This window comes from Silurus meridionalis, chromosome 5 (assembly GCF_014805685.1).
Source record: "Silurus meridionalis isolate SWU-2019-XX chromosome 5, ASM1480568v1, whole genome shotgun sequence".
In the NCBI taxonomy this organism is placed as follows: Eukaryota; Metazoa; Chordata; class Actinopteri; order Siluriformes; family Siluridae; genus Silurus; species Silurus meridionalis.
Window position 1 is genome coordinate 17,494,841 of NC_060888.1, and position 67,801 is coordinate 17,562,641.

Consider the following 67,801-nt stretch of genomic DNA (forward strand, 5'->3'; position numbering starts at 1 on the left):
ATGATGAGGTTTTGTGTGAGCAGTACACTCCTGGGCAAAAGCAAAATGGCCCAAGTTAAAAATTTTAATATTATGTGTTTAAAATAGATCTGAATGGTCTTACCAACAATTCATTGTTCAGTAGAAAAGAAAGAATTTAGAAAGAATGAAATAAATGCGCTGCTGAGAGCTCCTGTGCCACCATTTGCTGTGTTTTTGGGAGAAAATCTAGAAACAGCTAAATGTATTCATATATTATTTTTGTATACACAGGAAAAAATCATTAAAATGTTTGATGTCAATTTCAAGACAAGGACCAGTGTAAAAATGTTCTTTAAGGCTATTTTTTTTTTTGAAAGATTAGTCATTATTTGGTCACACATGATGCAGCCCATCAAGGGTCTAATAGCAAGCTCATAAATGGAAGCAGGACTGATAGAGCAGGGAGAGATCCACGGTATATGTATAATTCTTGCATTAATTTTTTTGACCAAAAAAAAAACAAGCTTTGCCATATTTAGCTCAGCCCCCTTTTTTAACCAAGAATGTACACTTTGGGAGATTGAAATCAATTTAGAAAGAATTTGTATTATAATGTTAGAGAAGACACAGTTTATGTAGTGATGAACTTAAATCACTTTTCGTTCCTCACTTCCTAGTAGTTACGACAGCTCATCTACCATAATCAATGAGAGCTGCCATTTAGAGTGTCAGAGTGAGCTGTCATTGTTACTGATGAATTTGTAATTATTAGCAATATTCCCTACTGCGATTTGAATAAATGAATCATTCATAAATCAAAACCTAGATATTAAGGCTTTTTTCCAGAATTTCCAGTTTGTTTTTCCAGTTTGTTTGTACTGCGCTCCAGCTCTTTGTGTATTGATGCGTCTTTGTGCTGTGCATCTTAGTCACAGGCATGAACTTGCAACAAATTCGCTCTTGAAATTTAGTTAAATGAGAAATAGTTGTAGGGAAAAGAACTCGAACAAATCAATAAACGTTCTTTTTTTAATTCAGCAAGAAGCCGTTGAAAGAGTAACAAGAATTAAAGAGCAAATATCACTATTTATAACTCGAAAAAGGATTTGGTTGTCTGTCATTTTTCCAAATTCATTGAGTATGACTGAAAAAATAAAACAAGAACAACCTGTGCTGGATCTGACACATCAGCAATTCAAAAGGACATTCAATTCACTGGTCAAAATAAAATGAAAATCATAGTAGCACATTACAGAATTTCTTTGTCAACACAGAAAATTCAGCAAACCCCTCTTCCACTGTGTCTTGTCTCCCAAAGGACATCAGTTAAATAGCCAGTAAATAAATATGCACCTTCCATATCCGAACGTATATTACAATAATATCTACAAGTTAATAAAACACTCATAGGCCTTTTACAAAGCATTATTACATTCCATATATATGCAACTGCAACCAGCATTGCACTGTTTGTTTGTTTTTTATTGCTCCAACAACTTTCTGCATAACCACAATGCACAATCTGTTTACACAAAGCTACAAGCTACTTAAAAAAAAACTTGATATGAATTTTAATTGTAATCGAAATTTCAGAAAAAATAAATAAAAATAGATAGATTGATAGACAAACAAAAATACAAACAAACAGGTAAATAAAAAACTTTCACATACTGTAAGAGTAAAAAAAAATATAATCAATGATTACATGCAAAATGTACCATGTACCATTTCAGCCATTTTGTCTTACAGCCAAGACAATACTGCAGCATGCTTTGTATATGAAATTATTTCCTTTCCTATAAACATGACAGTAATGGCAGAAATAAAATCACACGCAATGCTATAAATCAAATCCTGCACAGGGGAACAACCTCGTAGTCCAGCGGATTTCAGACACAAATAAAGATATATAAAAATATTTAGATTGATAATAGCGGGTAACCATGCATTACTTGAAGCACTTGTAGGTGTTTGGTCCACATTTTGCCACTAAAATAAAGCATCATTTCCAAGTCAGTAAGTAAGTAAGAAAATAAATAAATAAATAAAAGTGTAGCAATAAATAATAATTCAATAGTTTAATAATTAAAAAATAAATTCAAGTGTATCAATAGCCAGATTGATCGTCCTTTGTTTTTTTAAGGTAAAATGTCCAGACTCAAAAACAGACAAGGAAATAAATAAATACAAAAAAAAGACACAGGGAGAGAGTGGCGCTGTTCACAAGTTTTCACCTCTTCCCTGCCTGAAAAGTTTGTTCAGAATAAATAATTTTTTCCCCACAGAAGTATTTGCACAATATTGATTTGAAACAGAATGAACTTAGTGAAGTGAATACTAAATTGAACAGAATTCAAACTTTAATAAATACTGTCGTGTTTGAAATTTACTGTAATAAATATAAATGAACAACATAAAACATTTTTGGCTTCACAGTAAAGAATGAGAGTAAAAATGTAAATGGCAATTTGATGTTTCTTCCTTTTTTTTGACTGTTCCTCACATTAAATCTTCATCTTGGTAACGGTCCACAAGCACCATTACAAAACAAATATATAAAGTAATAATATTGTGACTATAAAGGCTAAAAATAAATGAACTACAACAAATTCAGTACACTACAATATGCCAGAGTAGATCACAGAAAAAGGTCTGTTAGTGGAATCCACAAACACTCACAGAACAGCGAAATAGAAACACAGTAAACCCATGGGGAACAGCCATGTTTGGGGAAAAATAAAAACATACAGGGCATATAATTTATGCATAAATACATATTTACATTTTCCGAAAAGCGCAGCAGAAAAAACACGGTAGAAAAGAGAGAAGAGAGGAGACACAATCAACGGTCCATGGCTCGGTGGCTGGATATTGACACACTGCTTACATGAGTGAATAAGTGTTTAAAGTCCCTGGATGGTTTTTGGCTTTTCTCTTTAGTCCTGGATCTTCAGCACTACTAAACAGCATCATTGGTTAGAAGGAACCATGTCCTTGATAACGGGTTCTCTGTTTAAATAGGTGGCCCAATAAACCAGATTGAAGGTTCCAAAGAGGACAGGGAACATGATGCGGGACATACGGTCGATCTTACTCACGCTATTGAAGGTTTTCTTGTTCTCGGTTGGCTTGCTCTCGCTTTTGGTCTTGCCTGTTTCTGCGACCCCGCCTTTAGCAATGGTGGGCAAGACAGAGTCCTTTGTGATATTGGGAGCGTAGTTCGCAACAGCCACTGCGTACGCATTGTTTTTCTTGATCACAGAGGCTTTCTCCTTCTTCTGTGACCGGAAAACCAATGGAAAGAAAAAGGGAACGTTTTCAGTCTTAGGATGACAAAGAACACAAAGATAAATGTTGCTTTTCTTCTCAAAAGCTGCAATTTGTAAGTGGTTGCGATGTTTAATGACTCAGATTCGAGCTTAAATATACGCATAAGCTGACAGAAGCGGAATGCCATTTCTGTTTGACATTTACTTACCATTACTTGATTAGGGAAAAGACATGCTCATGAATAAGCAATGAGCCTAAATACTGAAATTTTCAACAAGACTGACAGGAAAGTATTTGAAAGGTCTGATGTAAATTGATTTCAGAGGGGTGAAAAAGCCGCCTGTTAGGATCTCAGTTAGACTTGCTGGATATAAGGAGACATGATTGACAGCATGCCGGGTGAAATTTAATTTTCAGAGCTGAGTCTACTGGACTGCATTACAGGCAGAATTAGAAGTCAATTTAACCTGGAAATTAAACTTAATAGTGGTAAACTACAAATCTACTTAAATGCTTTAAGATAGAATGTGGGATGCGGAGGTTTGCAGCATGGAGAAATTTCTGAGTTGGCTCAGTTATGGATCGTTTCATTAGTTTTAGCTTGATGCATAACATAAGTTGATTTTATACACGATGGAATAAAAACGAAGTCTACAGTTATCGAAATACCTACACACTCCTATTCACAAAGTATAATAGACAATATATCATTCATAATAAAATAATCCATAAATATCGGCTGTCAAATGCCACTTGTTTTCAAATTGCTTAATTTAATTACCATTGATTTTCACAAAAATGATTAGTAACTGACTGCTATGGGCTGCAATGCAGACGTTTTATTAGGGCTTTCTTTGGAAATTACTATAAAATTCACTGAACCACCAATAGTCAACACAAAGGAATAACACAGGCTAATCCATCATTAAAAGACAAACATATTGCTTAGACCATTACTCATCTGGTTTGATACATAAACTTCCATATCCTTGTTTTCATTAGAAGAAATTAAGTGCATAATTTTAAGGTAGCACCACAAGCAATATTAATAAAATTTTTATTATAAATAAAATTAAATAAGATCATTTTATATACTTATATATCTTATATATTAGACATGGGACTTCATAGAGTCACAGTGTCCACTCTTGTAATTGGCATAGCCGCTCACATATACTTTACAATAAGGGACTTCTAATTGGAGAGAGACCTACCTCTGTCCTCTGATTGGAAATGCTGGCATTCATTACTTAAGGGACATTTATAAGGATGAGGAAAGCACATAGTGTCCGAAGAAAATGTTCTTTGTCCACTCCCTCACTTAGGGTTTTTTTTTTTTGTACTTTTCAGAAACAGTTTACGAGTATAATATCGATTTGATCAAATTGTGGTAAAGGCAGCATATGATACACTTCCACTAGACAAGCTTTGGAGACATGAAAGACCCTAGCTAATCCTGAGCTTGGGATGGTGTGTGCTCTAATATTCATGACTCATGTAGTTGCCGTGATCACCTTTAAGTTCACTTTAATTATATGCGTAGGACTTATTTAACCTCTTTTAATCTCCAACACATGAATGTCATAAGTAATCCCTAATGAAAACTGCCAAATGAAGGTAGCAAGTCTTCAAATCAATAAATGAGTTGTACTAGCCAGTCTCACAGCAGCTATGAGGATTATTGCAGGTTGGTGGAATCTGCTTCAATCTCATTCCACTTAACCATGGATTCTCAGTAGAACTATATGGAGCTCTCAACAGCTTGAATTAATTGTGCCAATGAAACTACCTTCAATATTTGGATTAGTGCTGTCCATAAATTAAAGTGATTTAAATAATTAAATTGCCCCTTCACCACCATCAACTTTCAACATCATGCATTTTGAGCACTGTATGTGTATGTATATATATATATATATATATATATATATATATATATATATATATATATATATATATATATATATATATATATATAAAGCAAAGTCACCAATCAGATGAACACATTATCCTTCACAGAAATAGACACGTTTATTACCTTGTCATTGACCACGCTCTTGCCGTCCCATGCCCAGCCACGTTTGGTGAAGTAGTTGACAGTTGCGAATTCAATAAGGGCTGAGAAGACAAATGCGTAGCACACAGCTATGAACCAGTCCATGGCGGTGGCGTAGGCAACTTTAGGGAGTGAGTTACGGGCACTAATACTCAGAGTTGTCATGGTCAGCACAGTTGTCACACCTGAAATACATTAGAGATGGGACAAGAGAGTCTAAATAAAGAATTCAGATTTTGCAGTCTTACCAAAACCTAGCAAGTAATTCATTAATTGTAATGTGTGAAAGAATGGGTGATTCAAATGGTTCCAACACAATGCTATACTCTGCTGAGTCTCTAATGTAAATTAGAGGTTCAGCAAACTGCAATATTCTTAGAGACAAAACAGAAAATATTGTCTGCCCCAAGTCTATTGTTTCCAGTTCTGAAAATGGCTACAGCATCCTGTGATGCCTCACTGAACCTAATTTTCTCTTCTCCCTAATTTCCTTGTCTCTGTTCCACTATTTAGTACAAAAGTGTATTTTTAGCTTGCGCCTACAAAATTACACAAAGGCCCTGTGAAAGCATTTTGGCATACTTTATTTTGCAATAAATAGCAATAATTATTTATTGCAGTTACAATAACTGCATCTTTTTGTAAAATAAAAAAAATCATGTTTCCAATGGCCCCTCTTACATTTATGTCCTTCCAGCATAATATTCAGAAAGCCAATGACTACATGAGAAGATTCCAAACTGAAAGTCATTTTTAATACTTGGTTGTTTCATGCATTTTAATATCAGGATTATATCCAGATGGAGATAGTTCACAAAAATATGAAAGGCAATTTTTTCATATTTTCACAAAGTCACATTTGAAATCTGAAGGTAATGAGCTAGTTTATTATTATTTATATTAATGCATATTCAGTCTTTAGAATTCAGCCTTGACTACAGCGGAATAATGCATGTGGTTAAAATCTTAATATCTTAGGAGCTAAAAATCAAAATGCTATCTACGTAAAGGATGCATGTAATGACCAGGAGTCATAATGTTTCCTAAATTACACCTCTGCCTTAAAAAAATGGCTGCCAAACACATTGTATCTTCTAACTTTGAAGAACACAAACAAATGCCTCCAAATTATAATAGGAATTGTATGAATACTGGTGAGAGAAAATCAGCTGTGTGTCAGAAAGCCTCATCATTATGAAGGCCCAAAATGGATTATGCCATTCTGATCCTGTTAATGCTAAAGTTTTATGAACAGCAGAGAAAAAAATAAAGGCAATAAGGCAGCACAGTAACAGCTGATTTGAGATGAGCAGAGAATGTGACTGACAGAGCAGAAATGTTATAATGTAATTGCATATACAGTACAGTACAATCAAAATCTTATACTGATGGTGAACGAAGCACAGGCAAGAATTAGGGGCTTTTACACTGGCATTGAAGTCCAAAACAAAGCATAAATTGCATGATACATTGGTAGTCATTTTTCTAAAATGCCAAACCTGTGACTACCTGTGGGAGACGGTTTGAGTTGGGTTGCACTGGAACTGTGCCAAGACTCCTGTGAATGTAACTAGTGCTCATACAAAAAAGTAAAATAGCATTTAACTAGAAAAGTGGCATTTGCTTAGACAGTAAAGTAACCTGCGCATGTGTTTTAGCTGATGGCATCATTTGTTTCCCCGCATGAAGTCTTTGCTCTCAGATGTTTCCTCAAATGACAACTTTGCAAACAGTAGAAAAGGGCTTTCTCCTTTACATTCAATGACCTGCACCGTGTATCAAAAAAGACGCAAATTCATTTATTCTGCTGCACATAACAGAACAAAAAAAATTAGCAATGATTATGGTAAGTGCTTTGTGTTCAGGTACAATTGCGATGAAGTAAAAGGAACTCAAACGTATCAGGGTTTGTTAAAATCAAGAAAGTCTAAATCTAGAATAATGCTTTGGGAGGCGCAGGGAATGCTCACACTTCGGACCGTAGCAAACAGTGGCCAAAATGACAACCACCTTAATGGCTTCATTCAAAAGATCAAGGAAAAATAGCATTAAGATAGTCATCTCTAATATATATCTATATCAACAGTCAGTGATTAACAACAAGACTTTTTTTCTCTGTCTCTCTATTGACACATTAAAAATATAAAGAAGGCTGAAATGTTCAGCATATGATCCTATCAGGCTTGTTAGACATTACATGGCTCAACACTTATTTTACAAGTGCTAATTACCCTCTCCTGAATATTGTTGCCATATGGAAACATCTAATGTATCTGTTTTTAAAGCGCATTCACCTATAATTTAGGTGCACCAATTATGTAACTTGAAGACACATGACATATAAATCTCCTACAGTAGAAATCCTGGAGTTATGCGGCTCATGAAATGTGTATCCCTGCTCCGTGGAATCAGAAAAATATTGAAAGTTCAAGAATTTTTTTGTGGTGATGCTACTTGTCAGTGAAAAACACCATGATGTATCAGCCATTTTGCTGAATGAATTCTTAAGTTATACGTTTCTTTTCCTGCTTTTATTTTAGCTTTTAAAAAAAGCTAAACAGCTTTTTACAGTAAAAATATTAAAAGGTTCTTCTCTAAAAGACTGTGGATCACTTTTATAATTATTTATAAACAATAAGTAGGATAAATTAGAAACAAATCAGTAATAGTAACTCATTCATATTGTATCTAAAAAATGTAATGTAAATTTCTACTTTACACACCCTTCTGGCATCATTTTCCAGAAACTTGCTTTTGTGAGCAAGTCACACATGTGCCGCTTGCTTCGGTTTGGTTAGTCCAACAAATTTGTCAGCCTACAAGAAGCAGACAGGGTGTACACCAACAACGGAATAGAAAAATGATCAATGGGCATCAAAAGCAGACAAGAACATTAGATTTGCTTCAGTTTCTGACCTCCGTACTACACAAACCACAGCTAAATGGATCGTTGGCATTAAGGTAAAATCTCCTTTACTGAAAAACAACAATTACAACATTACAGAATGCCATGTTTATGGCTTTGTTTTTCCTACAGTGTTTTGTGTCTTAGACTCAGTTACATAATGAAAAATTGCTAAATTATTCATCACACTACAATAGTGGGGAAAAAAAAAAATCACATAAAGCTTTTTACAACAAACAGTTATTCAGTGTGATTATTAGTCACTTAGGTACTACAGTATGTGTACATTAATCCTCTTACTGTTGTGTTCTCTCAGTATAATCAGCTAAAAGCATGCACTTCAGCATTCTGTAAAGAAGCCACACAAATAGAGGAGAACGAGCACCATGCAACATATTAGTCACATCTTAGTCATAGTGAACCTTTGGTCTCAATTTAATCATCCAGCTGAAGGAACATGGTGTTTGTCTCCTGGAGTTCATATTGTCATACTGACTCACTCATCTAGGAGGCCAATAACATACAAACACACACACACACACACACACACACACACACACACACACATATATATATATATATATATATATATATATATATATATATATATATATATATATATATACATATATATATATATATATATATATATATATATATATATATATATATATATATATATATACACACACACACGCACATGCAACAATCTATATTATTAATAAACCAGCAATACAAACATCGAAAATTCTGCAATAATAAACAAGGCAGTAAAAGAACACTGATAGATAAACTAAAGCAGTGTGTATAAAAGGGAGGTTGCATATTGTGATTATGAGAAAAGGATCGGTCAATTATCAGTTTGTACATTCATATATGTATGCCAGTTTGATTCTACCATGAGTGCTGACAATGTAAATATCCAAGCATATTATAAAAAAAGAACATTTTTAAGTAACAGGTTTGTGGATGCAGATAGTTCTAGGGCCCAAGGTGAGGTTCTGACTTTTCTGAAGCTGATTAGAACAAGCCTCAGGGAGTCTCCATAGTAACAAATTTTGTCTAATTAACCCTACACATTTCATAATCTTGTAAAAACTATACTATAAATATATATATATATATATATATATATATATATATATATATATATATATATATATATATATATATATATATATACCTAATTAATACAGTTCCCAAGAAGAGATAAGTGACTAATGGTTAGTTATCATAACTAAATAATAAAAAATTATAATAATAAACGTAGCTAAAGATTAAGCATTTACTCTAAGGGGGAAATTTTTTTAATGAACACTAATGAAATACTACATCATATTGTGTTACTATAAATATACCAATGATGTTATATTTATATATTTATCAAATGATATTCTATAGTTTTGTGGAATTTATTAATTTCATCATAACCGTTTATATCAAACTGTCAGACAAAGATGCGGGACTTAATGCTGCATAACTCATTGTTATGTCTTGAGGTCTGAATATTGATGTGACAGCATTAAATCCTCACTGCTTAACTCATTTTTGAATATGGCCCAATCACTTCATGCTGCTCAAAATGAGGAGCAGGAAGGAAGACAAGCACTTAGACCCTGCATCCAGTTGGACAATCAAAGATTTCAGCTTAGCCACATCTGACCCTAGGGTATCTGTTCACTTAGAATGAGACTCAGATTGATTTCTCAAGCTTCTTACTTTGCTTATCAGTTATCATTGGGCATGGGCATGTGTGGCTAATGGTCAATAATGAGGTATTGGACACATAAGTGGTTCTCCCTCTTTTGGCTTCCAAAGGACTCAGATATTGACTGCGCCAGCAAAAGTCTTTCAGCATGGTTTATTAATCACTCAGAGCCACAGACCAGATGTTAACCAAAAAAACCCCTTTGTGATATGGTGAAAAACAGTATGTAGCCACAGGTCTGTTAGTCTTTTGGAAGCTGGGAAAGAAACCATAAATCACACATATCCTCATTGGCATTAGTTATTTATGTTAACGTTTTCCAGAAATTCTGTCCAAAAACAGTGTATTACAAAAGTATTTATGACAAATGTTATATCAATTATCACTTCATGGCTTTGTTTGCCATGAGTTTGCATGTGCACCAGAAGGTATCATGGTAAGATTACCAACAATAGCAGTTATCTTTTGTTCCCAGAACCCAGAACATAGTGTTCTGTCACAAGCTTGCTTATTAAAGTACAATTTTCATTATGACTTCTTACTGTCATTATTTTTCTGTTGCCTGGTTTCCGAAGGTAATTCTCTAGTTCCAAATAGGTTTTGACCAACATCTGGGTTCCTGTTATATAAGAATGGATAACCTTTCATTGCATTTGTCTACTATTTTTGACTATAGATTTTAGGATAATCTCAGTACTGAACACAGCCTCTCTCTCTCTTTCTTTTTCAAGCGTACTTGGTGCGGACAAGTCAATTTTATTGTCTTCGTTGCATACATAGGAATATGATATATTCCTATGTATGCAACGAAGACAATAAAATTGACTTGTCCGCACCAAGTACGCTAAAACAGCTGGGTTACAGTTTAAGTGGGAATTTGAATTTTTTTTTTTTTTAATTCCAAATATTCCAGAAATGATTCACTCTTGTTGAGCCAAGCCAGTTATCTATGCTTCCCACTAAAGTGTCACGGCAGATGAATTATCATGGATTTTTGTTATAAGCAGGAATCACAGGGCAAAAGCACAAAATAACCCGCAGATATAAAAACCCATCATAAATCATAAACATGCGGTGACAGGTTTATCTATGGCACATAGCATTTCTTGACAGGTGATTTACTGATGTGGATTAAGGACGCCCTCAGCACATTTCCATGCTTCCAATTTATTGACTGGAGGGGGTGTGTGGTGTAACCAGGAGAGTAGGCCAAAACGTCACACACTTGCTTTTCAGGCATATTTTGGAAGAGTTTGGCACTGAATTAGTACAGTTTGATGTGACACTAGTATCTAGCAGTAGAACTGCATATCATTTTATTTTAAGTTCTTTAGATAATTCTCTTTTTTATATAAAATTAATACTAAATAATAATAATAATAATAATAATAATAATAATAATAATAATAATATTGATGATAATACTGAAAATAACAACGATAATTGAAAAGAAGAAGAAGACATCAGACACACTGTCACTGGTTGCACGAAGCTTGAACAATCTGAATATACTTAGAGACAACTACCTGGTCAGATACATCCAATGGACTATGTGCAAGCACCTGAGTGAAGTGCCTGACAAACACTATAAACACTTACTCTGACAAAGTCATCGTCAACATGACAACATTCATGTGGGATGTGCCTATTCTCGCTGATCACATCATACTAGCTAACCGTTCTGACGCAGTGCTCCACAATAAGTGAGAGGACATGCCTCCTGACAGACATTTCCATTCCAGACAATGTAACTGTTAGCCTCAGAGAGAGTGAAAAACTCAGCAAATACAAAGATCTGGAAATTGAGATCAGCAGGATGTGGAACGCAAAACAAGAGTGGTGCTGATCAAAGTAGGTGGACAAGGAAAACTCGACAAGGGATTTAACGACCACATTCAGATCCTTCCAGATCACCTGTCAGCCTTAGAAATGTGAAAGACTGCACTCATGGGTACCACACACACACACACACACACACACACACACACACACACACACACACACACACACACACACACACACACATATACTTAGGAAGGTGCTTGGATAAATTACTGTGTTTTTTTTGTTGAGAACTGAATGCAGCAGAAAACTATGAAAGCAACAAGGCGAAAGGGAAATAATACTGTTCAACATTTCTCATAAACAGTGTCACATCAAATGTCCATAATGAAGAGCACATTACATTTTATGCTCAAATTTACCATATGTCTTATAAGTAATATTATTCCAAATAAAATTAAACCACTGTATCCAACTGAATTCTCTCCATTTATTTCTCTCTTTCTCTCTTACTCTCCACCTTCGATTGTTTAATTTTGCTTTCTAGTTGAAAAAATAAAAAACACAAAATATACAGTATTTATCAGCAATAAAATAGTTTGTGTTGTAATGAATCTCATTACACTGTATTATACTGCACAACACATTGTATTGAAACAAACTCATTTGCATCCCATTGAATGGTTGAAATGTATTTTCATGCTCTGGATTGTTGCTCGTGATTAAAATACATTTAACATTGCTTTAATAGGGACAGACAGAATAGTGAGAGTTAGGGGCAAACTTGGGAGAATCACCTTTTGCTTCAGTGCAAAAATTTCTGGGATGTAATATCAAAAGTATCTCCTATCATGCCTTAGACTTTACCTCCGCATCAAATGTGTTTCTAATAAGAATGCATTCTCTATCCATGTCATATCCAATAGTCCAACTGTAAGGTGTAAATAGAATAAACAGGGAAATTACTCATTACAGTACTCACCAAACACCGTTCTGGCAGGCACGGACTCACGATTGAGCCAAAAGGAGACCTGTGATAAGATGACCGTCATGATGCAAGGGAGGTATGTCTGAATCACAAAATAACCAATCTTCCTCTTCAGATGGAAGTGAGCTGTCATTACTGTGTACTCCCCTGCAAAACAACAGAACAGCAGAGTGTGATAAAGGACTAAACATATTGTACAGTTTAAGCCTAATTAAACACCGTGCCAGAACCCGAAGGGAATAAATGTTCAGACGTAATTTAAGTTCTGATCAAAAACAGTTTAATTGTCCCAGTCAAACGCTTTGTCACCTTGGTAAATTTCTGAATCATCAAATAATGCTCTGTTTCAAAGAGAAAGAGCAGTGAATGTATATTATTATAGTCTATGATTGCAATTAGTATTCAGAGCTACAGAAACATGTCAGGCCACCAGCCTGGATCTCTTATGGAAAGCTGTCAACAAAACAGACTGAGCGAGAGAGGGAAAGGGAGGGAGGGAGTAAGTCAAAGATGTGTGTTGCCCATGGCAACCAAATGGAGAAAGCTATCTGGATTCTGGACGAGGTGGAGGATGCCTTGATTCTGTCATCCAGCTAAGAGGAAACTCCTTCTGAGAGCTTGCAGTGGGATTTTACCTTCCACTATTTCTCCAAGATACACTTTCTCCTTTTATCAGCATGCACCCTCCACACTTCTCTATTTATTCATCCATTATGTGGATTATCACATCCAGATGTGCATGCTTCGGGTTCTCCTCAGGGGAATAGGCGAAAGGGAATCCTGTAGTCTTGGTGCACTGTGTTGCTTTCTAGCACACAAACTCAATTTGCAATGCCTCTCCCAATGCGTATATGTGTGGGTTTTTTTTATTTTCAACACTGAAAAAACATTTACTTCTGGTTACTGAGGTTAAGGTGATAGTTATATTTTTGAATGGGTGCAGAATATTTTCTAGTTCAGCCAATGCAGCCAATGTGCATAGTATGTTGATAAGGGTTTTAATAATATTGAGTATCATATTATATAATTTAATACAAGGCTTTCCTGTCTGAGAAGTCAAGCCTATTTTGATCAGATTTGGAGGCATTAGGAGGAACTGGAAGGTTGGAGCTCCCTCATGTTATGTCCCAGAGCTCTCTCATGTCTATGTTATCTTCTGGTTTCCCCTTTTAGTTATGGTGCAATAGTCTTACCAGAGTCCCTACTTGCACTCTAATAACACTCCACAGTGTCTTTAACTTTTATGTACCAATAACGATACCTTATTATCTATGTTTCTTTCTCTCTCTGTTGTCCACTTTCCTCTCTCTATCTCTGTCTCTGTCTCTCTCTTTCTCATTAAACATGTTCCTGATATACCAGTTATCTTTTCCCTTTCACACTTTTGGATCTGCCTGATTCATTCTGACCCCCTACCTCTTTTAGAAGTCCTCTTCAACTAAAGACCAATCCATGCAGCTGAGGATTTGTACACATGAACAGTCAAAAAATTCATGTGGTAACTGTGGAGGATTAAACTCAAAAGCCTTGAGGCTGAAAAACTGTCTCTACTGATTTGCTCACTAGGGATAAGCTTGTAGGGACTAAATTAATAAATAAATTATAAAGACTATTCTATAAATCACAAGTACTATCAGTATATCCTAGGGACTACATAAATCCTAGTCTAAAGATTCCTGTAGAACTGCTTTTGAACAATAGCCATTGTAAAAAAGTGCTAGACAAGCAAAACTAAATTCAACCTCTATATCTCAGCATACTTTTCATTAGGTAATACAATTCTAACCAGAGATCAGATCTCTCTCTCTCTCTCTCTCTCTCTCTCTCTCTCTCTCTCTCTGTTTTTCCTGTATTTATTTGTGATATTATTTAGATAGTTCATATATTTATAAAGTGGAGAATTTAGACTAAAGTAAAACAAACAGACAAACAAACAAAATGTTTGCGCTATAGGTCACTCAAATTAAACTAATTTCGAAGCAATAAATCACATATTTACAATGCTGGAATTCTTTGGGTACATAAAACTCCACTTAGGTTGAAACAGTTACCGATAAAGGCAAAGTAATATACTCTATAAAAAAGGAAGCAGGGTTGCTAATGTCACTGAAAGAACAGGAAATTGGGAATGTACAAATCAGTGTGAGATGCAAAACGAACACAAATAAACAAAACATCTGGCCATATGTGTTGCAAAGGTCTGTGTCTACAGGGAGTGCAGAATTATTAGGCAAATGAGTATTTTGACCACATCATCCTCGTTATGCATGTTGTCTTACTCCAAGCTGTATAGGCTGGAAAGCCTACTACCAATTAAGCATATTAGGTGATGTGCATCTCTGTAATGAGAAGGGGTGTGGTCCAATGACATCAACACCCTATATCAGGTGTGCATAATTATTAGGCAACTTCCTTTCCTTTGGCAAAATGGGTCAAAAGAAGGACTTGACAGGCTCAGAAAAGTCAAAAATAGTGAGATATATTGCAGAGGGATGCAGCAGTCTTAAAATAGCCAAGCTTCTGAAGCGTGATCATCGAACAATCAAGCGTTTCATTCAAAATAGTCGACAGGGTCGCAAGAAGCGTGTGGAAAACCAAGGCGCAAAATAACTGCCCGTGAACTGAGAAAAGTCAAGCGTGCAGCTGCCAAGATGCCACTTGCCACCAGTTTGGCCATATTTCAGAGCTGCAACATCACTGGGTGCCCAAAAGCACAAGGTGTGCAATACTCAGAGACATGGCCAAGGTAAGAAAGGCAGAAAGTCGACCACCACTGAACAAGACACACAAGCTGAAACGTCAAGACTGGGCCAAGAAATATCTCAAGACTGATTTTTCTAAGGTTTTATGGACTGATGAAATGAGTGAGTCTTGATGGGCCAGATGGATGGGCCCGTGGCTGGATTGGTAAAGGGCAGAGAGCTCCAGTCCGACTCAGGCGCCAGCAAGGTGGAGGTGGAGTACTGGTTTGGGCTGGTATCATCAAAGATGAGCTTGTGGGGCCTTTTCGGGTTGAGGATGGAGTCAAGCTGAACTCCCAGTCCTACTGCCAGTTTCTGGAAGACACCTTCTTCAAGCAGTGGTACAGGAAGAAGTCTGCATCCTTCAAGAAAAACATGATTTTCATGCAGGACAATGCTCCATCACACACGTCCAAGTACTCCACAGCGTGGCTGGCAAGAAAGGGTATAAAAGAAGAAAATCTAATGATATGGCCTCCTTGTTCACCTGATCTGAACCCCATTGAGAACCTGTGGTCCATCATCAAATGTGCGATTTACAAGGAGGAAAACAGTACACCTCTCTGAACAGTGTCTGGGAGGCTGTGGTTGCTGCTGCAATGTTGATGGTGAACAGATCAAAACACTGACAGAATCCATGGATGGCAGGCTTTTGAGTGTCCTTGCAAAGAAAGGTGGCTATATTGGTCACTGATTTGTTTTTGTTTGGTTTTGAATGTCAGACATGTATATTTGTGAATGTTGAGATGTTATATTGGTTTCACTGGTAAAAATAAATAATTGAAATGGGTATGAATTTGTTTTTTGTTAAGTTGCCTAATAATTATGCACAGTAATAGTCACCTGCACACACAGATATCCCCCTAAAATAGCTAAAACTAAAAACTACTTCCAAAAATATTCAGCTTTGATATTAATGAGTTTTTTGTGTTCATTGAGAACATGGTTGTTGTTCAAATTAAATCCTCAAATAAAATTAATCCTCAAAAATACAACTTGCCTAATAATTCTGCACTCCCTGTATGTATGTTCATTTATTGTAAAGCATCATTCCCCTTGCCATCATGTGGTTATACTGAATACCTGCAGTCTAATGTATTGTATCGATGTACCACCATATTTTATCTGTGTGAATGAAGTCAGCATAAAATCCTTGTGTCTTGAAGATGGCAATCATGATTTGGGGATGACATCATTATGCATGTGTGTCCAGATAATAACAGTGTGTGCAAGTGATGGGAAACTGTGCTTTTTAAATGGGTCAGGTTAAGAAGAATTGCCATGTTTCGCTCCACTAAGGGACTGTGACAGCGTATTGGGACGGCACAATGAGTCTGAAACACAGGATTTAATATGCTAAACGATTTGCATGCTGCAAAGACAGAAGCATTTAGACACCTGTGTATGAAGATTTTCCTCCTGCTTCCCTATTTTTACCATTTCTCTCCATCATTCACGCTCTGCATGTTTTCCAATTCAAACCTTGGACATTATTTGCCTGCATTTACTAATCATGCTTTGTTGTACACTTTGACAGTCCTGTTACACCAGTAAACAACAACAAATCCCACGTACAATGGATTTGATTTAATTCACATTTCAAACAGTCGAGTTTGATTTTCATCTGTGTCTTCTTTTTACTTACGTTCCTTCTTTATTATTCACTTGTGAATTTGATTAGAATTTATTTTTTGGTCCTTGGGTTGACAACTGCTCCCTGTCTCTTAAATCATTCCAATTTTTGCACATTTCTTTTGATCGCCTTTTTTGACGTTAATTTTGTCTACATTCCATGTGCACACAACTTTAAATAATAGAATAGCCTTTATTTGTCACATATACATTATAGTGTAGCGAAATTCTTTTTTTTCTTCATATCCCAGCTTGTTCGGAAGCTGGGTTAGAGCACAGGGCCTGTCATGACACAACTGTTGAGCCACAAAAACAAACATCTAACCTCTTAATTGCTAGTAATGAGCACATTCATCACTCTCCCCTTTCCCCCCTAACAAGATGAAATCACTATGGTAATCGGTGATTGAAATGCAGATGTATCATTGCTTAAAGAGGCGGTGCTGTAACAAAATTTTCTGGTAAAATCTTAATAAATTTGGGGAATTTTTGATACAATCATGAGTTTCGAGGTTGTAACAAAATAATTAACACTTCGAACCTGCAAATTCAAAAAAGATCTTATGAGAATCAAAGGCAAAGAGGGATGGGACAAGGCAGATGCAGAAGATACACATGTGACTTACAGCAGGCATGCATTTTTTATGGTTCCTGTAATCATCATTCCAGGCCAGAGCAATTATCTAAGTGGAGGCTGTTCTGAATTTTGCACACTCTAGTACACAGTGCCAAACCTTCATAGTTCAGTTTACTCAAATTGTTCTGGCAGAATGGCTGTGCTGATTGAATTGTCTCTTTTTATTTGTATTTTGTGATAGATAAAGAATTTTTCTTTGAGTGGAATATTCAGGAGTAATGGGCTCATAGCGAGAGTTAACAGCAAAATTGTACTACTCAGCCAGTTGGCGCACTGCAACAACAGTAATACTGTACCTTGGCACATAAATCATTATTTAAAGTAGCATCACTAGATGCTGAGGAAGCATTTGTTAGGGTATAGTGGTGCTTTCTCTTCACCTCTCTTTCTGTCTATATATATATATATATATATATATATATATATATATATATATATATATATATATATATATATATATATATATATAATTTGCCCAGCATCTCTGTGGTTGCTAACAGATACATATCAAAACAATGTAAGCTACAAAGAGGTGCTCAACAAGGCTGCCCATTATCTCCATTACTGTTTGCCCTTTTCATCGAATCACTAGCCGTAACCATCAGCCAATGTAACAGTATCTTGGGCTTTTAGAAGAAGTCATACCATCACCCTATTATGTATTACAACTCCCTCATTTTCCCTTCCATCAGACCATAATCTGATTAGCAATTACAGCAAGGTTTCTGGACAAATTCCAAAATTTTGCCTTTAACTCAATGCAATTGGGCTGCCAAGGTCAGGGACTTGCCTTTTAATAGTGCAATACTATACATCAAATACAATGCAATCTGTATTTCAGCACTTATAATCACTTTCTGTTACATTTCATCTGTAAAGATGAAACAAATGACCCTTATTCTTATTTCGCCAAAAATCCACAGTCAAAATAAATATCTTCCTCATTTTCAATAATCTTATCACTTTGACTCCTGTTTGGTTGGTTCTCCTAATTTGTCAAAGCCTTCACCAGCTTAAATTGGACTAGTAACCTAGTACCAAGCCCTTAACTCTCTGAAAACAAGTTTAAAATTTCAGAACCTTTTTTATGCTTACAATTATTTCCGTTTCAACCAATTGCATTATATTTGGGACTAGAAAAAACAGCACAAACCAGCCATAGTTAGAAATTAAGGACAGTTTAATTAAACAGCAGGCCATCAGAGGCATTCTGTTCATAGACCAAACAGTCATCAGAAAGAAAAAAAATCTACATAATTGTCAAAAACATAACACTATTAGCACTGCATGGTGGAAAACAAACTCCCTAATCACAGTGTCTCTCCATCTGAAAATATCACACTATAAATAATACCATGTTCGTATTTAACACTAAAGCTTTTACTTTTTCAGTATCGAGAGAAAAAGGAAGAAACTGTCTTTCAGTAACAGCTTTTGTATGATCTTCAGTAACATACAGAATACTGTACTAAAAAAATAATTAAAAAAATAAAGATTCAGTTTTTAATCTACAGACAATATAATTGTATTCACTTCAAATTGCTGAAATAAATGGCAACCATATCTGACATCAGTTGGCAATACTGTACATGTAACAACATCATCTCAATGTTCTCAAAATAAATACAATATAAATGAACACAACTCACATTGCTCATTAACTTCAATGCCTAGGATTTAGTCACACTAATACATGGCCACATTTTCCTGCATTCACAGACTATTATTTTCATTCTGTCTGGTTCTGTTATTATAAACTGAGATTCAAGATCCTCATCTCGATCCTCAGATTCCCTTTATGCCCCACTTTATCCCCACTTCAGCAATACTTATTAATCTTTTATATTATTAGCACTAACTATTGCACAAAGGTTGTATTTCTTAAAGTAAATTGGGAGGTAGGCTCAAATTCAAATTCAAGTTTTAAGCCTTTAACCAATCCTCCACTTTTTTTTCTTCTTCTTCTTTGAGCTGCTCCCATTAGTGATTACCACAGTGGATCATCCGTCTCCATACTCCCCTGTCCTCTACATCTGCCTCTAAAACCAACTAACTACCTGCATGTCTTCCCTCACCACATCTATGAACCTCCACCCTAGCCTTCCTCTTTTCCTCCTACCTGGCGGCTCCATCCTCAGCATCCTTCTACCGATATATCTAATGTCCCTTTGCTGCACAAGTTCAAACCATCTCAATCTCACCTCTCTTGCTTTGTCCCCAAAACGTCGGTCAATCTAATAAACTTATTTCTAATTCTGTCCATCCTCGTCACTCCCAATGAAAATCTCAGCATCTTCAGCTCTGCTACCTCCAGCTCCACCTCCTTTTAGTCAATGCTACTGTCTCTAAACCATACAACATCGCAAGTCTCACCACAGTCCTAAACTTTCCCTTTCACTCTTGCAGATACCCTACTATCACAAATCACTCCTGCCTGAACTCTTTTCTACACTTCTCTAACACACTCTCTATTACTTTGGACTGTTTACCCCAGGTACCTGAACTCCTCCACCTTTTCCACCTCTTTTCCCTGCAACTGCACCACTCCACTGCCCTCCCTCTCATTCACACAAATGTACTCTGTCTTACTCCTACTGCCCTTCATTACCCTTCTCTCCAACGTTTACCTCCACCACTCTCTAGGCTTTTCTCAACCTGCTCCCTACGATTACCACAAATCACAATATCATCCGCAAACATCATAGTCCATGGAGACTCCTGTCTGACCTTGTCGGTCAACCTGTCCATCACCACTGCAAACAGGAAAGGGCTCAGAGCCAATCATTTATGCAGTCCCACCTCCACCTTGAACCAGTCTCTCGTTTCTACTGCACACTTCACATACATGTCCTGCACCACCCTCACATACTTCTCTGCCACACCTGACTTCCTCATACAATACCACAACTCCTCTCTCGGCACCCTGTCTTACACTTTCCCTTTATCCACAAACACACGATGCAACTGCTTCTGACCTTCTCTATACTTTTTTATCAAAATTGTCATTAAATTGTCATTTAGTCATAAATCTAACACTACCCCTGGCTTGTCTTAAGAACACCACCCACATAGTGAAACATAGTGGTGATAGAAAGAAGCTGCTCTAAGTGGGTAATGTTCTTTAATTCTTTTCACTAGAAATGCATCTTAAGATTTATAAGAATCCAATGTTTATTTTCTTTTTTATAAGCAATATTAATTTGTAATAAGACCAAAACATTATACAGGTCTATCTCGCAAACTTTTACTTTATGTTGTTCAATTAAATTTTACATCACTACCAGACACTGACTAAATTAATCAGGTATGCTAGAGTAAAAATTTTGAAATACATGGGTGTACTGAATGGCAAATACAAAAATGTGGGTGTCTCAGGAGGAGTTTAATAATGACAAAATAAAAATGCACCGAAAGAGTCAAAAACTTGATTGCATTTTAAAGGTCATCGTCTGAACAGAGAATCAGAAATCCAGTCAAATAATTGCTCAGCATCTGGCAAAGCAGTCTGGCACTAAAGTTTCATCTATGAGAAGTGATCTCCAATGGTGGTCTAGGGCTCAATGTTGCTGAGAATAGGATTTTTTAGAAAAGCAAAGCAGAAAAGATCTTCTCATTAGCCAAGGACCATAAAGCATAGAGTGGCAGCCAGAGATAACAAGTCCCATGGACTGATAGATTTCTTTTAATTAAATTGAAGAAAAAAAACAAACATAAAACACAATGACTTTTTGCAGGTTTCTGTAAATGTGTGACTTTCAGTATTGTCACAACTACACAAAAACACTGAACAGGAGTGTGAGTGAAAATGTGATGTAACCCAAAGTACAAATTCAACCATCTACCTCAGTAAAACTGATATTTGGGATCACTTAGGCAGGAAAAGCAGTCAGGTCTGTCAGGGCATCATGCTTTTTAAGGAAGAACATTTACATATGTTTAAAAATGTTTTTGGATCATAAAAATAGCTATGATATTTGGTGTAATTTCAAACAAATATAAACATATTTCTAGACATAATTCTAAACATTTCCCCCCAACACGACTGTGTGCTAACCCTGTCGTAATAAATGATTAATCTAACACTATGCAATCAGGAGATTATCCATCCTACCCACAGAGAAAGCCTTAGGCCAGCATTGTGTTTGTGAGTGTTTCTGTTTTTGATTAGTCTTACGTGCATGTGCTGTAATAATATGTGCATATCCTTGCTGTTCACAGCACGTCTTTTTTCCTTAGTTGGCTAAATGAATAGGCTTTCAAGAATGTGCCCCTTGAGGAGCAGTGCTGCTGGGAATTCTGTCCATGAAGACACAAAGTGGCTTTGCTCCTATACAACCAAACAGCTTGACTAACAGAATTCAAGCAGTGTAGTTCTGGACAATCAGATGATTATAAAGGGGGCAGAATGTAGGAGCAGGATAACCTTTATATGACCTTATCTAGCCTGGAGGGGACCATGTGATCTGTAATTGAATGCGTGTTCGGGAGAGCCGGGAGGCTCCACGGTGACTACGAAGTAAGGTTCATTCAGCGGCAGGATCGACACGTAAGATACACACGTAAGACACGAGCATACACAGCGCTCGTGTTTTGAAATCACTTAAAGCATTTGTTCATGGTGTTGTGTGGTGTATTTAAATTATAGGGTCATTGATTCATGATCCTTTCACATTTACCCTGCAATGCAAATGAATAAACCACATAATCTTAGGAAAACAGTGTGATTGTTAGGGTAAATCTTTCGTGGTTAAGATATACAATACTGCTATATTAGATGCACTCACAAAGGGAGTGCATTGCTGCTTTTACTTTCAGTTGCAAGCCTGTTTCTTATACCTTTCACAATTCACAGACTCTTGGGTAAGGCAGAGAGCTATAGACAGGTGTAGGTGTTTTCCTCCCTGATGTCTACATAGCCGCTGGCTCAGACGACGTGAAGTAGAGAAAAGAGAAACTAGAGAGGCAATGACATGCACAGCCAGACAGATAGAGAAAGGAATCACAACCAGAGACAGAATGCTGTTTTTTCCTCCTTTGGTATGCCAGCCATGCTTGTCTCTAAATCCAGTGAGGTGATGTACTAGGGGTTTTCTGTGCTCAGCAGAAGTGGAATGTCTTGTCAAGGGTTTTGCCTCTGCTACGGCCTGTGCCATTTTCGTTCGCTTTACTGAACCGCTAAATGGCAACGAGCGAAAAGTGACGCTGCAGGGCACAGCATGAATACATCGAGAGCAAGGAGAAGGGGGTGTGGAGGTGAAGTGGGTGGTGAAAAATAAATGTAAGTGTTTCTGCCTGTGTTGCTCAGTTGTGTCCAGAGAAGGCAACAGAGAAAATGTAATGTGATATTTGCTAGAACATTGCAGCCATCTGGCATGAAGCAAATCTTTACTTATGGTGCTTGCAATAATATAAGAAACAAAATGTTTATGCAGAACCACTCACCAGTGCTGGATTTAATCGTCTCGTTGCCAACAGTCTGTCCCAGTAGGTCGTACTGGTTTAATCTGGAGCTCTCACCCTCCACCACCACTGAGTTTGAGGCATTCTTTGTCCAGGTATATGTCACCTCGGTTGTTGTGTATGCATCTATAAAATGCGAGTCACACACATTTATTACCTCAGCAATTGGACCCTATATTAATATGTTCATATCTGAAATAAAGTTTTCCAGACATAAGAGATAAGAGTTGTACTCACAGCTGCCAAATTTAAGAGGACAGGAGTGGAAATCCATGGGAAAATCCTCAAGATGCATTGGACACTCTGCATGCACAGTCAATCTGTGACAGTTAGTGAAATACTACGTTTAATTTATAATAAAACTAAAATTAAAAAGAGAAAAAAAATAGCATAGCAGCATGTGATAAAGAACGCTGACAGTATTCTGGATCATGAGACAGAAAAAGCACTGTTTGTTGTGCTTATTTCATTATAAGACTCTTAGTGGAAGAGATACAAACTGCTAACACCATGATGTGAATAACATTCCCTTTGAAAAGGTCAAACACATTATATTAACAAAAACAGCTGTAATGTAACTGCCCTTAGAAAGAGATACAGTGTTTGTACAAAGAAGCATAAAGACAATATGTGTTTATATATATATATATATATATATATATATATATATATATATATATATATATATATATATATATATATATATATATATATACACACATTGTATATAAAAATATATAAACACATTTTGTCTTGTCCTGGGTGTATGTGTAACACAAATACATTTTAACGGCACACATTTTATTAACCCGCAATTAATGCAGCTCACATTTCTCACAATTTTTATTTGAAAAAATAACAAAACTATATGAATGCTTTGGGCAATTGCTACTGGAACACCTGGGCTGGGTCGCCTGGATGAGGGTGTCTGGATAAGGGGTGTCTGATGTTGAAAGACCCGAAACACCCAATGACCCCAGGGTACATCACTGATGATGTGTCCCAGTGCATCTGCATGATGTATTTTGTAATATTTCTATCTGGTGTAGCCAGTGACTCCCAGGAATAGACTGGGTGGCAACCAAGGATAGCTTTGTGACAACTGGAAAGACAGAGTGCAGCTGGAAAGACGGCATGGGACAGGAAGGGCTGGCAACCCAACCTGAATATTCCGCAAGGGAGACAGCAATATTGCTACAGAGAAACCTTCTGAAATATACCCCCAGGGAAGCCCGATAGTGGAGGAGGATAAGATCCCCAATAGGACGGCCTCAATGGTATTGACCCACGCTAATGGAAATGAAATAATGAGAGTAAGATGCATCTGCGGAAAAGTATGTAAGAATCAGCATGGCCTAAAGATACAGCAGGCAATCATGAGATATATACACACACACACACACACACACACACACACACACAGGAAGATATATTTATATATTTAAGATTATTTCATAAAACAGCACAGATTGACAGCATTTGCATAAATTGTTATTGTTGTAATATGCTCATTCTGAATTCTAAATAAAGTTAACATTCTACTATTATCTTTTCTCCGGTAACAACTCAATTAAACAGACTTGTATGGCAGATGCTGTAATCTGTGGCTTATAGAAAACAGTTTTTTTTTTTTTAACAAACGATAATGTCCAACCTCTGAAATCATTTTTTTTTTTGTAGACATTTGCCTAACATGCATGGATGGAGTTTCATATGTCGGCACTTTGTACCGATCAATAAGTTATCTGATACAGTAACAGGTTTCAGGTACAGTATCCTCTGTACCATGACAATCATTTTTCTCATCTTATTAACTTAATAAAATAAAAGAGTGACTGGTGAGCGAACAACTTTGCAGCTGCTACAGTGTAAGTAGACTTGCCTTGTAGACATTTCATAGCATTAACTTTAAATATCGATAGTCGAACAGTGGTATGAGCTGTTCATAACTAAATTAATCACCTCATAGTGTAAAGCAGAGTGCCGTCATCCTGGATACGCAAAAGCTTATTAGGCATAGTCATGTTGTGTGCCACTGATTTCTTCCCGTTATGAAAAAAAGTGTCTGGAGTCCAGATTTTGCTGGCCATCAGGTTGTTGAGACGCAGGATGTTCATTGGTCCTTCGAACTTCAACCTCTCATCTTTCCAGCTCTGCCTGAAGAACACATCTATTGTGTATTCCTTTAAAAAGATAAGAAAACAGAGAAATATAATGTTCCTTTCTGTGCTCAATCTTTTGCTAAATGCCACTGTATTGTGATGACACTGATTGACAACCGAAAAGGTTTTTTGTTATATTGAAATAAAGGCTTTTACTTCTTCAAGATTGGAAATAATTAAAAATCGTTATGTGACAATGACAGAAGCTTTTTTTTATCTGAAACTACAGCATTTCTTTTTTTTTTTTACTGCAGTTTGGAATAAGGAGGTACAACACAACTTATGATTCTATGTGAGCTAGCAGACTAATATTGGCTAGTGCAACAAAGATCTAGTACAACAATTCATCCTTATCTTAACAGCTAAAAACCTTTCTCTGTCTCTCTCATGTTTTATAAAATGAAGCCCTTTAAATTTTGAATGAACTCTGAGCCCTTCAAAGGTCATCAAGTGGTAAAAATGCACCTTCTATTGGATATAAAGTGATCAAAAAGAAGAAGGAGAAGTAATTATAATGGATGCATATCCTCTTACTGTAAAAATTCCAATGTTCAGCTTCCTTATTGTCCCTCAGTGTAATGCCTTATTAGATTATGGGCATCTAAGTCTTTTCATCAGTCTTTGGAGGACAACATTTTTATTATTATTTTTTTTTTTACAAATACCAAAAACGGCCAATAAGGACATTAATTAAATTTTTTCCAAGGATTACTTTCCCTTGAAAAGCAAAGGTGGCAAAGAATGTAGAACAAGATGAAATCTAGATATAGTAGGGAAAATGAATTGACTAGGAGGTTATCAAGGTAAAGTATTATTATTATTATTATTATTATTATTATTATTATTATTATTATTATTAACATCAACAATGATAATATTGCTGTTGTACTAAAACCTATATAGTACTATATATAGTAACTATATAGCAGTATACAGTTCTTACTGCAAAATTAAATATAAAAAATAAACAGTTACAATATTGTTGACTCAACAACATAGTACAAAACTAAACTTAAAGCTGTACAAATTAAAACCTATGAACAAAATAATACATTATTTTTTGCAATTTTCGTTTATAATTATATTGCTATTATAAAATTCAATTCAATTAGCTGAATTTCTGTGCACTAGGTTTACACTGAATTGAATAAATACTGTATAATAAAACTGTACAAGCATCATGACAATATCTAGTATAAAGCCCAGAAATGAATTCAGACTAGATTTTACATTTTTGCTGCTTGGGAAATGCTTTAGATCTTTGACCCAAATGAAGTAAATGCAACAGCATATTGATGCTCACAACAGGAAGAAAAGGAGCACAGGCAGAGGCAAAGCAGATGCTTTTGTGCTTATATTAATCGTAATATTATATTAATAGTAAACCAACAAGCTGCTAGTGTGAAAGTTCTTTGCCATATCAGGGGGAGGATAAGGCAGGTGTAGTGTAATTGAGGTTTGTCTGGAGCTTTAGCAAAAGCAGTGATGTCTCTATTTGACCCTGGCAGTACAATCAACAACCTTTGTGGGCAGAAAAACAGCACAGCCACTAAACAATTGGTGCTCTTTCTCAAGCCATCACTTTCTTTTTTTCCCACTCGTATCTGTCGTATTCGCAGCTTGCTGCTACTAATACCTCTTTAGTCCACCTTATTTTACCCTCTCCATTTCCTTTTCTCTCTCCCATTCCCCAGTGTATTCCCACAGAAAACTGAGGCAGGTGAAGAGCTGCTTTATAATGCCAAAGTGACCTACAGCCTCCCCTTTCATCCATCACTGACTAGGCTTTGCCTCTCCTCTGAGCCTGAGGGAAGCCCATTCTGTATCACATTCAAACTTTAACTCAAATTTAATAGACACTGGGCAATCTGCTGAACATTTAGCTCGCTGTGGTCACTCAGGAAAAGAGATGACAGCAGCAAACGATAATAACAAACTTGACCATAAATGCTAAGTGTAACCAGATACTCAGGAGTTTCCTGATCCTATATATTTAGACATAGGGCCTTCATTGCAAATTTCATAAAATTGAATGTAGGGCTATAATAACACACAAAATATTTATTCAATATATAATTATTATATGATATGGTGGTGTTTAAATGTGTGTCTTAAGGTGCAATTTTTGATTGAATAAAACATTCAACATGATAAAAATGACAGAAAGATAAAAGTACAAATGTGACAGTGTTGATGGATTTAGACTCTTAGACATATATACCAGTTTTCTGTTTATCTGCAAACCTCATAGTTTGTTATAGCATTAGCTCTGAAAATAAAACTTCAGTAGATGTAAAGTCAGAAGCAGGAAGGGGAAGCAGAATTCGAGCAGTGAAACAGAATCGAGAAAAAAAGGTTTTTACAGATTGCCTCAATTCCTTTAGATATAGCACCAAGATCTTACCTCTACAATCAATATCACTTGACAAGAAGAGATAAAACACAGAAAACATGATAAGGCCATCATCATTAAAATAAGGTGCAGGAAAAAGGTAGTGCAATCTTTAGATGTTTAAGACTATGTACAGATCAGCAGCCCTAATCATTTCTTGCATACATACATAATGCATTAGAGGCTACTGCAACAGACGGATCAATGATCAAAGGTTGACTAATGTTGAAAGCCCACTTCTGCAGATAAAATATTTTGAAAGAACCTGAACATTAGGTAACATCAGGTTACAATGCAATTAAATACAGAATCTTTTTCATGAATTTATAGAAGAACACTGGGATTGTGGTATCCATGAAAGGCTTCACTGTCAGAAGAACGTGCGTGGATCCATTTCAAAAGGTGCAAAAAAAAAAAAAACAACTGTCAAACCTCTTGAAATAGGGAGAGAAAGAGAGGGGAAGGTGAGAAAGAAATGAGCGAAAGGATGAACTCCAGGGAGCGTGTGGAGGCAAAGAAATAGAACAATTTGTCTTTGAAAATGAAAAATATATCAAAGTAAAGCCTGGACGTGCCCGTTGAGCCTGTGTGTCTTTTCTATAGAAAGAGGGCAGCTTGTAAATCAGTAACGAGGACGGCAAAAAAAGACCCTTTCTTTAATGCTTTACATCCCTATTCCATGACAGAAAGAGTAAAAAGGAGACGACAGTGTACAGGTCCCTCTCTGGAGCTAATCTAATCCAGCATGTGGCTCAGAGAATGGCAAGAGCCAGAAAGAGAAGAGACATAGGGAGACCTGTGGCAGAAGACAGAAAATGGATTATGGAGGATTTGGACAGAGAGAGTTGAACCAGAAGAAGTATGGTGGATGGGAGGTGAGACGTGTCCTGCTGGTTTGTGATTCTCTGTGCTTTGAAGCAGCAGGAGAAGTGTTTAATCTTACACTGACAGGACAGCGCTGATGCGTTAAAAAGAGCCAAGAGCAAAGGCTCAAGCACAAAGCATGATACAGGAGTGTCTGAATCTATCTTGTTGCATTGCACACAATCATTAAATTCCACTGCACAAAAATCATGAATAGTGAAACTATCGAGGTATAATGAATTGGAATGTAAATGAACATGAACAGGTACTGCATGAACGGACAGTGTGTTCTGAACAGATTCCATTTTTTTTTGCAAAACATAACTGATGAAACAGGACTGCAAAAAAGGAGGACTTCTTGAACTTTAATGCTGCTGTAAAAGAGCTGTCAGATGTCAGAAGGCAAAAAAAGACCACACATGTTGTGAAATACAGTAGAACCAACTAAATTTGTTCGAAAATATCACAGGGAGATGCGGAAAACAAATCTGCGCATGTATGCGTGTCTTAGTATTCCTACCCCGTGTTGACAGTGATGGCATTTTTACACCGAAGCCATGGTAGTGACCTTTCGAGTTTGGGCCACATTTACTTCAAGGTTTAAACCTGAATACAGATATTTGGGGCAGCCAACAAATACAGATAGTATCATTGTTTTACAATCCTAATATGTATTATACGCATATTTACTGTATTTATAAATATTAACATTCGCCTCCTGTGCTATTTATGAATAGCTCACCCTCCTTTTTTTTCACTCCATGCTGTGTCTGGCTCGATGCTTAGACGGCTCTGATTAAAACCTGCATTAAAAAGCTGCTTCCTTTGGCTGCGTCACTATTTGAATTGATAATGGAGACAGCTGCGCTGGCGGATCCATGAGTCATCGAGCTGCTTCCTCTGGCTTATCAAAGGAGGAGAATCTAATTCAGTGTGGCACGGGTGCAGTAAGGGGGCATCGCTTTTCATTTCACCCCTGATATGGCGGCATCTGATACCCGCAGGGCCACCATGGGCCATTGTCAATTCAATACTGGCCTCTACACACAAGACATGGCTCTTTATATATGTTTTAAACCAAGGGTGGCCAATACATCGATCGCGATCTACCGGTCGATCGCAAAAAGGTAGTGTGGGTAGATTGCATGACATAAGAAAATGTATATTTATTTATTCATTTTAATAGTAGGAAGATCATTTTGACTTGGTAATTTTTTAAGTAGCTCGCATGCTGAAAACGTGTGTGCACTATTGTTTTAAACAAATCATAGCAGAGGTGAGAAAAAAAAACATTGTTTATAATATTTATGTCTAAAATATTCGTGCTGTCACAATTTCATGTTTGTTCTTTGCTTTATCAGACATCAGAATCAGAATTGATTCCCATTAAGAAATACATGATTGCGATCAAAACATAGAGAAGAACACGTTATTGATGACCAGAACTTAATCAAATAATTATCTGTTTCTGACTAAGCACCACTGCACACTGCTGTGCTTCTTCACCTTAGCACATGGCTTGTCTTTGCAGCCATGTGCTAATATGTATGAGAATTCTCTTTCTTTTTTCAGTTCGGGTGTTTATTTTGCCTTTGTTTTATTTTTACCTCCAGATCGAGTCAAATTCATATAATAGCACCATTAAACCAAATAAAATTGCCATGAGGTTAGGATACCATAAACATTATGAACATAACACCTAAATGTATAAATATCAGTTCTAAATTATCACATCTTTAAGACACATTTGTATTGAGAAGATTAAGAGCAGTGAACTCACCATATCAGTGTCTGAAACAGGACCAAAACTGGTGACGTAGATATCAGTCTTTACTGTGGTGACCCGGTCTGAAAAAAAGAAAATAGGGAAATTATCTCTTGATAATGTAATATTTATGTAAAACTGTTTTGTAGGAAGTGTAAAACACCTCTGTGTGTTGACTAAAAGAATAGGGAAAATGTATCAGCTTATTTGCTACCTTGAGTTCATATTTCATCTGCACATTGCCTATATTCCTATGAGGAATGAAAACACATCTTGGAGTGCTTGTAAGTACACCTCAGTACCGTCTTTCCTAGCTCCGCTTTGTGTCTCTGCCACTGAAGGACTCTTTTATCTGTCTCGCTACTATTTTGGTGATTGTCATTAAGTAGATATTTCGCTTTCTTCTTTATGTCTGGCTTTCTGTGTCATTCTGCTCACCCTTGCTCCTGTTTATGCCTGGCTGACTCAGAAAGCTCCTTCTTTGGGTTTTTGTTCTCTCTGTGGCGGCGGTTCAGACTTAGATGTGGATCGTTAAGTGTTGCTCATTAACGCTAAACAACACACTATCAGAAAAAAACACTGGGATCTTGATCAGGCTCAGAGTCCTCGGTCAAAGACCGTACATGAAAAATTCAGTTCCATTCTCTGTGTAAACAGTAGATAATAGAATTGATTTAATTGAGTATTTGCGTGCATGAGATTGTACCAACTAAAGATGATCAATATCTAATGATGTAGTTGATCAAAGAATGCTAACAAAATCTTGACTTCTAAGCAGAAGGACTCTTTCAAAAGTATAATTTTTTCAACCAAAAAAACAAAGAGCATTTTCTGTAATTTCAGATTTGCACAAAAGGTTTGAAAAAAAGAATGAATCTAGCCGTATTATGTTTGATACACACATGCTTAAATTAAAAGTATGTGCCCTGAAGAGGTTGGCAATAATTTACTGTTTAATACCAAAGCATGCTTTCAAAGCCCCAGGATATTGTTCTGGTTTATGAATAGATATGTAATGTAGGTTGGTTAATCATCTCAGAGAAAGGAATGAATGCTGTTTCAAAAAACAAGCAGTGCCTTGATGCCCCCTCCCCCCATGCCTCAACTCTCATATTGTTTTTTGCATGAAAGGGCTTCAAAATACACAATTCCATAGTAGAACACTGGCTGAGACACCAAGGTCAAATCATAAATGTAGAAATCCTTTTGCTTTTAATGGTTTTGAAATATATGTTTTTTTTGTTCAATGGAAAACCGGATGAGCATAATTGCAGTGGGTCACACATGCAGACATTCAACAAGTAAAAAGGAATATAAAACAAAACAAAAAAACCACCAGCAACAAAAAAATTGACATCTTCATAACCACCTAATCATTAAAAAATCCAGTCAATCAATTGTCAGAAGCACAATCAACAGCAGAAAATCACATTGGGTTCAACATGTGTCAGCAAAGAACAAGAATCTGAATCATTGTGCACAGACTTCACTAAACTGGACAGCTGTGAAAAGAGGTCAAGGTTCAATGTATTGTGCATTCTGTATTGTGCAATGTTATTCTGCTCACTGTGTTTGTAAAGAGTGAAAGGCTTTTCAAGGCTTTTCAGCAATGCAAAAAAACAAAAAACAAACAAAAAAAACCCCTTGCCAAAGTATACACAGTATATCTTAAATGTGGACATATTATCTAATATTTTTTATAACCTAAATAGATTAAATGTATATAATTCATTCTCTTTTTTATAACATTACCCCTTCTTAGCTTAGATTGATTGTTATAAAATAAAAAAAACGGATACATTTCGACTTCTGTGAGGCACACGGATGGCACGGTCAGAATCTGATACCAATAGCGTGGTTCCAAGTGTTTAGACCGCCTTGTGTCAAAAGTCTAGGATGATAGAGGTGGATTATTAATGTTAGGAATGTTTTCTTTGCACACATTGAGCCTGTTAATTCCAATCTTTGATTACATGATTCAAACATTTGGCATGTGGTATAACGGGAGATGATAGCATGTCAACAAGGACCAGAATAGGAACGAAATGTTTCCAACATCTTGTGGAATCCATGACTTAAAGAATTTATGTTGTTTGAGAGAAACAGTAGGTTTCTATTAGTAGCGCATTCATAATAAAGTGCTCTTCGAATGTGTGCATATATATATATATATATATATATACATACACACACACACACACACACGATAATTCATGGCTAGGTGTGCGTTTTAATGCATAACTTGAACAATGTGATTACTCCGCAGAGTGCTTTAAAATCGTGTACCTAATTGCACAACTAGCCATGGATTAACCTGCATATACCATCGTTATTAACCAGCCCTGTCAAGTTAACACTTGCATTGATATTTGCAGTGCAAAACTGCCTGAGTGGATAAAAAAGAATAAAGGTGAATCTTCTTTAGTTCTTTTATTTATGGAAATAGAATTATATCCATTTTAAATCATACACAGCGAAAAAATAGTGTGTTGCAATTAGATTTTTTAAAATTAGTTTTAATAAATATTTATATTCACCATATCATTTAAATGGCATGCAAAAATAATCCTAAGCTAAAAAAAGGTCAAATGAAAATCACTTTCTTTCTCTGTATCAACTATGATTGCTTGTTACTATGGTTACAATAATTTATAAGGTAGAGCATTCATTTAGAACAGTAATTAAACTAACCAGAACTACCTTCCAGCCAACCTGAAAGCTTTCAGACTAATTAGGGTATAAATGTACCAGCTGTATGCAGTTATTTGTCAGAAGTCACCACAAAGATTTTAAAAGCTAAATATATGTCCAATCCCATCTTGCAGCAGCACTCACTTAGCTCAGGATAGAACATCACAAAACAATCGTTCTCTTTTAGATTTTTAAACACAATCCAATAAAAACGGGTGTCTTTTGCAAGGATTTCATTTCCAAAGCGATTAAATTTTAATGCTTGTAAACAGAAAAAATCAAACTCCATTATCTGTCTAAATAAGCTTCAGCCATATCCTCCACCTGCTACAGGTCAGAGGTCTGGGTTATTCTTTGGGGTGGCGTGTGTGGCTGAATGTGAAGTGGCTGGGTCATGCTTGAAAAAGGCCACAGTTCAGGACGCATTCTCTAGAATGAGAATCTGTCCAGATGGGATGTGTTCATATGGAGGCATGCCTCCTGGGAAATCCTCTAGTCTGAAATCGCTCTCTTATTGATGAGATGTATTCACATATTCAGCAGCTTACTCCAGATGACAGCAGTTTGAATCTGACAGGTTGACACTTGAGCTGCACAATTTATTTTTCTCCAACTTCCTTTTTTTTTCTCCTATCTCGCTCTCGCAGCTTTTAAGGCATCCCCCCTCCTTGTTTAGAAACACAATGAAACTACATAACACTACCTGCTTTTTCATTCGACATAATCAAGACGAAACATAGCAGTATGCAGCTTTTCAGTCCTAGCTGTATTTTAAGTCTTGCACATCTCTCATGCTGTGATGCCAAATGCACTACTGTATATAAATGTGTACATATGCTGGGGAACATTTCTGTCTGCAATTGCACACTCAGCAGGTTTTTCAACTATGTAAACCTTACTCCAACAACAAGAGGTTTGTCAAACGACTCTTTTTCAAACCAAAATCACTGGAGTGAAGATGAAAGCTGTAATTTCACCTTCAGCTCAATCAATGATCTGTTAAGGGCAAAATAATAATCAGAGATCTGTTTATGCTGCACCTGGATGTGTCTTTTATTAGGGCATTAAATCCTCAGTCCTATGACAATAAAAATGTTCCTTCAGATAGTAAGAAATGGCCTCTGGCTGATCATTAAATGCGCTAAAGTTAATCAGGTACAGTCTTATGATAACAATAGCAGGCGGTTTTGATTTATTGAGAATGGCGCAGTTTTGAGTGGCTGGGATAAAGGTGAGAAAAGTATATTAGATCTTGTAGCACAATAGGTTGTAAAAATGTAAGGCTTAATATTTATGGAAACAAAGCAATGATTAACAATTATTTTTACATTTTAGGATTCTGTTTTCTCATCAGTGTTCACATCGATTTCATGCCAGCTAAGACTGTAAAAGTATTTCTCCCAGAGATGTTTGGCTGATTGAGTCAAAGTCATTGCATATTTGAAATTCAAATTACTGGAGACACTAAAAATTATAAAAAATTATTGGAGACACTAAAATTACATTGTAACGGAATGCCGAACGTGCGACATGTCAACCAATAAGCTTTGCGTGGAAATTGAGCAACATTTCCACGCAAAGCTTATTGGTTGACGTGTCGCACGTTCGTCATTCTGTTACAATGTAATTTATGATACATGTATTTCAAATACCTATTTCAATTAAAAAATAGTATTTTGTAATTTGTATTTCATAGGGTTGATGGAAATGGCTTCATATACAGGGAGTGCAGAATTATTAGGCAAGTTGTATTTTTGAGGATTAATTTTATTTGAGGATTTAATTTGAACAACAACCATGTTCTCAATGAACACAAAAAACTCATTAATATCAAAGCTGAATATTTTTGGAAGTAGTTTTTAGTTTTAGCTATTTTAGGGGGATATCTGTGTGTGCAGGTGACTATTACTGTGCATAATTATTAGGCAACTTAACAAAAAACAAATTCATACCATTTCAATTATTTATTTTTACCAGTGAAACCAATATAACATCTCAACATTCACAAATATACATTTCTGACATTCAAAAACCAAACAAAAACAAATCAGTGACCAATATAGCCACCTTTCTTTGCAAGGACACTCAAAAGCCTGCCATCCATGGATTCTGTCAGTGTTTTGATCTGTTCACCATCAACATTGCGTGCAGCAGCAACCACAGCCTCCCAGACACTGTTCAGAGAGGTGTACTGTTTTCCTCCTTGTAAATCGCACATTTGATGATGGACCACAGGTTCTCAATGGGGTTCAGATCAGGTGAACAAGGAGGCCATATCATTAGATTTTCTTCTTTTATACCCTTTCTTGCCAGCCACGCTGTGGAGTACTTGGACGTGTGTGATGGAGCATTGTCCTGCATGAAAATCATGTTTTTCTTGAAGGATGCAGACTTCTTCCTGTACCACTGCTTGAAGAAGGTGTCTTCCAGAAACTGGCAGTAGGACTGGGAGTTCAGCTTGACTCCATCCTCAACCCGAAAAGGCCCCACAAGCTCATCTTTGATGATACCAGCCCAAACCAGTACTCCACCTCCACCTTGCTGGCGTCTGAGTCGGACTGGAGCTCTCTGCCCTTTACCAATCCAGCCACGGGCCCATCCATCTGGCCCATCAAGACTCACTCTCATTTCATCAGTCCATAAAACCTTAGAAAAATCAGTCTTGAGATATTTCTTGGCCCAGTCTTGACGTTTCAGCTTGTGTGTCTTGTTCAGTGGTGGTCGACTTTCTGCCTTTCTTACCTTGGCCATGTCTCTGAGTATTGCACACCTTGTGCTTTTGGGCACTCAGTGATGTTGCAGCTCTGAAATATGGCCAAACTGGTGGCAAGTGGCATCTTGGCAGCTGCACGCTTGACTTTTCTCAGTTCACGGGCAGTTATTTTGCGCCTTGGTTTTCCACACGCTTCTTGCGACCCTGTCGACTATTTTGAATGAAACGCTTGATTGTTCGATGATCACGCTTCAGAAGCTTGGCTATTTTAAGACTGCTGCATCCCTCTGCAATATATCTCACTATTTTTGACTTTTCTGAGCTTGTCAAGTCCTTCTTTTGACCCATTTTGCCAAAGGAAAGGAAGTTGCCTAATAATTATGCACACCTGATATAGGGTGTTGATGTCATTAGACCACACCCCTTCTCATTACAGAGATGCACATCACCTAATATGCTTAATTGGTAGTAGGCTTTCCAGCCTATACAGCTTGGAGTAAGACAACATGCATAACGAGGATGATGTGGTCAAAATACTCATTTGCCTAATAATTCTGCACTCCCTGTATTGTATCAAAATACTTTAGTGTTTTGTATTTTTGTAGTTTCAAAATACTGTAAAATACTTTGTAAGAAGTCTACATGATGACATCATTAAAAATGCTGCCTCTGATTGGTGCCTACCCAGTAGTTTGCCCAGACTTGTTGATATCAGAGCAGATAATTTATTTTTTAAAGAAGAAGGTGGTCATGGTAAGAAACTGACCAGACTGCCAGCTTTCATATTGATCATTTAATCATTGTTAAAATGCAAAAATGCAATTATGATACAATTATGAGTCATTCGCAAACTGTTAAACATTTAACTGAGGATTTCTTTAACTCTAACCTTCATCAGGGAGATCACAGGGAAATGTATGTGAATATGTATTCAGTTAACTGGTTGCAAATGACTTATAATTGTATCCTAATTTAATTACTTAGTGTTTTTCTATCAAACATTGTTTACTTAATCAACTTAGTCAGTGTAATGGTGAAGAATAGGCAAATTAATGGGAGGTTTTCGAAGAAATTTCACACTCCCATATAAAAGTATTTTTGTAGTATTTTTAAAATACAAAAATAAAGTAGTTATTTTTTGATGGTGTAGCTTCTGTGTTTTGTAGTTTATTTTGATACACTTAAATTTGAGGTATTTGGTATTTTATTTTAAAATACATTTTGAAATGCAGTTCAGCAATCTGTCAGTATATGATTATTTTTTCCAACATTGTGTTGATTTCAGTTTAGCAAAAAGCAATAACTGATTCCACTAGGGCTTTGGGATCTTTCTTTATCACAACCCCATATTGATTGATCGGTCAATAAAAAGCTCTTTAGCAGTCTTGGGAGAGGTTTCATTTCAAAAGCACAGCAAAGATTTGATAATGATCCTGCACCTGAGTTTTATATGGTCTGAGATATTTCACATAGAAATATAGACTTGAAGCATTGTTATATTATAACTATCCACGTCTCAGTTTAAAATCAAGCTTTAAAAGACAGTAAAACCTCCCCCATCCTCTCCTTTAGTCTCTGTTGGGTCTGACAGTGATTGATGGTGGCATACTAAGTTCCAATACACTTTCTCCTGCATGTAGTCTGTACTAGAATGTCTGTTTAAATAATGATTTAATAAAACTGATTAAACATTTGGTTATGAATATGCTTACACACCCTCCGATTGAATCTGAGATGTTATAGTATTTTTATCTCTACATTTATCTCTAAAGATTTAGTATATACAAAACGCCCTTAAAATAAGGCTGGTTTTAGCATCTTATTTACCAGACAAATATGTCAAAATTTTCTTTGGATCTCTACATATGAAAACAGAATATCAACAAATAATGTCCATTCCATATTTACTGATGTTCACAGGCTGAGCAAAATTGGACAGCTGAAGATAAAACACTAAGCAACAATTTTCTCCTCAGTTTTAGCAGTCTGTGCCTACAGTACCTCATGTTACTGTTCTGGTTTGACAGGAGTGGACGACAACGTACTGTTGTAGAAGCTATGCCCCAGGGTTCGATGTGTTTACGCATTTTAAATGTGTTTATGCTAATTATGCTTATTTTTGCTAACCATGGTTGTAAAGACTGGCTGTTTGAGTTACTAAATACTTCCTGTCAGTTTGAACCAGTCTGGCCATTTCCCTTTGACCATCAACAAGGCATTTACATGTGCAGAAATTAGAATCTATCATGTTATCTCATGTAGAACCACCACTCTAAGTACAAATCATAAAATACCAGGTAATTAGCAGTCTTTAAAACACTCAAACCAACCTGTCGAGCACCAAAAAACATGCCACACCACTTTTTGTCACTGAAATTCACTGAGACCACATTGCTCAATATGAACAATAACCAAGTCCTTGGATTATATCAGCATGAATTTTGTTTTGCATTAGACTGCTGATGATTAACTGATTGTATAAACTGTACATTATTAAACTGGCCAGTAAGTGTACGTGTATCATTAATTCTTTCTTTTTTGTTTTTCAAAACTCTGTTTAGTATCCAAAATTAAATGTGATATAAGGGTGACATGCGGCACAAGACAAGGAAAGGAGAATAGCAAATCAATCTTTATAATGTTACATAATTGCATGATATTGCTATTATTGGTACATTATAGCAATACCAAAGCAATAATAAAGGATAGATACAAGCCAGGCTTAATCCTAATTTATGCTCGTTGCCATGGTTACATTCCAACACACTTGTATAAGGAACATTAACCAAATCTGGATACGGTCTAATATTCTGACTGACAGCTCTGTGGAAACAAATCAAGTTTGTGCATACAAAAATGTTTGTGAAGCCAGGATAAAAATTCTATTTAAACAATCATTCTGAAGAATGCAACATAGAAACATAATCACATCAGCCTTTGTACAACCTATATACACAATCAGTACAGGTGATGCAAAAGGTTTTTGCAGAAAATATATATATATATATATATATATATATATATATATATATATATATATATATATATATATATATATATAATCAGTAGATCATTGCATCATCAAAATAATAACCAGAGGCAAATGCAGGAACTAAATATGCTGCAGCATTTGATATTTTTTATACTTCCAGAAAACACTTTTAAAATAACATATGCTTCAACTACACTATAAGGATAAAAACCATAAATGTAACCATTGTTGAACTATTTGTAGACATCTTTCAGTAATGATTCATTATAACTGTTTCATTAAATATTAATTGTTTAACATACTAGGCAGGGTAGGGGGGTTGGGTTTGCTGGCTGGCTGTCAGTTTGTAGAACAGTGGAAATCAATGATTTAAATGCATCTGGAATTCACCTGCCAGGCAGTGTTTTAAAAATCATATACAGCTTTCTAATGATAAACCTTCATGTCAAAACAATGAAAATACTGTTAATGATAATGTTAATTAATAATGTCACTGCTTACACTGTTTAAGGACAAAATACATCATATAAAAGTGAAGCAAAACTAAACAGCAAATAAAAAATTAAATAGAAATTCTTTGAACAGATCCTAGAAGAACTGAAATGATCCTTCAAGAACACACTAATGCTGATTGTCAAGGAAAGCTTTTATCGGCCCTTGTTATGTTTGTATAAGATGAGGAAAGGGTGATTATTTTGGCAGGAACAAATTGCCTGTAGCTCATATTCTTCCTGCCAGACCACAGGGTTATATTAATCACAACAGATGTGCCTCAATTCAGCCCAATATGAAATAGAATAAATTAAGAATTTTAATTTTAATTTCAATAAAGTATGAAGCCTCAATTTAACCAGAACATTTGGGATATTATAAAATGTATTAGTGATTACAGTGCAATTACAGTGCTAATATAGTTACAGTATTATTAAACCTACTTTATTATTCTATAACTATTTATACTTTTAACCTGTTGCCTACATTTTACAACCATCTTTAGGTATGAAAATACAATGTTAAAATTTTTGTTTCATAAATTATAACACAATTAGTTTTTCAAAGATATAATCGGTTTAGACAAATATCACTACATGATTCTTCATGATACACAATATAATAATTGTTTAAATACTTCTGAATGGCAACAGCTGACGAAAATGTTAAACAATTTTGTGCTTGATTCTATGACAAAATGCGGAAATCCGCAGTGGAACCAAATGTTTAGGAATGTTGGGAATAACATTTCTATGTTTTCACTAACAAATTTCATAAAAATGTTTAAAACACATTATTGTATTAAAGTGACATAATGTCTAGATGAATTTACTAAGGTACCATACGGGCTGCGGTGGTGCAACTAATATTCGCGGATATGTATATCACAGCTGTCGAAATTTATGTGTTAATAAATTAACGTAAATTCATTTTAATGTTTCAAATTTCATTTAACGTGTGATTAATGCGGCATGCATTTCTGTTTGACCATTTGTATTAAAAATATAAATAAATAAATATAAAAGAAAATTAATTAAAACCTTCAACGCAACACACAATTATTCACGTCCTTTCTTTACTTAGATATAAAAAAAAATTACATCCACCGAAAAATCATTTTTAATCACTAAACATTTGTTTTACTGATGCACCAAGTACTAAAATCCACCGTGATGCACATATCCAGCAATTAAAACTGTCCATTTGGAAATATAGCAAAAGTTCTGTTTGGTTTCCTGATGATTTACGTGATTTAAAACACTAAAATTACTTTTAAACATTTTCAAGAATAGATGCAAATTTTACACCACCACATCCAAAAACATCCAATGCAATTGTGTGGTCCATGTTTGTGGTAACAGTTTGGTGAAGAACCATATGGCTGGTAAAGTCAGGTGTCCCAATACTTTTGTCCATATAATGTACCTTTAAATGGGAGGCAATGTTGGGTACAGTGTAGGATAGAATAGTGTACATTCCTGCAAACTGTGATTGGATCCCCTATGAATTCGCTAATCCAGTCATGACTAATGACCACTGCTCATTAGATCCAGCTTCAGTAAGATATGACAGGCAGACAGCTTGAATGCAGATAACACTGCACACAAGCATACTTTCACTCTGGCACCCAGGCAAGAAAAAAAGGAAACATAAAAAGATTTGTAAAAGGGTAATTAATAATATAATAGTATTTAATGTTACCAAATTTGTTATTTAATCAATTGGTCATGGCCCTTTTGACTGCTAAAATCTCCCTTTACGCCTACTAATAACAGGAAATAAATGTACTACCAAAAGCACATTATTTGGACAAGCAGTGGAATATATGAAAAGTGAAGAATGGTGTTTGAGTAACCAAAACGGTCATTCGGCATGACACTGTCTCTGAATGTAACAAAAAATGTTACATCATACACAGTGGCATGCAGCCATGAAAAATATTATTACACACAACTTGACAAACTGATAATTCACAGTTTCACATTTGTATTTGTAGCAAATATTTTTAAAGAGAAATTTTCTTTAAGTTGCTAAGAACACGACTCAAAACAGAATTAATAAATAATATTGCTTCAGTAGATTTCACCACTCAAAAATGTGTAGGCTATTCATGAGAAATCTCCCTTGTAGAGAACGGTAGAGGATTTTACAAGGTTTTTGGCATAAATTTAGGCATAATTCTTCCCCAGTTTTTATAGCCTCTGTTTTCTATTTGCCTGAACTGTTATGAAAGCAGGTGGAAAATGTATTATGGATATGGGCTAAAGGCCTACCTCTTTCCAGAAAAAAGTAAGATCTAGTGCTGAACAATAAAAGCTACTGTAGGAAGTCAGTTCATGTGTGTTTTTTAAATAAAGCACCAATAAAGACTTACCACTGACCTAAGTTTACATATTTGCGTGTCAACTCAGTATACATGGCAGAGGGAAAACCAAAATTTATCGATTGCAATTGGGGGTGGGATGTAGGCTAGCTCTCCAAAGTAAATATTTAAAGCCTGTTGTTTGCTGAGCTATACAGGGTAGAGCTTATACAGCAAACCTAAACATGACTCATTTTTGAACTGTGGTCATTTTCATCTGTGAAACTAACTAGGTCTGCAGGAATGTGCAGGAATGGTGTAGTGTGTTCATTATGCTGAGGAAACACTTGACTAAGCACTGGACATCTATCTTTGAAGGGGCTATAAATTATTCACAGGCTTTAAAAGCTGAGGAAAAGAAGTTGAGAACTTTTAGGAGTGTTTGTCAATTTAATTAAAGGCCTGGTTTAAAGCACTGAAATGACAAACAGCAAAATGTTTAAAAGCTTCTGTGACATCTAAACTCAGAGTCAGCAGTTGGACATGCCATGTAGAAAATAAGTATCAGATCCTACCTCCTAGTCCAGGCCTGAGCCGGTTATCGTAGCCATCCAGAAGTCTGTCCAAGATGCGTGTAAAGAGGGTGATGTTGTTTTTGAAGGCATCGGTTGAGGTGTCTGCACTTACTGACCTGCATGAGAAAAGAATATTGGTGATCATTTGCATACATGCATATCGTCCTTTAAAAAATACTGACTGGAATGATAGTTTGCTGGGTAAATGTTCTTTCTTACAATATACAGGCCATTTTCCTTATCTAAAGGACTCTCATATACTCTAAGGATTTCCTTAAAAGTTTAATGTTGTAACAACCTACTTCACTTCTATCCCTGAGTTTAAGGAAATCAAATTCAATTAATTAACAAAATATGAATGAATTGTTAGCAATAATTGCTATAACTCACAGGCAGTTTTCATGTCATACATTTAGGGTTAGGGTTAGTTGTATGATGCATTATCTAGACATTTATACATAAATCTCTACTTTAATTAGTAGTTAGGCAAAAGATCCTCCAGTAGAACAACTACATGAGGTATTGTTGGTAAGGTCTGAAATGTTCATACAACTTCTACCCATGGGGCTCCAGGCAGGACTGTCACATCAAATCTCAAGGCATGGAACAAAAAGTTTTTGGGACTTACCTCACCTTCTGGCAACACAGGGGAGCACAGATACCTCTTATCACAGACCAATGCACTAACCATCCTGATGCATAGTCACATTAAGTTTCGGAAAAACCAAATTCCATTCCTATTTTATTCTCACATTATCAGTAAACCTATTTATGCTCTGCTAGAATGTTCTAATAATAATTAAGTGATGTGTGTAAAGTGAAGCAGAAGCGAAGTGTGTATTCAGAGCACAAAGTGAATTTTCTCAGTGATTAGAGCGTGTCCTGGAGCAGCCACTCCACATCACTCCAACTGCACTGATATCACAAGCTAATGGCATTTGCCACCTGACCCAGTGCATTAGTCGTTGTCTAGCCATCCCAAAAAGATTGCAATGTGGTTTTTGCTAGTGGGAATTTGCTTGCGTTTCAAACATTTAAATACAACCTCATACTGAAAAACTTATTATTACATTATTTCCTGAAGCAAATTTGGTTTGTTTAAAAATGATGCACATAATAATGATGCATGAATTTTTGGAGTGATTTCTAATGGAAAAGGTCACTGCACACTAGAGCTGGGGAAAAGAACCAAACTGTGAGTGTATAATGAGAATTCCACTACTTTCTAGGTGTGAACAAGTATACTGTATTTATTAGCTCACCCACCAGTCCCATATTCTGGATGCCTGGAAACTGACTGGACTAAAAAATAGTAGCTAAAACAGCATAAGAACATGTCACAATGCTAGCTAAGCATTCATGCATTAGCATGAACTAAGGGAAAAACTAAGTATTTAGAATGATCAATATACAGTATGATCATTTTGAAGCATGCATTATAATAACAGCTTCACTATGTGTTGCAGACTACATACCACATAAAAAGTCCGAGTTAAATGTTGTTTCTTTCCTGGTTGTAAACCTACTGGTCCACTAATCAATAAATCAATACTGATCTAATACCCAGGATATAAAATGTGCTTTGCACCTGGCCAGGTAATTTGCTCACCCACTACTCACATAGTCTGCAAAAACCCAACCGCAGGTCACTGCCATAAATAGAGTCAACCAATTAATAGGTTGTGTACACCAGTAAGCCATGGTATAAAATCCACCTACCTAATATTTTGGGGGTCCCTTTATGCTGTCAAAATGCTCTGACCTTTCGAGGCATATACTCCACAAGACCTCTGAAGGTGTGCTGTGGTATCTGGCAGCAAGACTCTACAAGCAGATAATTTTAATCCTGTATGTTGTGAGACATTCAAATTCAACACCCAAATAATTCAAAACCAGAAGTCAACACCAGCTCTTTCGTCAGGTTCCTCAAACGATCCCTGACAATTTGTGCAATGTGGCAGAAACACTGTACTGCACTGCTAATTACATTTTTTGCAATTATGAGGTGTAGTTGGTCTACAAAAATGTTAAGGTAGGTGGTATGTGTTTAATTAACAACCACATGCATGCCACGGCCCAAAGTCTCCCAGCAGAACACTGTTCAGAGAATCACACTGCCCCCACTGCATGCCTTCTTCCCAAAGTGCATCCTGGTTCCATCTCATTCCCAGGTAACCAACACACACACACACACCCAGCTGTCTATATGATGTAAAAGAAAACTGGATTACTCAGACCAGGTTATCTTCTTCTTCAATGGTCCATGTTAGAATGGACTATTGTTATAATGGTAACATGGCTATTGTAGATGCTTTTGGCAGTAAACGGGGTCAGCATGTGGCTAGGCAGCCCTATACACAGCAAGCCCACATGCATAAATGAGCCTTGGGCACCCAAGACTCTGTCATTGGTTCACCAATTGTCCCTCCTTGGTCCACTTTTGATACTTACTGCACTTACATACCACACTACAAGCCCTGCTGTTTTGGAGACACTGATGTTGTATTATTGGCTGAATGGTGTAATTCTATTATGTGTGAAAATTACTGTTCTGTGTTTATACTTCTAGAAGAGGCTATGAAGTGGTCTAGTATGTAAACTCTTTGCTGTTGTTTTTACAGAAGCCTATTATAAATATTTTTTTGTAAGATGCAAGGTTACAATAGTTTTTCTCAGCTCTCTTGGTGCTATATTAACGTCATTAAGTGATCAGGTCTTTGCACTTGACCTCAGCAACACATGAAATAGAACATACAGAATTGTCCACTGAGTAGTCCAGAAGTACACTTCTTTCCAAGCCAAACAAGTAGAAGGGATCTACAGTGTTTATGTACAGAACCATCATTACTATCGCATTAGAAACATAAGTCTAGATAAGTTCCTTAGATACATCCCACTGTAAAAAAAAATAAATAAAAAAAACCCTGTATAAAATGACTGTTATTTATGACTATGTGAGTGAGTTATATACAACCTGACACTGAGTATCAATGCCAAGGCTATCACTGTCTGGAAATGCTGGATGGTGTAAGATTAAAACATCCACATACAAATTTTAGGCTAGGTCAGTTTTGCTGGCAAACACAATCACATATGAAAACACAAGTCACAACTAAAAGCATAATGCTTTTATGTTGCTCTGTCTTGCAAAGCCATCATTGTTACCAAGTAGATACTCGGTACCCAGTGTTTGCCAAAAACATAAGCATCAGCACTGGACTCAGCATAATATATGAAACTATAAAGCAAGATTTATGTATCCTTATTAGAAAGATTGCTTACTGCAAAGGTCCAATTGTTCACCACCAGATTCCCTGACATAGATGGCAACATTGCTAATGAGAAAATCCAGAAATAGAAAAATAATAATTTTACCAGAATAACACAAATTTACAGTAGACCACAGCTCTTACGTCTTACATACAGCATTTAGAGAAGTTTCACGAATTAACAAGCTTAGCTATAATGCTAATTTGCTATTAAAAAGAAATATGTCTTTTAAATTCCTGTGACCTTTCCTCTTCAGTGAAATTCCTTTTTTTTACCAGAAAATTTTTATTTACACTTGATATGACTGTTGCTTTTGCTGGAAAAGCAGAAAAGCTAGGGGTTACCAATCTTAAATGCGATGACCAAACTACCCAATGTTGGCACATCTCCACTGATTTAGTATTGTTTATAAATGTAGGCAGGCATATGATTCTGTCTGGCATATCCTAGTCGTTTATTGATATGCTCCAAAATGACATAGTATACAGCTGTATCCTTTGATACCTTCTGGCACTATCTTCTGATGACAGCCAGCAAATCACACAAAAACTGAAAATAACCAGACGAATGTAGCAACGATAAAACCAGCAGTAAAGAAAAACCTATTCAAAGTTATAGTCCTTTTAAAGAGTTTTGTTTAATCAGTATGAATCATCTTTGATTTAATTTGTAATATGTATGAGCAGTTTTGTCTACCGAAATCTTTTTATATATGGAGCTACTGCATACAACTGGGTGCACCACAGTACATCACTTGTGGCCTTGTTACTAATTGATGGCTTTGATGAAATTATCATTAATTACTTTGCTTAAAAATGAAACACAGGATTTCATATTTAACTGGGCTTGTAAATGCAAAGCAGTCAAATTATTTCTCACACATACAGACTGCTTATAAAAACAGTCGGTAGTGTTTAAAAGTGTATGATGATGTAGCTGTGTGGAAACTTTCATGCTGACCTCAAACCTCATTCTGCAGTCTGAAGCATTCATAAGGTTCCAAATGCTCACTTGTACACCCTTAAGCCCATGATCAGTTGCACACCAGGGCCACAGCGTGAGAACATTTCTAAAATGTGCTTTTTAGAATAGGGCTTTAAAGCTTTAGATCGTTTGGTACAGGGTCTACTTAACATGAATAGAGCTCTACAGAGGGACACCAATTCACATCTAGTTCAGTGTTTTATATCTGGCGCCTGGGCACTGATGGATTCGGTCATTTTACCTACATCCATGTTTATTAGTTCACCCCTGCTTATTAGTGACCTGCCTCTCTGACTCCCAACTCAACTATAACCCATACATTACTGAGCCAATCAATAGCACATAAAGTAGTGGACATTCAAATACTAGAATGGCAAGCACCAGATTGGACTGGATTCGATCACTTGAAAAGCACAGTGTTGCCATTTTGAATGTTTTTCTTTCCAGCTGGCCTGCTTTTAGTTTAGGTAATTGTGCAAGGAAAAACTTTAGATTGTGCATTTAAATTTAATTTGTTTGACCTGAGATGCATTGTTGAATCATGCAGCTGAAGCTGAATACATTTACCACTGACACTTCAAGCTGACTGACACTGCTGTCAAGACTTGTGTTGTCATATGCGGCTTCCTATAATACACTCCTGGACAAAACAAAAACAAGCAAACAAACAAAACACAAAAGGGCTAAGCCCAAAAAGGCAAAATATTTTCATTGTAATAGTCTAAACTACAAATCATTGGTCAGGAAATTAACCAGAATTAAACAAATGCCTTCTCAAGACCACCTGTGCTACCATTTTCTCATTTATTTTTGCTGCAGAAAAAAAGCTAGAAACAGGGAAATTGACTCATATAGTCTTCTTGTATGCAATGAAAAAATCAGAATAATGTTTAAACGTTTTATATCAAATTAAATATTTTGTATTTAACAACAGTTTTGAATGAAACACCACCGACTTTTTCATAAAAATATATTATAGAAATTAAAGACAAAATGCATTCCATACATTGTACTTTTTGTATTTATTTCATTCTTTCTAATTTCCGAAAACAACGATTTCCAAACAATAAAAGCATAATATTTTGCCAAATTGGACATTCTGCACCTTTTCTGCCCTCAACTGTGTATTTGAGGTTTAAATCGGCAATGTTGGTGGAAAGTAATGGCAAGTCTTTTTTTTTTATGTATTAGAATTATATTTGCATTTTCTGTTATTGACTTTATAATTAATACTCAGTGTGTCAAGGGCACGGCTTATGTGCCTCTCTTTGCTAAAACAAACTGTTACACACCTCCACCTAGAGGAATTTTACAAATATGTAATGACTGAATGAGGCGCTCCAAAGATATTTAATACCCAGTGATGCAAGGCTGGGCTTTTTGTGATAAACAACAACAACAACAACAACAAAAAACAACAACAACAACAACAAAAACATAACACCTTGTCCATGTTAGAACTGTGGAGCACAAAATTCATTTGTGGCGCGCGCCGGTTACGCACAGAAGGAGCTGAAGCTGGAAAGGTGTGATTTCACGCATGGGAGAGACTTAAAACCCCGCTCGTGACAGCTCAAAGGGGGTTACATAAGTACATCTCAACGTTCTACTGAAATAATACAAGGAGCATAGCAAAAAAAAATAAAAAATAAAAGTGGAGGTGATTTCTATTCTTACCTTGTGCCCCAAAGGATCGTTAAGGAGACGCCAAGCACCAAGTGGTGAAACGTAAACAGCTTCTCCCTCATATCTTCACACCTACACAGAAAACCAGTTGAATGCATGAAAAGAAGACCTAACAGACAAAAACGAGCGCTTTGCAGATGTCGTGATAAAGGTAATACTGTAGAACGCATGCATGAGAACGAACTGCGATGCACAATTTGCTGCGCCCTGAACAACTTACTGAAACGCAAACCGTTTCTATGCAATACATGTTCAAGATAACATCACCAAGGTAACAAAAGCACTCGCTTGGTATTCAGTGCCACGTGAACATCCATCCACTGAAAAATAATAATAATAATAATAATAATAATAATAATAATAATAATAATAAAATGGCTAAAACTAATGGTTAATACTCCAGCTCGAGATCAAGCCGTTATTTATGTGCAACGTGCAAATTTAGTTTAAAGGTTGACGGGCGTCTATCAATAATTGAACATCTGGATGTTTTGTTTGTTTGTTGTTTTTCTTTTTTTTTAAATAACCAACCTGATACGCCTGGGGTCCTTCTCGTGCTCAGGAGAACAAGCGGTTCTGTAACACTGCTTATATAAAAATCTCTCTCTATGGAGGTTTGGGAACGTGAAAGTTCCGTCAGGCTGACACGCCGCGGCTCCGTTCACACTGTGCGCGCGTGCGTGCACGCCAAAGAACGGCCGAAGCGCGCGCGTGGCACGATAACGTGCGTTAATGGAAATTAACCCTCAGCGTGACTCTGCGCGCGAACGAATCTATTCCAAACGTGCCTTGTTCAATTCACGGGATTCTGCAGTGGAGCGACTGAAGCCGGATCGCGATTTCACATCATGATCACTTTCAATGATCTTTTTTTCCTCCTCTCTAGTAGGAGAAACTACACTGAGAAAACCAAACGAATCATAGACGGGTCCTAAAGAGAGTCGATTTCCCGTATACAAGATGCACACACACACACACACACACACACAGACACGCGCGCGCGCGGTTAGGGGGTGCAGACCTCAGGCTTACAGATTACACGATACGATTTCCTACTGCAACGATTCAATACTTAACAATGCATTTCGATTTAGAAGACTCCGATCAATATGTGATCAACTTTGTTCAGAAACTGAATTAGTCCTCCTGTTATTTTACAAAACAAACAAACAAACAAACAAATAAATACATAAAACCAACAAAACTATCAATTGTTACAATGAGCATGATCGACTATTATCCAAAATTAAATAAAAAAAATTATAGACAATTCCAGAAATAAAGTTAGCATGCATAATTTAACTAGCGTACCGCTCTGAGTACCGTGATGAAATCGTGTGCAGTCCCGACTAGGACATTAATCATTCCTTTGTCCAGAGTATCCATGATGTATATGCTACACAGCCACTTAATAGCACAGTCTTGGCTTTTAGATCAACTCTCGTAGTATCACTAGTGTTCAAGTAATCCTTATTGTGCTTAATATTGCACTGTTGTTATTATCTTAATTAATACCCTTTATTGTGCATGGTTTAGGTATGTCCATTGTATTGTTTTATGACTAAACTTGATTTCAGAGCTCCGATGGTGGACTTGAAAATGAATACAGGGGTGCTACTGTATTCATTTCTGTTTTTTGCTTTGGTTTATTTAATTCCTTGCCCTTTTTATGCACTTTTAGCACTATGGGTGTTTCACTGGGACATTTTCATGATTACATAGTCCTAAAAAAACAGTATATGGTCAGAAGTAGTGTGGACACCTGACCATCACACCGACATGTACTTGTTGTACGCCCAATTTCAACTATGTAGTTGGTCAATCTTTCATAATAATCGCCACACTTCTGGGAAGCTTTTACAATAGATTTGTAATAGATGCAATAGATTTGTTAAATTTGTAATAGATAATGTAGTGTTGATGGTCAGGTATCAATACATTTGGACATTTAGTATAACATGGTTTCAAAACAGTGTAACACGTGGAGGTGTGTAATTGTTTTAGTGAAGACAGGCTCTTGCTGCATTGACCATTAGTTCAAATGTAAAGTCATTAAAAGAAAATGCAAATAACATTCTAATACAATAATAAAATACATGTGCCATTTGTACTCTTTTTCCATCAATGCCAAATTAAACCAATAGATTATCTAATTTACAATAGATTTTGTAAAATATGTTTTGATGGTCAGGTGTCAATACATATGGCCATTTAATGTTTAATGGTTTTACAACATCACAGAATTAATTGACCAGGTAAAAACCCCACAAAATAGAATTGAAAACATACCATAAAATCTCTTACAATGCAATTAGTTATCATACAGAAAGAGAGTGGCTACATACTAAACAAAACCAAAAACCTAACTAGCATGACTATGTGCAGTAATATTTAGCAAAAAATAGAAAAAAAAATTCAGTTGTGCAGCGATGCAATGTTCCCTTTTAGAAACTCAAACTGAGTCAACAACGCTTTGAAAATGCTTCCGTGTTGTCCACGCTCTGAATCACGTGTGCAACCAGTCTGATGGAAAGCACAGTGTCACTGCAAGCGTGACGTCACGACCAGGAAGCTATAAAACGCACATGGAGTAAAACTGGAACTAGCTTTTGTTTGTTCATGAAGTGCTCTATGTGTGTATCTGTCTATGGTAAGTGGTAAATGTAAAAAAATGTGCAAATGAAGCGACTAAGAAATGAAGCATTCCCTTTGTTTATATGTTCCTCCAAGCCCCGCTTCAAGGAGGGATATGCACAATCTCCATGTCGCTTGTCTGGAAGCAAAGTATGCAAGGTTGGCAGATTGCGCATGCCCTTAGACCACTCTTTGAAAAGAGTGCTCCCACTCCTTGTGGTTCTGGCCCCGCTTTCGCTGAGGCAAAGCGGCGTTTGAGAACCTGGGGCTCACAGTCGGTCCATCATTCTGCAACAAGGTTCAGAAACACGCCTTTCAGCGGTTTCTTCCCCTTGCTATGAGCGCTCAGCTCCGCCTCTCTTCCTCTTAGAAGGGGGATAGAGCTCTGTGAGCCCTCAGAGACAACCACTCACCTAGTCCTCTTCGAAGACCTATTAGAGGTAGTGACCCATGCCGAGCCATGCTTGAGATAAAAAAAGAAAATAAAAGGGGAAAAAAAATTAAAAATAAATGGCCGGCCGGTCAGCTCGCCCATCCAGTAAGCTTGATGAGGGCTTTCTGCAACTCGTGTCTGTCTCCACACCATGGTCTGCTCCTTCTTTTTTTGGACCTTTACCGAGGTGCCCAGGTCTTGGGCAAAGCCTTATTTCGCAGCCCCTTAAAAAAAGTGTGTTTATGGAATGACCCCCGTGTTGCACCTTCAATAGAGGAGCTTTGGCCAAAAAATCCTAATACAAGACCATCTGGGGACTCCGCCAGGAAGGGGTGTTTGGCACCTCAGTGTATGGTGCCCACCTCACTGCGGTGTCTTCAGGGTCAGCTGGTCTGTTTACCCTGACACTTTCAGTGCTTCAGGGTGTGCTTCAGGGCTTTGAATGCTTCTTAGGAGACTATCTAGCAGCCTGGAGGTTCTGCTAGACATGTCTGGCCATCAAGAGAGTGAGGGAAGGCCAGTCACTCACTGTGAAGCAGCTTTAAGACTGCTGGGTCTGAGGGCAGCAGCATCCAATGTGATTCCTTTTTGCCTCCTGCACATGAGACCCCTTCAGTGGTGGCTCAGAGCCCAAGGGGGCCTGTCTCAGTTCCTGGTTGACGTATAATGCTCAAGACAGATGCGACTCTTACGGGCTGCAGTCCTAAATAGCCGCTACGCATGAGGTCTCTGGGGAAGGCTCCATCACAGATTGCATATCAATTGCCTCAAGATGCTGGCAATGCTTCCAGCATTGAAGCATTACCTTTCAGACCTAAAGGGCTACCATGTGTTGGTCTATACAGACAACACGTCGGTGGTACCTACATCAACCACTGGGGGGGGGGTCTGTAATCTTGCCTCATATACAAGCTGGCACATCAGATCCTCTTGTGGGCCCAGGAGAAGCTGTGCTCCCTGAGGGCAGCGTATATCCCAGATTACTTAAATGAGGGAACAGATGGGGAATGGCAACTCCAAACTGAGATGGTGGAGCAAATTTGCAGGAAATTTTACAGAGCTCAGGTGGACCTGCTTGCAACTCGAAGGGACAACACACTGTCCCCTCTGGTTCTCCATGTCACCCCCAGCCCCAGAGGCCACTCCTGTACGCCTTTCCCCTGGAGTTCTGGAGAGAGTTCACTGGGACGGAGTCCATCTTCTTTCGGTGGCCCCATGGTAGCCTGCTATTTCATCCTCATATGAGTCCTCTGGTCGTCCCACTCCTTTCTGGTTTAAAGCTCACTAGACCCAGAGAGTGGCAGCCTTTAAGGCTTGGTTCTCTGGCGTTTCTGTCCAAGACATCTGCAACACTGCGGTCTGGTCCACCCGGCTGACCTTGTCAGGTTTTATAGCCTTGACCTTAGTGCCACTTCTGGCCCCTCAGTCCTTCAACCTAGCTGTGCCCATTCACACTAGGCAGGGACTGGTCAGTCTGGTGTAATTGGACCCTTGTTCCCAAAGCGTTGTTGACACAGCTCGAGTTCCTAACAGGGAACATTTCCCTAAGGGAAAGAGATGCTGGGTCTCCATGCCACACTGCCTGCATCCCTTCCTTCCCCTTTCAGAAGCTAGCACCGGTTTCACTTCATGTGCGTTTTATAGCTCAGTGGTCATCACATGCTTTCCATTGGACCGATTACACATGTGATTCAGAGTGTGGACAATGTGGCAGCATTGTTGAAGCAGCATCTTGTTCAGGGAACCATGGTTACATGCATAGAGATGTTCTTCTGTCTGTTTGATACCTGTCTGTATAAATGAAGTTAAAAACATGCTAAGAATGACAGCAGAAGTAGCAATGACCAAAAGCCAAATGATGTTTACTGCAGTCTATGTCTTCTGCCCAGAGAAATGAAGGTTGGGGTAGTATGATTTTAGTGGAGAGGGGGAAGAACAGAAATGTGAAATCCAATCCACATTTTTAAAACAAAATTAATGAGAACCAGTGGAGTATGGAACTTCACTGGATAAAAACACTTAACAGGCAAAGAGTAATAGATGCAGTTGCATTGTAATCTGTGTTTTAAAAAGGTCAGCAGTGAGTTAATAGGCCCATCATACAGTATGTCTAACCTTAAAATGGTTATAAATTTGCAATTCTAGTATGTATACCTTTGGCTCTAGGCTTTAGTATTTTTATACCAACAGTCTGAGACACCACCAGAAAATGTTTATATAGAGTGCCGCTCTAATTTTTAAAGCCAGATTTCACAGCAAACCTTCAAACTCTCATTCATTACAATTCATTATATAGTCCTTGTACTTTGTGCACTATGAGCGTCATCTTATGACCTCATATTGTGATTTGGAAGAGTTTAAAGGAAATATTTTTTTAATGAGTTTTATTTTTTTATTTTACATTAAAAAACTAATTTCCAAATCAAGTAAATGTTACAGTTTTTCTCAGCTGCATTGGAACATTTCTCGAATGATCCTTAATATTTTCAAACCAGTAAGTGTATTTTCAAAACATGTTTTTTTTACAAACAGCACAAAACAGGATTTCCTGCAAAAGCCTGTACTTTTCTCAAAATCCTTAGTTCATCTCTCAAAAGTTAGTATTTGTGTCAATGAACATGTCATTCCCATCAGAATGAAAAGCCCCTTTGTCATTGTTGGCAAACAAAATCATCAAAATGTTTAGAAATTTTGTCAGTATGATGGTGCAGAGTTTCAGGATTTCTTGATATAAACTGTTTGGATCACAATGTTTGTAAATGCGCAAACTTTGCCTTCTTATTGTTTGGCATCTATGCATTTCAGCAGAACAATTTCATTTATTTAATTACATATTTGATTTATATTGATTGCAAGAGACCAGGCAGGATTCACATTTTTATTGTACTATACAAGTGTTTGTTTGTTTCTTAGTTGTGTTTTGCTCTGTCTGTATACACTTTCTAATTAAAGGTTCAAAAGATTTACCTTTGACCTGTTTTAGAGAACTAGTTGATTATTGGTTGATCTGATGCCGTTCACTCGAATTCATTAGTGACATTCAAGATCAAGTCAAATTTAAAAATAAACGTTTAGTAGAAAATTTTGATGACAGATAATGACGACTGGTTTAACCATTTTGCATTCAATTACTTATGCAATGAACTGACGCTGAGATCTTTTGGGGGTTAAGACTATTTAGCTGAAACCAGTATAATATATTTTGATCAACATAACATATTGTAAACAACTAATAATGTAAGAAACAGCAGATAATTGTACAAAATAGATTAAATAAATGTACAAAAGCATTCACAATTTGATCAAAGCAACAATAAATGTCCTTATGATGAGCACAATTGACTAAATGATGTGGCGGTTGAACAAGTAGTTTTGAGAATTTAATTTTTGATTTGAGAAATGCTCCAAAGCAACTGAGAAAAACTGTAAAGTATATATACACTTTTATTATGTAGATTGTACGTTTCTGAATTTCATGTTCTGAAAAACACAGAATTATAAGGTAATTTTAAATTATGCTGACTTAAACCTATTTGTTATAGAAATTCTTGACAAGGGGCACAAATACTGATAGTCACTATACTAATTACACGTGAGTCTATTTAAATTTCCAAAAAAAAAAAAAAAAATCCTAAAAACTGACAATTAATTGATAATCTGTTACTTATTTATTTTTCTTAATTTAGGTGTGCCTTACATATAGTTTGTAGTGTTCCTCTTGAGCTACCTGCCCCTCCTTTTGCTACTCACTGAGAAGCAACGCAAATAAATAAATAAGGCATAACCTAAACGTCAAGCCAAAATGCATAATCAAATACAAGTGACAAATACTTAAAAGAATGAAAACACTTCCATTTACCAACATCACAGACAGCTAAGTTTTCTAAAAGCATATTAATAGCTCAAATAACACTGTTCCGTACACCTTGAACGCAGCAATAACAGTTCATGAGCTGAATAGCAAACAGCTTTGCACACAAGCATCTGCCGGCCAAGCTTTCATATGGCACTGAGCCCAGTGAGCGTGCTAATTTAAATAAAGACATATTGTAAATCACATTATAATTCACTGTTCAGGTTCCAGTGTCTGACGGTTAATTGTGCCCTTTTTTCTGTGATCCTTGGTATCAATATTTAAGCTATAGCAGCTCTGTGGAACAAGAGTGGGCTCTAAGAGTATATATATCAGTGCATGGCAGGCAAAGCAATACCAGCAACTTTTCACCACAGTAATATGCAGTGTATCAAGTTTATAATTGTCTGTACTGTGATCTGCTTAGTTTTTTTTTTCTGTCTTAGGCATGTCTGTGTCTATGAATAACGTACAATCCATTCTCATGTGAGGACACGTATATGTTACACAAATGCCTCTATTATGCACAGGCACATAATCTCATACACACAAACACAAGCCAGACATTATTTGCAGCCTTATTGTTTCTTTATTGATGTAACTTTTTTTTTTGACAGTTATGTACCCTTTTGTGTTCAGCAGTGCATAATACCATATACAACCCAGTATATAAACAGACACTCCTTGTTTCCGTAAAACAAATCATTTTATATGATTTAGATTGTGCATATGATATGTACAATGTGTGGTTGTTATTTATTAATCATTGTGTGTAAAAAAAACCTCAAACATAACACGAATATGAATGCATAGACAAATATAACAGAACAAGAAGCCAAAAGCAACAACTGTTATGAAATTACATGCATAGATATGGAGCACATCAATGGTATAAGTGTAGACTGAAGTTTCATGATGGGCTACTGATTTAAAAATACATTTTAATTTGTATGTCTTCAGGTCTCATGTGTATACAAGTGTATTGTGCACTCAAGCTTTTAAAAAGGGAGACTGGGTATTTTCAAACAATTTAATATTGTTTCTCGTGGTGAATCTTTTTTCTATAAGCCAATGCATTTTTTTTGTTCCTGACAAAAAATCATCCAAAACAACATGATCTTTAGCTGAATCACTCTGTCAAACAGCAAGATAGATAGATAGATAGATAGATAGATAGATAGATAGATAGATAGATAGATAGATAGATAGATAGATAGATAGATAGATAGATAGATAGCACTGACCACATCACTTTTCTTTTATTATTTCCAGTTAGTGGTTCTATCTAGAAGGCCCTTTAAGTCACTGAAAAAAAAAAAAAAACCAGCTTTCTTTCCACTGCTGTATGAACATTAAATTTCCTCCGATAACTGCTACCCCCTGCTGCTTGTTGTTTACACTATCTCTGCTGTTTGTGTTGAATTTTCACTGTGATTGTAATATGCACAGTATTGACTATGTGTACTGAACTGTGAAGTAATTCATGCACTGCATTGGACTGTGCTGTTATCTTGTATGGGACTGAATTATATTGCATTTCCTGTATTATTGTTTCATGTCAGAAGTCATATCAAAGACAGCTTGACAGCTTCTGTGTGTGTGTGTGTGTGTGTGTGTGTGTGTGTGTGTGTGTGTGTGTGTGTGTGCAAGTCTGAACCCTAGCAGGGCTATCAGAAAACTCACAGATGTATTGTAGGCTGCAGTAACAGCCTCCTTGGGGGAAGGAAAATACAGAGAAACTAAACTTAAGTAGAAGTATGTGTACTAAAGTATAGACCTGGAAATGTACTTGCATAAAAAAACTCTACATACTCAATATAATGAAGTATATGATGCTAAAAAATGTTGATCACAGTCTCATCATTCTCTGGCTAGTTTTCAAACCCATTGTTCACAAAAAAGAAAATATTCTGCATACTCAGAAAACTTATCATCATGCTTGCTGTTTATATAGGCTTAATTACACTTTTTAAATAATTGATAAGGTAGTAAATTAGATACGTAGATACGATACACTATACAGCCAAAAATATAGAAAAACATATCAATTATAGTCATATGTGCTTTGTCCACAATTATTTAGAAAGTCTGTGTTCGATGTAATGTTAAACATTCTCTATACTAACACTAAAAGGCCCAGCATGACAATTCCTATGTGCACAAAGTGACATCTGTAAAGTTGTGCTTTTGCCAAGTTTGTGTGAAAGAACTCAGGTGGCCTGCACAGAACTGAACATTTTTGAAAATGCTAAATTCGCACCAGGCCTTTTTATACTACATCAGTACATGACCTTTCTAACAATCTTATGGAAGTCAAATATAACAACAAAGGGGAGACTCAATCTATATTTGGATGTTCATCAAACACATATGGGTGTAATTGATCAGAGGTTTACAATCCTTTTGCCAGTATAGTATAATTTATATTATGTAAATATATATATATATATATATATATATATATATATATATATATATATATATATATATATATATATATATATATTTGGTGTATATATATATATACACCAAAGGCATAACATTATAGCCACTGATCAGGCATAATATTATGACCACCTGCCTACTTTTGCTGCCAAAACATTCCTGACCCATTTGAGCTACAGTAGCTTGTCTGTTGGATTGGACCACACGAGCCAGCCTTTACTCCCAATGTGCATCAATGATCCTTAGCTGCCCATGAACCTTTCGCTGGTTCACATAGATATTGACCACTGCAGACCGGGAACATCCTGCAGTTTTGGAGATGCTATGACCCAGTCGTCTAGCCATCACAATTTGGAACCTTATCAAACTCACCCAAATCCTTATGCTTGCCCATTCTTTCTGCTTCAAATATTGACTTGCTGTTGCTGCCTAATATATCCCACCCACTAACAGATGTCATGATTAAAAAAAAAATCAATGTTTATTTATATATACAGTATATATATATATATATATATATATATATATATATATATATATATATATATATATATATATATATATATGTTATTTATATGTGTAATACAAAATAATAAATAAAATAAATAATACAAAATTATACTAACACTAAGTGCTTTAACATGTTTGAATTACTCAAATATTGTCTACTTCTGAATAATACACTACTACCTAAGGCTCCTAAATCCAAGTCCAGCATTGTACTGTTCACTTTTGTGTCTGTTTGGGATAAAGCCCAGCTGCATCTATTGTGAGTATGTGTCTCTACACACAATCATTTTAAGACCCAAGTGATGGCAACCTGGTGATATTCAGATGCATTAAGTGCAGCTTGAGTACAGAGTATTTGTGTATAGCACAGTGTATTTGTCACTGTAATGAGCAACTGTGGCTGTGGGACATTGCCTCATTTCAACAGTGACAGTGCTGAGTGGGAATGAATAAAGCCTAACCACTGTGCCTTCCTCCATGGGCAACATCATCATCATCGGTCACAGGTGTCAGGTTCCATACCTAAAACAAATGCCCTCATTAGCCAGGCTACTGCAGGGACATCCCATTATTAGGTAGGTTTCCATTCACAACTTCCAGCTGTGTTATCCTCTGGCCATGTGAATGATATGATATGACATGCCATTTTATATGATATGAAAAAGACAAACAATGTCATGAAAGAAAAGTGAAATAGAGAAAGGTTCATTTATCAAGATATATCTATATACCATTTTGGTCCCACTTGCTGTTATAATACCTCCACTCATCTGGAAAGATGTTCCACTTGATGGCGTGTGATTGTGGAGGTTTATGCTTATTCAGCTACAAATATGCTAGTAACATCAAGTTCTCATGTAGGATGAGGAGGCCTGAAATGCAATCATCTTCACTAAGCCTTGTCATGCTGGAACACATTTGGGTCTCCTAGTTCAAGTGAACAGAAATTCAAAAGTACAAATAGTCCAAAGACGTCCTATATACTTTCAACATTGTGCTAACAGTTTAGGGAAGAACCACATATATATGACTGGAAAAGATATACCAAAACTTTAGTCCATATAGTGTACACATCTTGCAACCACAGGAGTCAATAATATCTTCCATTTTCTACCTGCATGTTCACCAATGATTTTTATCTAGGAATTTCATTTGCTTGAAAAACATACTTTATTAGTTGAAGGAGCCACGTGGTGCTTTTTTTTTTTATAGGATGCATAGTGTAGGAGTAGAGGCATCTCCTGCACTCCTGACATCTTTTTTTTCCCTTGCAGATGCAATTTTGGTCTCATGCTAATGTAAATTTCTGCTCACATATATGTCCCTGCCCAGGAAGTGGGATAAACAATGACGTTTTTTCCCTCTTATAAAGCCATATGACCCGCTTTTCATTCTTTTTTTTAAGTTTATAAAAAAGGATAGAAAACTGATTTATATGCAAAGTGGAATGAAATGTTTTGTGTGGTGCACTGATGTGTGGGTGCCCTATGTGTAGGAGCGCAAGCTAATTTGAGGATTTTATAAAAAAAAAAAGTGCAAAATACAAATGAAAATATAAGCCTGTAGGAATTGTTTCTTTTTTTCCTCCAAAACAACTGAAAGGGGAACAATTTGTCTTGTACTTATTGGAGCACATTCCGTGAACTTTACATGCATGACACAAAAGCAGAATCAGCTGAAATGGCTAGACCAAGAATGTGAGAAATAAAAACAAGTAATAATGGTTCAGTGCTTTTGAGTGAATTACACAAACACACATACTGCAAACATTATGTTGTATAGCACACAGCATGAAGAGTGCACTGGAGAGTCTGGAGCAGTAGCTAAGGTTTATGAGGTTGGCAAAATATTCTCTGAGCAAATATTCTCTGAGCAACATTTGGATTGAAGGACCAGACAAACCTGTGGAGTAAAACATTTTAATTTTAACAACTCTGGGTTTTATAGACTAATCAAAATGACTCATTTTTATAAAACTGCTCAGGCTTTTTTTTTATTTTAGGAGATTAGCAACTGGGAAAAAACCTCCTTGCTGTTAATATAAACATTGCATACTCATTGCATAGTCCAAGTTGTTTAGTGAACTATAATAAGGTCTTTGTTTCTATTTAATATGGACTGTTTAATAAAATAAATATATTTACTCAATTTATTTAAATTTTGTTAACAGTATAAACTTAAAAGCACTGAAGCTAGAATTTTGTAGCCTGAGACTGACTGTTAATTCAAAAGTGATTTGACATTTTCTATTGTCTTTTGTCAGCATTGAACTATATTAATAAAACCTAAAAAAATAAGTTTACTTAAACAATTAAAAGTGTTGCTTTTTAGAAAGATGACCGAAGCTACTATATAAGAAGATCGGTAACACCCTGAAACTGAGTTACAGTACAGTGGCCAGGATCATACGAGGTTTTCCAAGACTGGTTCCACTCGAAACAGACCTCGCAAGGGTCGATCAAAGAAGTTAAGCTGAAAACAGTTTGCTGAAAACAACCTGTCCAAGAGCATGAATTACTGGAACCATGTCCTGTATTTTAAGGAGACTAAGATAAACTTGTTTGGCTCAGATGGTGTCCAGCATGCATGAGTGCTGCTGTTCATTGTTCATTGAGGCAAACATGGATTCCAACATGAACTGTTACATTCTGAAGCAGAACATGATGCTTTGCCTTTCAGAAACGGCAGTTTTCTAACATAATAACGACCCCAAACACACCACCAAGATGACAAATGCCTTGCTGAAGGTGAAGGTGATGGAGTGGCCAAATATGTCTCCATTTTATTTAGAGAAATACATCCTCCACGAGAGTGAAACTACCTTGCAATAGTCTGGACAAAATAGACCCTGAAATTCAGTGTTTAAGTGGTTAATTCTGATTTTGAAAATACTTTGATCATGCATAATATTAAACAACTGTGAGTGTGAGCTGAAGTGAATAACACTGATTATCTTGTTACAATCGTAACTGTTGAAGTGTAGGAAATATCAGGCAGTAAGAGCAATTCTGCAAAATTGTGTATAAATATAAATATACAAATTGTGATGCTTTAGACCAAGTTCAAATCAATAAAACTTTATTTGTATAGCGCTTTTTCCAATGGACATTGTCTGAAAGAAGCTTTACTCAGATAAAGCTGAAATTAGGTTAAATAAAAGAACGTGTAAGTTTATTGCCTATGAGTTAGTTCCTTATAATTGATTATCCCTGATAAACAACCCAGTGGTCACTGTGGCAAGTAAAAACTCAGTGAGATGCTATGAGAAACTGAAAGGACAGGAACACTGATTACTGGAACCTCAGAGGCATGTTTACTTGACTGATAAAGAGATAGCAAGAGAGAGGGAGAAGATTGGGAGGGGGTTGGGGGGGTTGGGGGTAATGAGAGAGAGGCGAAAAAAGGGTTGACAGGAAAAGAGAGAAAATAAAGATTGTTAAGCAACTATCTAAGATCTAAGACCTAGGGAAGACCTACTGACAAAAGGCTTGACTAAATAAATGTGTTTTCAGTCTAGATTTGAACACCTTGTCAGTGTCTGTCAAGTAAATTCCTTGATGTATTCCTTCAGGTATTCCCTAATGACAGTGGCATTTTTCATCAGGATAATGTGTCCTGCCACACAGCAAAAATGGTTTGAAAACATCACGAACAGTTCACTGCGTTCAATCCGTTTGAATGTCTGTCAGTTATTCTGGACTTATAGTCTGATCTATTTAGGCACCTACCCTGCAGATAATGAAGCTCAAAGAATCAGCTGCTGGTGTTGGTCACACCTACACAATAGGTGGGGTTTTACAATTTCACAATTTACAGGGGGATTTAATGATATGATTGGTGTATAATTGCTTATATATCAAAAGATTTGTCTTTGCTATTTTTTTATAAGAATGAAGTGTCAATCATCATTCTTAATGATAAACACACATTAGTTTAAACACGCATAATTACTCCAATTACTCTAATGACTGTAGATCATAAAAGGCATGACAGCTCTGTAACCTCTGTCACAAAGAGGTCAACTTCACAGCTCTGATAATCTCACTGTCCTTTGCACCCTAATATCTAGTCATGTCACATTTGACCTCTCCTCTGACACCTACAACATGTAATGCATTTGTAAAAAAAGAAAAAAGTCATTACATGCAAGGTACGATACAAGTAAGTAACGTGGGACTAAATTTGGAATTGTGTGTGAACAAATAGGAGTGAAATCATGCAGAGGTCAGGTTTTAATATTTTTAAGCTAAAATACAGCAAAACCTTTTCCACTGGTGTACAAATAATGCTCTTGTATGTTGTTAACACTGTTTATTATAAACGTGATTAATACGATTGCAAAACTGCTAAGCTTGTCAGCTCCCTGCTGAACGCAGAGACAAAAACGTCAATACATAATGAAGCACAGAAATGGAAAATATCAGTTATCCATGCCACATTATCCATCCATTTGGATTAATTACTGTCAGTTCATCAGGCAATAAAAGCTCAGTTACATACAGTAACTGTAAACAGTGGAAATAAGTTATAAGAGTTGAAATAAGAGTTGTTATACCAACTAAATTATGCTAGAAACATGTTTAAAATAATGTCTCATAAGCCACATTCATTGTTTTTAATTCTAAGACTGCATATTACATTTTCTGAAGAAAAATGTTTCAAAATAGTTAGGTGAGGGAGTGTACCAAATATACAATTCATTTTAAAATGTCACAAAAATGTATTAGTTTTTATCTAAAATATTCCTGTATACACACTCAAGCACAAAGGTTCTTTGGTTGGTTTATTTGTGAGAATGCTTAAAGGTTTTACATTGTTATAATTCGGGAGATGACAGGAGAATCGGGTGACCATAAGCCTGGTTATAACAGAAGAGATGGTTTATTGTACGCATGCGTAAAGAGAAACTGGGCTTTCTATAGTCTGAACATAAGTTTAAAACAACAGACTTTATACTGAGGACCCTACAGATATTGCCCATGGCTAAAAGAAAAAGAAAAACAGACAAAACCATCATGAGAAAAAGTCTGAACAGCGAGGAGTCACGTATGCATTATGAGTGGACAAAGACACTTCCAAAAATCACAATCCTTTGAATTGGTCTTAATGGTTAAATCATTTATCTTATATTAAATCATCATCATATAATCATGAAAAAAAAAAATCATAAAGGTGTTTATAAAAGAAACCTTGAACCACCTGTACAATCCTACACAATATAACCACCAGGTCTCACGTTACCCTCAAAACTTCCTTGAAGAACACCTATGTTTTAAATGTGTATCCCTGCATGGCATCATAAAAAGCAAATAAATAATCAGGAACAAGCCTGAGATAATTGTCATGATCTAGACAACTATAGTGCATCATATTTCAGACTTTATTCATATTTAAGTTGTGGTATTAAATAATTTCGAATGTATTGCCTTTTATTGGACTACACTATCAGTGTAGGGATGTCCCCATAGGACATGTAGACTAGTGAGGTGAGAGTGACCTCTGCTGCTCAAAATAATCAGTGCAAGCTTCTTGACGGATAGAATTTTGTACTATTGGTGAGCAGTTCTCGTCTCCATAGAAACAGACTGCAGCCTGAAAGTTCTCAAACTTTTCGAGATTGAGTGTGATAAAGTATCTGGTGCAATTTGTGCCTCAAGGAAAGTGTTTTAAAATTCATCCAAGCCCCTTCGTAGTCTGAAGAACAACAGCATGCTGTTGTAACACACTGGTAGAATACATATAAGAGATGATATTTTGCCCCAGAGACTATGAAGTTCTTATTATTGTATGATTTTGGTGTACTAAAAAAAGACAATCCAGCCCCTCCAGTAATGTCTTGTAAAATACCCTTAAATGACAATAGACTGAACAAGGTGTGAGGTGCAAAGAGCATCTCAACCAGCCGATCATTGGTACTGATGCTATATCAGACATGCTGCCATCTCCTGTTGCCTTGGTAACTAGAGTGAAGTACTGGAAAACCAAGAGAGATCTTAAGTCTCCTGGCAATATGGCACCAGCACTCCCTGCTTTCTTAGAACTAATCTAATGAACTATAGTCCATGGTTTAAGCTATGATACAAAACGATGATAAACAATAGATTGTTTGATTGCAATGCATCTATAAACCTGTTCATTTAATATAGACTTTTTTCTTATTTGTTAGATGCTATGGAAATTATACATTGTGTTACATATTAAATAAATCAATTTAGATTTTCAATAGATGGCACTAATAATAATAAAAAAGATATTAAACTGATAGAGGAAAGACTTACCACTGTGGAAGAGCTTTTTATTCAGTAGGGGTTGCCAAACATTTTCATTATGCAGTTAGTATATGGTCTGAGTAGTAGCATGTAGTTACACTGGTGTTTTTCCAATTGATTTCCAATTGATTCCTTTATTAACAGCATTATTTAACCATTCATAAGAATCCTAATTACTTTACTGCTACTTTTTCAGCTTGGACTTTACTTTTGCTGTCTGTTCACCTCTAATGCAGCCTAAGTAATAAGGCACTGGTCTGGACTTGGACTGGGTCGAGCATCTTCTGTTAAATGTAGCATTCTTTACTGGAAGCAATAGTTCAGTGTTTAAGATGTTCATTAGAAGGTTGTGAGACCTTCTAATGAACATCTTAAACCCTACACCACCCTACACCACCCTAAAACCCTACACCATCAAGCTGCACTGCTGCTAAATGGTATAAATGTAAATTCTTGAAGTTAATTTCCAAAATGTGATTGAGTTTGTTGATATCAATGGCAGAAATAGTCATTTGACAGTCAAAATAAGCTCTCAGTTACTGATCAGGAAGTTCAAGCCCCAGCATTGTCTCTTTTGGGCAATGATGCAAAAATGTCTATCATGACGGCCCCTGTGGTCGCCTGTGCTCTGACCCTAAATTTCTAAAAGTGGGGATATATATATATATATATATACTGTATATATACTGTATATACTGAGAGCAATAGATGAACATTATGTGTGTCTGGAAATTGATTCGAAGTTGTGCGTTCGATTTTTTGCTGCATTTTAATTCTGGAAATAGTCCAGTGTATGCACAGTGTACGCCTGAGCACTTTGGGTAAATGGAGGAGGAGAGCTGTTTCAGAGACTTGCACTGATTCGGTCAGGAGTTTGAGGTTGAGTAAGTGTGCAGACTTACAAAGAAAAGTTGAAGACACAAATCCGCACAGTCTAAGGACTAAAACTGTCTCCTATGTGCTCCTATACACAGAGAGATAGGGTGGCAAGAAAAAATAAAAACAGTCTAAAACATGTCGCATGAATACTCAGTAAGAGGGGGATTTTACCCATTAATGGTAATGAATATAGTTTTCAAGATTACAGAAGCTTGAATTATATTCACCTTTCACTAAAATAATTATAATTAGGACATGAAAAAAAGGAAAGTGAGAACTCGAATAACCAATTTTTACAATTTGCAAAAATGTTGAATGTTTAGCTTAAAAGCATCTCAGACAATAGACAGGAATTCAAGCCTTGATTTGGAATGGCTAAAACAGACTCTATTTCTGTTCGTACCTCTTACAATTGTAAATCACGCATATCTCGTTTTTCTATTTTTATTGTGAACCTTAGCTAAAATTTCATAACTGTCTATGTATTCTTTAATACATCATGTTGCTGTCACATGATTGATTAAATAAATACATAAATAAGCAGTTGAAAATTATTACAGTGGCTGTTACATTTTATATCTAACGTACAAACACTGTATATGTGCCTGTGTACAGCATAAACAGCTTGATAGTCTTAAAGGATTACTATTATATTATATTACAATATTACAGTATTTTGCCACTACAAATGTAAAAACAAACATACACCTCCTCCAGTCAATCTAATGACAAATTGCATATCGAATCACCCATTTGTAATCGGTTGGCTGACACATTCCCACACCCAAATCCAGCCCTACTGACCTTGCCGTTGCTATTCTCAGGGGTTTTTCTATAATTTCAATTGCTAATTCTGCCCAAGTGGTTTCCACGGAGACTGTTACTATGGTCCTCCTGTCACTGGTGGAGTCTCCTGTGATACGGCTCATCATCTCAGTTTATTAATAGGCATTAATTTGTATTGGGAAGTGCCATAGATACACACATACATACACACATCTATTTTCATACAACAGTCCCAATCAATTTGATGTTTTAAACTTGGTTATACCAAGCTGCCCACAGGTAGTCAGTCTCTCTGTCTGTCTCATAAATCCAAACAACAAATAAACTGGGCATGTTTTTGAATTTCAAATTCACATTAAAACCCCGAATACACAATATACCCAAGCAATAATGGCTTCATCATTCACTGTGTGCATATGCCATTTGAATTTCAGCATGACTGTATGCGTGTATATATATATTTTTTCTTTTTCTTTTTTTTTTATGTATCTAGATGCTAATTATTTCATGTGTGGGTGTGTGGGGGTGATAGAGCTGCAGTAAGTATATGATACATGTGCATGTGTGTTTGTGTGTGTTACTTATGGGAAGATTGCTTAATGTTTGTAAGCCTGTCCTTGTTTGTGTGGGCAGATAAAATATGTGGTTTTCTTAAGACTGTGCCTAAATTCCAAATACATTTTTGGCCATGTGCAAATCACAAACCTTTAACTGACTGTGCAGCAAGAAAGTCTAAAGCATGTACTGTGAAATAGAACCTACTATCTCCCACACTTGACTAAATACCATAACATGAAACACCCAGTGTTCAGCTCTCCCTTTTTAAAAAAGTCTACTACACCCTTGAATCTAACATAAATCTAACAATGGCGAAAGTTTATGTGCAAAAGTAATAGATTGCAACAATAGTTAGTGGTTGATTCACTGTTATATAAATTTTACATTTGCTCATTTAGCATATTTAGCATATTTTTATTTACCTCTTGAGTGGATGTGGTAAGCCAGGGAAAAGATTAAAATATGCAGGACATAAGGTGTTTCAAGACCATGATTACAATCCTATATGTTTGGTTCAAGAACTCCAAATCCACTTGTCCTTGGCTAAATAAAGAAATGTAAACTCTGGCACTTGACCATTATCGTGACACATAAAAATGGCTTTTCCTTTTTATATTTCCAAACATCTGATCAACACATTGTCAACACTTGTTCGGTACCCATCTTTGCAAAATTTCACTCCTGATGTTACTACTCCATTTGTACTGCACCACTGCACCTTGCTTTCACCTTTTTCAAGTTTTTCTTCCATTGAGTTTGCCTTAGGCTAGTCCAGTCTGCAGTCCAAATCCTTGTCTTTTCAGTTTTGGAAATCGCTCCATTTTTATTTAGTTTTGTCTCCCTGCAGTTTACAAAATAAACCTGCTCTTGCACACAACCTGCTTGTATCTGACAGCAGAAGAACTGCTAGAACTAAGTGTTCAGGAGTAGAGGTAACCGCAGACAGAAGAGGATACCCAAGCACAGCCAAATACAAGCACAAGAATAACAGTGCTCATCTGTTCTGCAAGCACTAGTCTCAAAGCAAATGAAGTTCAAATATACACTCTGTTTCATACTGTTATGACTGCTTACTGTGTATTTTTTGCTGTATTCAGGGAGAAGCTTGTAACTCATAATTTCCAACTTGAAGAAAACAAGGAAAATGCACCTCCAACATCCAACTTGAAGAAAACAAGGAAAATGCACCTTCAATGCAGAATTCTTACTAAAGGAGTGATAGATGTGTTATTAACCAGCATTTGAATATGAATACTAAAAATGGCCTTCATTTGAAATTAGATTAAACAACATGGACACATTTAAGCTAGTGTACTGGCTATACTTATTACTGTTTTTAGGCTAATGACATTCTCTATACTTTGTAGCTTGAACACAAAGAGCTTAAAAATGATGTAATTCCGGGT

At 36.4% G+C, this 67,801-nt stretch overlaps 1 protein-coding gene across 2 annotated transcripts; it reads right to left on the bottom strand.

The window, feature by feature from the left end:
* Positions 1 to 976: 976 nt before the first annotated feature.
* On the bottom strand, positions 977 to 48,917 carry LOC124386460 (gamma-aminobutyric acid receptor subunit alpha-2). Of its 2 annotated transcripts, XM_046850313.1 has the most exons (11): positions 48,560 to 48,916; positions 48,020 to 48,100; positions 43,808 to 43,912; positions 42,089 to 42,204; positions 30,339 to 30,406; positions 25,103 to 25,323; positions 23,378 to 23,460; positions 23,123 to 23,266; positions 12,665 to 12,817; positions 5,270 to 5,472; positions 977 to 3,239 (listed from the first exon to the last, which is right to left on the bottom strand). In XM_046850313.1, the coding sequence occupies exons 5-11, from the start codon at positions 30,339 to 30,341 to the stop codon at positions 2,931 to 2,933; spliced, it is 1,116 nt and encodes a 371-aa protein (XP_046706269.1). In that variant the 5' UTR covers positions 30,342 to 30,406; positions 42,089 to 42,204; positions 43,808 to 43,912; positions 48,020 to 48,100; positions 48,560 to 48,916; the 3' UTR covers positions 977 to 2,930. The 2 variants fall into 2 exon arrangements, with proteins under 2 accessions (XP_046706269.1, XP_046706268.1); XM_046850312.1 differs by lacking the exon at positions 43,808 to 43,912 and having other exon boundaries at positions 48,560 to 48,917.
* Positions 48,918 to 67,801: the final 18,884 nt, after the last annotated feature.

Bases quoted from the DNA above. Each gene is read 5' to 3' on its own strand.
- LOC124386460 (XM_046850312.1), bottom strand. From the start codon at position 48,090: ATGAGGGAGAAGCTGTTTACGTTTCACCACTTGGTGCTTGGCGTCTCC. The intron at 30,407-42,088 runs GTAGGATCTGAT...TCTTTTTTTCAG, and splicing joins GCTCAGGCCTGGACTAGGAG to ACCGGGTCACCACAGTAAAG. The intron at 23,461-25,102 runs GTGATTAATTTA...TAACTGTCACAG, and splicing joins ACTCTGCTTTACACTATGAG to ATTGACTGTGCATGCAGAGT.